This window comes from Panicum virgatum, chromosome 9N, assembly GCF_016808335.1.
Source record: "Panicum virgatum strain AP13 chromosome 9N, P.virgatum_v5, whole genome shotgun sequence".
Taxonomy (NCBI): domain Eukaryota; kingdom Viridiplantae; phylum Streptophyta; class Magnoliopsida; order Poales; family Poaceae; genus Panicum; species Panicum virgatum.
The window spans coordinates 56,624,290-56,693,918 of record NC_053153.1 but is presented as its reverse complement, the minus strand read 5'-3'; the positions used below and the strand labels follow the sequence as shown (position 1 = coordinate 56,693,918).

The following is a 69,629-nucleotide window of genomic DNA, read 5'->3' as shown; positions in this document are numbered from 1 at the left end:
CAAATCTATAGCAGTCATGGTGAAGAAATCAATAATTAGATAATATCAGCCCACATCTCATCTCATTTATTTCATTTCCTTGCTACGATGTGACCAAGAGATCAAGGCTCTCATGACCGCGAGACACGGCGAATCGATCCGATTTAACCTTGCAAGGTGGACCTAACCAACACGGCACGCATAAGCCCCGTCGGACCACACGCAACAATCATTCCCCTCCCCACCTCGAACTACAGAACCGCCCCACCTACATATAGTCAGCCGAGCCCTATGAGAGACCGCCAAAAGTAAATACATGCATACCAATTCTCCGCGGCCACTCGACTACCCTAAGGGGTGATCATGAAGTTCTGTACTTTCGAAGCGTGGCAGTACTAGGCTTACCGGTTTCGACTACCTCCTACTCCCGGCATGCGGTTAGTACAATTCAATCCCCGATCAACACAGCCGACAACGGAACGGTCCTTAATTGACACAGACGGATATACACATTCCCCGTCCGGTCTCCCATCCCCTTTCTTCCAATTCAACCTCAAATACTCATGTGCCGGAATATAAATAATTCCTATATCTCGCGAGTAACAGGAAATTACTCGACTTCTATCGAGTCCTATTAGCATGGCAAAGCTATCGACCTATACATTCTAGTGTAAGACTCTGGGAACCTAGGAATTATGCAACTACGGTTTCAAATAATTCCTGAAACGTAATGCATAATAGTAAATATATATTTATATGTTATGAAAATTAAAATACTGGGTTAAGCACCGGCGCTTGCCTTCGGGTTGCTGCCCGGTACTAAGGTGAAATGGGCCTTGGCCCGGGGCCTCACGCCTCTCCTCCTGCTGGGCCTGCTCCAGCGGCTCCTGTGGCTCCGCAACCACCTCGTACACCACCTCCTCTATCACGGCTGCTACACGGGTGCATATGCTTATGACATGAGAAATACATGTATGATTTATAAATTAACAATTAACCAATACCCAAAAATAATTTCTACTATTCACACTAACTATCCCAGACTGAACCCTTCTCAGCCTCAGCCGCACCGGTCAGACCGGTTTGCCTGACCAGTCAGAACGATCCTACATGCCACTCACAAAAATCCGTTGGAAGTCGGATGATTCGCCATAGGTCGGATGATCCACCACAGGCCGGATAATTCGGACCCCTACTACCGGTCAGACCGGTCCATCCGACCAGTCAGACCGGTCCTATACAGACTCAGAACTAGAATCCTTATTGCGACGATTCTAACCCACCAGAACTGAAATACTTCTAGGCTCTAGTTGAGTGACTCCTATGGAGGGAATCTACCAAAGGAAACCACTTGAAACTACCTAAAAAGAGAGATCGAGCCATCCAAGCCAAAACACCTTGGATGAGTTCTTCCCCACAAGAATTTGAATCCACAGCACAAAACCTATCTAGGCTCTAGCTTAGGATGCAAGTGGATGTTCATGACCAAAGGGAACCACCTAAATCCACCTAGAACAAGAGATCGCCCTCACAAGCTTGTTTACCTTAGATGGCTTCTCCTCCCGCGAAGAACTCGAAGAACCACTGCACCCCCGGAGAATCAAGTAGAAGAGATGGCCTTCCACCGGTTGGAAATCATCCTTGGCCTTGGATCAATGGAGAATGGAGGGATTTGGGTTCTAGGATTTGGGGTGAGGGGGAGTACGGGAGAGAGTGAGAGAGAGCTGACCGTGAGAGAGAGTGTGTGCTGTTGTGAAAGTGAGAGAGAGATTTAAATAATGTGGGGCCCAAAACAGCTAACGCAGGTTAGACCGGTCAGACCGGTTGCCCTGACCGGTCAGACCGGTCCAGCCCAATCCAACAGCAAAAGTTTTTGGTCTAGGTTTTAGTCGTGTCAATTTAATCTAATGGTCGTGGTTAGTGTTAATTGTGGTGATTAACACCTGGGTGTTACACCGTTCGGCTGGCCTACACATCTGTTCGGCTGGGCAACTGCCCAAGAGTAGCAGACTCGGTCGCCGTTCACCTCGCTCTGCTGCCTTGGCTAGAGCACGGCTGCAATCAGCAGCAGCCCTGCTGCTCTGCTGCCTTGGCTGGAAGAGCCACAGCCTAGAGCAGCCGAGAGCAGCCGAGAATAGTATAGCCAAACGGAGTGATTGCCGACGAGAGCAGCCGAGAATAGTACAGCCGAGAGCTGCTCAACCGTGGGCTTGATTTTGGCCCGTTTCCGTATTTACGGGAAAATACGGAAATGATACGGGAAGCGGGAGGGGGTGTATCCCACCCGTATTTGTGGGATTCCGTTTTTAGCCGGAATAATCCTGTATTTATAAAATCTAGAAAAAAATAATAAGCACATCATATATCCTCTCATATTCCTCAACATCAATACATGTACTTCACGATTTATTCATAGGAAACAAGAAACATTGATCTTATTTTTGAAAAATAGCTTGTGTAAAGGAGTGTTTAGTGTTATATTCATGCAAAGTGAATGGTGATTAAACAATAATGTTTTCAGGTAGATTTTCCGGTTCCCGCCCGTTTCCGTAACCGTTTTATCCCGTTTCCGCTCCCGTACCCGGCTATTCCGCTTCCGCTCCCGTTTTCCGTAATAAAAAATGGAAACGGAAATGGTTGAGGAGTTTACCCGCCCGTTCCCGTCCATTTTCATCCCTATATTTGAGTGAATAAAATTTAGAAGTGGGCTTCTAAATGGACATTTGCTCACCCAAATTTAGCAGCCCTACTAGAATTGCTCTTAGATGAACTAATGTCCAACAAGTCCATATAACTGCAAAGAAAATTTTCCTATAGATCCTCCTAATCATCCATCAATGACCTAACGGAACGAAAAGAGGACTAAACAGCAGCTTTGAATTCCGAATGGGTGAAACGACAATCATGTCATCGGGATTGTTACCAGAGCCGTGACCTCACGATGGGCTCCGAGACCGGCGTGCGCAGAGGCCGGGACGACCCGGAGAACCTGTACGTGCGAACGGAGCCGGCGCTTGTTCCCGTTGCCATCGACGTGGGCTCATCTATTCACTCTGTTCGGATGTACTACTTTTAACTGCTCTCGGCTGTTGGGCTGCTTCTGCCTGGGCTGAGCAGTTCAAGCTGTTCGGCTGGCCTACACATCTGTTCGGTTGGGCGTCCGCCTCGCACTGCTACCTTGTCTGGAGCATGGCTGCAATCAGCAGCAGCCCTGCTGCTCTGCTGCCTTGGCTGGAAGAGCCGCAGCGTAGAGCAGCCGGGAATAGTAGAGCCGATCGGAGTGATTGCCGGCGACAGCAGCCTCCGCAGAACGCAGCGGACCTGGTTCCCCATCCGCGGCCGCGCCACGCCCTGGCTCGTGAGCGCCGTTCCGGTGCCGTGCAATGACCAAGAGCCCATCATCACAATACGGTTTAAAGCCCAAAAGGATATTGATCCAAGAGGGATTAGGGTTACTAATGGGCCTATGAGATAGAAGCCCATTAGTACGCCCTATATATACGAGGGAGGGGCTAGGGGGCGAAACCCTAAGCTGCGCCACCTCCCTAGCCGCCGTCCCTCCCTCTCTCTCTCGGCCGCCGCCCTTACCGTGCGTGCGATGCTAGCACACCGACGCCCGGCATTTCATCCCCGTACGTGTGGACTCCGTGGAGGCGCTGCTGCGACTGCTGCGCTGATCGGCTGCTGGGATCAAGTACGAGGAGCTCGGTTCGTGGGACGTGATCGACTACTTCCTCTACATCGACGCGCGACTTCTTCCGCTGCGCTGCGCGTCTTGTGGTAACGATCTATGATCTTCTACTCGCAAGCGTCTTGGGTATATGCGGTAGTGGTGCTAGCATAGCCTACCCGTTTACCTACAGTGGTACCAGAGCCATCTTGCGTAGTTTTTGGTCTGGATCTTTTGCATATAGGCGATATGTTGTTGTAGTAGATTGGATCTATTACTTTTGCACGGTTTGATTAGATCAATTGGTCATAAGGGGTTAAAACTGGAGCGAGTTGATTGCGCGGCATGTGACAAAAGATTAGTTTGTGTTCTTTCTCTGTTATGCATACGACATGTCCCTACCGGCTGGAATCACCATCGGGACTAACTGTGTGCATAGTCAGCAGATTGAACCAACAGATCGAGGTCATGTGTAGATGCAGTCTTCTCAAGTGTAAAGTTTGCACGGTCAATGTGATTGACCTAGTGAAAATTGAGGCATTATGAATGGCTCGGATTTGAGGTGATGCGATCACTCTGATGAGATTTTCATAGGGATTCCATAGATGCGATCTGTGTAATTCCGTGAGGTTTTCAGGGCGCTACCCTGAGACCCGCGGGGACCGCCGTTGCTTTCTCGCTGTAGCGGCTTCCCAAGCGCTACTTTGGTAGAACACGTCGTACGCCTAACTTGTTTATGCAGGGTGTGATGTGAATGGTATGGCCTCAATGTCATGTGATGATGTATGTGATGATTTGTACGGCCTGCGTGTCGCAAGTTAACACAACCGGGTTGAGGTTGCACCATTATTGTATAACGACCTGTGTGTCGACTTGTGATGTTTGAATCCTCATGTAATTATTTCACTAGCTATTAGATGTAGTAGCTTAGTATGTTTTCATGGAGGCTTCAATCATGATGGCGATGATGATCACCACAAGACAGGACGGATGGCAATGGAGATCACCTTGGAGCCATGGCGATGGAGCCCATTGTGATGCAAGAGGCCATAATATTCACAATATAATATGATTATATGCCTGTGATGTTTATTTTCCTGTCATACTATTCTTTCATGCTTTTACATATGGTGGATGCTTTAATCATGATAGAATAGCTTCCCTCAGAAAAGGTTGAGTTTTTTATGCCTTTTACCAATAGCTGCACCTATAAATTTTGATCGTTGTGTGGTAGGTTTACCAAAGTAGAGTACCCTCAGCTATCACTTTTGTATATGGTGGATGTCGGACATTCACAAGCATAGTATTGGTTTACTCAGCAAAGCTATCAAAACAGTTTTGGGCTTTAAGGCATAGGGTTGGGGCCGGGGCATTGGATGCCACCCAACAAACAAGAGTCGCATAGAGATGTGATTAGTAATTTGTTACTTACCTGTATCACTACTTTTCTAGCCGTGATGCTAAAGCTCACTAGAATTTTAGTGATTATGGATCTTGAACCACCATATGTCATTAGAGGGAAGATGACTTTGATATAGTAGGTTGTCTTTTGTTAAATCAGTTAATGAAAGTCTTTACATAAACTTAGTGCTGAAATCTTGCTTTACTTTAATGTTGTAGATCATGTCTGCCAGTAACAATTCCGCTTTTAATTTGCGTTCTGTTCTTGAGAAAGAAAAGTTGAATGGAACAAACTTTATTGATTGGTACCGCAACCTGAGAATTGTTCTCAGGCAAGAGAAAAAGGAGTATGTTCTTGAGCAGCCATATCCTAATTATCTCCCTGACAATGCAACTGCTGCTGATCGCAGAGATTATGAGAAGCACTGCAATGACTCACTTGATATCAGCTGTCTGATGCTCGCCACCATGTCCCCTGATCTGCAGAAGCAGTATGAGCATGCGGATGCTCATACCATGATCGAGGGGCTGCGTGGGATGTTTCAGAACCAAGCCAGGACTAAGAGGTTCAATATCTCAAAGTCCTTGTTTGCGTGCAAGCTGGCAGAAGGTAGCCCGGTCAGTCCTCATGTGATCAAAATGATTGGTTACATTGAGACTTTGGACAGACTTGGTTCTGAACTTCACCAAGACTTGGCTACTGATGTTATTCTCCAGTCGCTCCCGGCGAGCTATGAGCCTTTTATCATGAACTTTCAGATGAATGGCTTGGATAAAACATTGAGTGAGTTGCATGGGATGCTAAAGACAGCAGAGGAGAGCATTAAGAAGAATCCCAATCATGTGATGATGATTCAGAAGGGGAACAAAAAGAGGAAGCGTTGGACGCCTCCTAATCCCAAAGGTAAAGGCAAGGAAAAGAGTTCCGGTGGTGAGTCCTCGGGCTCTAAGCTAAAGCCAGCACCTAAGGCCAAATCTGGCCCTACTTCTGAGGATGAATGCTTCCACTGTCATGAAAAGGGACATTGGTCTAGAAACTGCAAGAAGTACTTGGAAGAAAAGAAGAAGAAGAAGGGAAGTGAGACTTCCACTTCAGGTATAAATATTATAGAAATAAATATTGCATTATCTTCTAGTGAATCATGGGTATTTGATACTGGATCGATGATTCACACTTGCAAATCGTTGCAGGGTCTAAGTGAGACTAGAAGATTTGCAAGAGGCGAGTTGGACGTTCGTGTCGGCAATGGCGCAAAGGTTGCGGTGTTGGCGGTCGGACACCTACCACTTGGCTCTACCCTCCGGATTAGTTTTGGAATTAAATAATTGTTATTGCATTCCTGCTTTGAGCAAGAACATTATTTCTTCATCATGTTTGGAAGAAGTTGGTGATTTTAAGATTGTAATAGAGAACAAACGTTGTTCTATTTTTTGCAATGGTAGTTTTTATGCTCATTGTCCATTGGTGAATGGATTATATGTTCTTGATCTTGAGGATAAATCTGTCTGTAACATTAATACTAAGAGGCTTAGACCAAATGATTTGAATCCCACTTTTATTTGGCATTGTCGCTTAGGTCATATAAATGAGAAGCGCATTGAACAACTCCATAAAGATGGATTGTTAAGCTCATTTGATTTTGAATCATTTGACACATGTGAGTCTTGTTTGCTTGGAAAGATGAACAAAGTGCCTTTCACTGGTCAGAGTGAGAGGACGAGTGACTTGTTGGAACTTGTACATACCGATGTATGTGGACCAATGAGCTCAATAGCCAGAGGTGGTTTTCAGTACTTTATTACTTTCACTGATGACTTTAGTAGATATGGCTATATCTACTTAATGAGGCATAAGTCTGAATCGTTTGAAAAGTTCAAAGAATTTCAGAATGAAGTACAAAATCAATTAGGCAAGACAATTAAATTTCTGCGATCTGATCGTGGAGGAGAATATTTGAGCCTTGAATTTGGTGATCATTTGAAGTAATGTGGAATTATTCCGCAGCTAACTCCGCCCGGAACGCCTCAATGGAATGGGGTATCCGAACGGAGGAACCGGACCTTGTTGGACATGGTTAGGTCCATGATGAGCCAAGCTGATCTTCCATTGTCATTTTGGGGTTATGCTCTTGAAACTGCTGCGTTCACACTGAATAGGGTTCCAAGTAAGTCTGTTGAGAAGACACCATATGAGATATGGACTGGGAAGCGTCCCGGATTATCTTTTCTCAAAGTTTGGGGATGTGAGGCTTATGTCAAACGTTTGATGTCAGATAAGCTCACTCCAAAGTCAGACAAATGCTTTTTTGTGGAGTATCCTAGGGAAACCAAAGGATATTATTTTTACAATAAGGTGGAAGGCAAAGTGTTTGTCGCTCGCAATGGTGTTTTCTTAGAAAAGGAGTTTCTCTCATAAGGATTTAGTGGGAGTAAGGTGCAATTTGAAGAAATTCAGGAAACACCCGAAACTGTTTCAGCAACCACTGAACATCCACGGGATGTGCAAGATGTTGCACAACCCGTAGTTGAGGCACCAGCCCCACGAAGGTCTATAAGGGTACGTCACGCTACTGACAAGCTCAACCTCCTTATTACGGAGGAGCGCCACATATTATTGATGGAAAATGATGAGCCCTTGACCTACAAAGAAGCAATGATGGGACCCAACTCCGACAAATGGCTTGAAGCCATGGAATCCGAGTTAAAATCCATGCATGATAATCAAGTTTGGAACTTGGTCGATCAAATTGACAGTGTGATACCTGTCAACTGTAAGTGGATTTTTAAGAAAAAATTAGACATGGATGGAAATGTTCACATCTATAAGGCACGATTGGTGGTGAAAGGTTTCCGACAAATTCAAGGTGTTGACTATGAGGAAACCTTTTCGCCCGTCGCAATGCTAAAGTTTGTTCGGATTCTCCTAGCAATTGCCGCATATTATGACTATGAGATATGGCAAATGGATGTCAAAACCGCTTTCCTTAATGGACATCTAAGTGAGTATGTGTATATGACATAGCCTGAAGGTTTTGTCGATCCTAAAAATACTGGAAAAATATGTAAGCTTTAGAGGTCCATATATGGATTGAAGCAAGCATCTCGGAGTTGGAATATTCGTTTTGATGAAGTAGTCAAAGGGTTTGGCTTCATCAAGAATGAAGATGAGCCTTGTGTTTACAAAAAGGCTAGTGGGAGCGCATTTGTGTTTCTGGTCCTATATGTGGATGACATATTACTGATCGGAAATGATATTCCAATGCTTGAAGCCGTTAAAACCTCATTGAAAAAGAGTTTTTCGATGAAGGATTTAGGAGAGGCGGCTTATATTCTGGGTATTAGGATCTATAGAGATAGATCAAAAAGGCTAATTGGATTAAGCCAAGACACGTACATTGACAAGATATTGAATCGGTTCAATATGCAAGATTCCAAGAAAGGTTTCTCGCCAATGTCACATGGCATTACTCTAAGCAAGAGTCAGTGTGCTACGACACCTGATGAGTAAAAGAGGATGAGTACGATTCCTTATGCTTCAGCCATAGGGTCAATCATGTATGCTATGCTTTGCACGCGCCCAGATGTTTCCTTTGCTCTAAGTGTTACGAGCAGGTATCAGTCAGATTTCGGTGAAGCTCACTGGACAATTGTAAAGAGTATCCTTAAGTACTTGAGAAGAACTAAGGATATGTTCCTAATATTTGGAGGCGAAGATGAGCTCCTTGTAAAGGGTTACACCGATGCTAGTTTTCAAACAGACAAAGATGACTCTAAATCGCAATCCGGTTTTGTTTTCTGCCTCAATGGTGGGGTAGTGAGCTGGAAGAGTTCCAAGCAAGATACGGTGGCTGATTCGACGACAGAGGTCGAGTATATTGCAGCTTCCGAAGCTGCAAAAAAAGCTGTTTGGATCAGAAAGTTTGTTTCTGACTTGGGTGTTGTTCCTAGTGCGTCCAGTCCAGTGGACCTCTATTGTGATAATAGTGGTGCCGTTACACTAGCAAAGGAGCCTAGAACAACTAAGAAGTCCCGACATATACTGCGGAAGTATCATCTCATCCGTAACTTTGTTGAGAGAGGTGATGTGAAGGTTTGCAAGGTGCACACGGATTCAAACTTTGCTGATCCGTTGACGAAGCCTCTCCCACAACCAAAGCATGAGACGCACATGAGATCTATGGGTATTAGATACTTACATCAGTGATTCTAGTGTGCGTGGGAGATTTTGTGTCATGAGTATGTTTATGTAATGATAAATAATTGTTATTTGTTCCATGGATGATTATTTTTACATTGATTATCAAGTATGTGACTTGTTCGTGAAACTCTTTGTTGACAATGATATGATTCTAAATTATCCCTAGTTTATGTCGTTGTGTGGGACAACAACGACGTTGAGACTAGCACATGCATTAATTGATGATCATGTTTCACGGATCATGGATATGGAGATATCGGATTAATGATGTGGACACATGTTGTTGAACATGGTGTTGGATTGACCCACTCCAAGACAATGTTGGGATTGTTATTTTGTATGTAACATCAGTTGTTCTTGAGTGTTATACCTACTGGATCCTTAGACCTGAGATCGCCATTGTTTCTCACTGTATGTAGTGGTGCATCTTGGGGCTACTAAACGCTACTCCGTGACTGGGTAGTTACAAAAGTAGCTTACAGGTGTGTCATGAAACATGGAATGGGATGTGAGCGGATCAAGATGGAATTTGCCCCTCCTAGATAACGAGAGAGATATCTCTGGGTCCCTCGAGATAGTTGGATTTGAAAGTGCATGGCCATGCCAAAGTGATTAAAGAGTTAATCATGATGACTAAAGGTTAGTTATGAATAGAATCCACTATTAGATCGAGAGAATGGTCGAACTATCACAAAGGTGGCACGCATCTCGCTTTGAGTTTGACTGGTATCGTGTGGCAAAGGGATCGGTGTATGAGTATATCTAAGGTTCGGCCGATATGATCTTTATGTATATTTGTGAGCTTCTAAATGGATATTTGCTCACCCAAATTTAGCAGCCCTACTAGAATTGCTCTTAGATGAACTAATGTCCAACAAGTCCATATAACTGCAAAGAAAATTTTCCTATAGATCCTCCTAATCATCCATCAATGACCTAACGGGAACAAAAAGAGGACTAAACAGCAGCTTTGAATTCCGAATGGGTGAAACGACAATCATGTCATCGGGATTGTTACCAGAGCCGTGACCTCACGATGGGCTCCGAGACCGGCGTGCGCAGAGGCCGGGACGACCCGGAGAACCTGTACGTGCGAACGGAGCCGGCGCTTGTTCCCGTTGCCGTCGACGTGGGCTCATCTATTCACTCTGTTCGGATGTACTACTTTCAACTGCTCTCGGCTGTTGGGCTGCTTCTGCCTGGGCTGAGCAGTTCAAGCTGTTCGGCTGGCCTACACATCTGTTCGGTTGGGCGTCCGCCTCGCACTGCTGCCTTGTCTGGAGCACGGCTGCAATCAGCAGCAGCCCTGCTGCTCTGCTGGCTTGGCTGGAAGAGCCGCAGCGTAGAGCAGCCGGGAATAGTAGAGCCGAACGGAGTGATTGCCGGCGACAGCAGCCTCCGCAGAACGCAGCGGACCTGGTTCCCCATCCGCGGCCGCGCCACGCCCTGGCTCGCGAGCGCCGTTCCGGTGCCGTGCAATGCCCGCCGCGCGGGCCGCAGCAGACGACACGGACAACCCGGCGCTCTCGGGTGGCGGCGTGGGCCTCGAAGTCGAGCGGCTCGTTGGCGTAGCCACGCGGGAGCCGTCGTTCCCGCAGGACGTCGTGGCACCGGCTGCGGCCGCGCTGACACGGATGTTCGCGGCGCTAATGTTAGTAGTCACGCGCGAGGTGCGATGCAAAAGCCTACCTACACCCCGCCGCCGCAGTCGCTCGCCGCGTGGGCTACTAGTGTTACGATATCAGGGGAAGCAGCCACGCCGTTCAAGGGTGGGAGGTTGCGAGAGCGGCCGGCGGCGAGGTCTTATCCCATCAAGACGTGAATGCATTTTTTTAGCGGATTGCATGAATGATTGGATCTCTAACTATGCGAATATCCACAAAGAAAAAGCATACTCGTGCAGAGTAAGATTCAGGTGCTCCGGCTGCATAAGGTGCTCCCGTGCACTGCAGCCGTTAGATGCTACATGGTTTGCACGAGATGCACCTATTGTGCATCCATTTTGGACCGTTGGTTGATTTGATACAGCGTAGGGGTTAAAAACTTAAAATGTAAAATGATCGGATGCACAGATGATGTGTACATGAGCACCTGATGCACTGAAGAGTATTTGCGGATATTCTCTACTCGTACCTGGGTTTGTATAATCTTAGAGATGTAAATTAGTGATTTTTAGGTGCACCTCCAGTCTTCTTTAGTTCCAAATTTTGTACTACTTCTTCAAAATCAGATCTTATTTAAAAAATTAGTATAAAATTTTAAATTAAAAAAAGTTGAAGGTGTATCTAAAGGTCATCAATTTGCACCCATGTATAATCTTATCCTTTACTACACATAGCTGTGGCCCAGACCTACTCCTGTGCTTTGCTCACACGATTTAGGTAGCACTACTGCTTGGCACACGTAGAGACGAGCTGCATCCTCACAGAAACCAATTTTGCGCCGCAGAATTAAACACGAAAAAGCATTTCTCTTTTGCGTGACGGTTGCTCCCGATGAGCACTTGATTGGATTTTGGACCTTCACGGTACAGCTCGTAAAATGTTGACGTTCTTGTATTGTGGTCGACGATGTGTACCGCCTCACCCCGAAGCACCGCCATTTTACAACCTTTAATTATTGTGGTCGTCCGCTTTTCAACCTCGATTTACAAAACCAGAAATCTTACAACCTCCAAATATCAAAACCGTTTGTATGTCGTCCTTCGCTAGTTTGCGGTGTTGTTTTCGCCGACGTGGCGCCAAGACGCCCGCCCTCGTGGCTTGCCGACCGGGATCGCTGGCCTTGTTAAAAACCAGGACGCTGACGAGGCAAGTAACCAGCCATTGCTCCCCCGCCGCTGCTTTTCTCCTCCACCGCTCGTAGCTCCCCAAGAGCCGCCGCTTTTTTCCTCCACCGCTCGCGGCTCCCCAAGCGCCGCCGCTTTTCCCCTCCACCGCTCGCAGCTCCTCAAGCGCCGCCGTCGCCATTGATGGCGAGTTCGTTTAGCTCGAGCTCGTCGCAAGCCTCTTGGTGGTGAGCGTGGCGCAGGAAGTCCCCGATACCGTACAGGGTGAGTCAAAATTGCTCATTTGTCATTGGATTTTGGAGCTGTGGTTTGATTTGGGGACTAATTCCACGACAAGATAGTTGCTCCGGTCAGCGGTGGAGCCGGCGTTCTGCCCGACCACCTTCCTCGACCGCCAGCCATGCGTGCACTGGAAGGAGGCCGTGTAGGACAAGGCCAAGAGCCTCCGCGTCCGCATGTACAAGCCGGTCGCTGCAGCCGGCAGCGACGATGCCTCGGGTCGTGCACGTGGGCCAACGTGCACGCGCTCTGCCTCCGCCTCGCCGCGGACGCCGGCGCCGTCATGCTCTCCGTCGGGTACCGCCTCACCCCGAAGCACCGCCTCCCCGCGGCGGTCGACGACGGCGCCGGCTTCCTGCGATGGCTCCGCGAGCAGTCCGCAAATCCCGCCACCGCCGACGCCTGGCTCGCCGAGGCCGCCGACTTCGGCTTCGTGTTCGTCACCGGCGACTCGGTGGGCGGCACCATAGCGCACCACCTCGCCGCGCGCGCCGGCTTGGCCGCCGCCGCAGTCACCAAGCGCGGCGAGCCCGGCCCCAACGACGTCGACCTGGTTGCGGTCCAGGGCTACGTCCTCCTAATGCCGGTCTTCGGCGGCGTCCTTCGGACGCGGTCGGAGGCCAAGTGCCCCGCGGAGGAGGTGCTCCTGAACCTGGACCTGTTCGACCGGTTCTGGCGGCTGTAGCTGCTGGCCGGCGCCACCAGGGACCACCCGGCGGCGAACCCGTTCGGGCCGGGCAGCCCCGACCTCGCTGCGGCGGACCTCCGGCCGGTCCTCGTGGTGGCCGGCGACCTCGACATGATGCGCGACCGTGCCGCCGCCGACGCAAGGACGAGCTAGGGTTACTTGCCCAGTCAGCGCCCTAGTTTTTAACACGGCGAGCGATCCCAATCAGCAAGCCACGAGGGCGGGTGACTTGGCACCACATCGGTGAACACAGCCCCGCAAACCGGCGAAGGACGACATGCAAACGGATTTGATAGTTGGAGGTTGTAAGATTCCTGATTTTGTAAATCAAGATTGAAAAGCGAACGACTTTAATAGTTGAAGGTTGTAAAATAGACTTTTCTTTTATTTATCAGGAGCCCTTGCTTGACTTGCATCTTGACGTACAAACGCTAGGCCATGGCCCAGGAGGATTAAGCTACGAGAGACATTGGACTTGAGCCCATAAAATGAGTGACACAAGAAAATGGGCCGAGACGTCATGTAAAATCACGGCCTTGCTGTTAGCCCAGCCCATCTGTTGAGGTGTGGACAGCAGAGTAGGCAGAGCGCCGCGATGCAGGCCGGCCACAGCGCTTTTGTGCGAGAAATTCTATCTATTTTCTGGAGATTTCAAACCAATTGGATGCATGAGATTTATTGCCGACTGGACTACAGGAGGGCGAGGGATGGAATGCTAAACGAATTTGAATTTCAAATGATCTTTCCTCTTAAATCATGCATCAAATTTGAAATCTGCTTGAACCACTGCATTTATTTGAATTAATCCAACAAAATGAGATCCAATATATATTTTTAATTTGATAATTTTTCTTCTCAACATTTTTCAATATAGTAGTTCAACATGTCATTCCAACATTTGTATTATTCCATTTCAACTTTTTTTCAAGGAAACAAATGAATTAATTGTTCCAAAGTATCGAAATAGTTTTCACAGATGTTGATTCGATTTGACACAGATGATGAATCTGGTATTACAAGAGTTCGAATAGAATACCAAAATAAAAATATAATAAACAAAAAACACAAAACAGAGTCACAGTTGATTCTCCTTTGGCTGACGATAAGGATCGGTATTGGTTGCTTTTGTTGTGCTTTCTGCTGCGCTTGCGCACTGCCTCCGCTGCTGGTGGTGGTGTGCGAATATGCGTTTTGGGCTTTATGCCGCTGCATAAACGGGCCATGATAGGCCGTGCATGTACGCCTTATCTAACTTCTAGAAGGTGGGCCGCATACTGCTGTGTTGCTGTCACGTTGAGGCGGGCCCGATCAGATGTACTACGCCTTAGAGCAAGTTTTATAAGCACGCCCGCAGCCGGTTGGGAGAATCGCCAGTATGGCTGGGCGTTCGGGTTACCCGAAAAGTTCGGGTCGGGTATTTCGGGTTTCGAAAATTTCGGGTTTTGAAAAATAGAACCCGAAATTCGCTGGCAAAAACCAGAACCCGACAATTCGGGTACCCGAAAATTTCGGGTTCGGGTTCGGGTTACCCGAACTACCCGAATTGCTGAACTCTGAATGACAAAACTGAGTAACTGAATAAACATGCACAGTCGCTAGTATACATGTTCAGAGATAAACATGAGGTTTTCAGAGATAAACAACACTACCAGTACATGACCAAACTGACAGTTTACACTTTACACTTCAAATATCACAATTAATAAATATAGTTTTGAAGCACCCAACACTCCAACAGAGATAAACATGACTCCCATGAAGATGAAGCTGCGCCTCCACCCTCCAGGCACCAAAGTCCAAACCACCCAGGCAGGCAGGCAGGCACCCACCAGCAGTCCAGCACCATGCACCACGGCACCAGCCTACATGCAAAGGCACACAAAGCAATAAGACAGGGATGCAAATTAACAATGACAATGATAATATTACCTTCTAAGATGTAGACGACCCGGGTTTGGAGATGGACTTGGAGTTGCTTCCTGTTGGTGTTGCTTGTGTTTTCTCAGTGGAAGCCTCTTTTTCTTTCCCTTTTCCTTTGCCAATATTCTGAGCTTTATGGTTACCAAATTCTTCAATTAACTCTACAATGACAGGAATCCAAGCAATGAGTAAAATTTTACAATGATGCAATGCAACAAATGCATAAATGAGTTAAGTAAAATTATGTACCTTTTTCCATCATTTCTAATTCCTCCATATTCTCTTGGATGTCAATAGGAGTTCCTCTCCTCAGCCAATCCTGTGCACAAATTAGAGCCTCTACCATGAATGGAGTAAGAGAAGTACGGAAATCATCTAAAATGCGTCCACTTGTGCTGAAAGCGGACTCTGATGCTACTGTGGAGATAGGTATAGCAAGCACATCACGAGCCAAGTGAGCTAAAACTGGAAGCCTGGGTGCGTTGTCTCTCCACCAAACAAGGATGTCAATCTTCTTGTTCCTTTCCTCTGTATCTTCACTAAGATATTTTTCAAGTTCTGATTTGGCTGTGTTGGTGGAACCACTTTCCATCCTCATCCTCTTTGCTATTTTTTCAGCAAGCATGCCTTGTCTAGCTCCACTTGATTGATTGGGATTATTTACTTCAGTTTGTACTTCACTTGGAGCATGAATTTGCCTATATTCATCAAACAGCTCACGGAGACAAGATTTAATAGCTGCCCAAACTAGCTGTCCTCTTTCCTCACCAAAGATTTCTTCAACAGTCAATTTGGTATACAAAGATAACTTGTATCTTGGATCAAGAACTGCAGCAATGAAAATCAGTAAATTAATGTTCTCCTTTGCTTTTCCCTTCCCCCTCCCCCTCCTCTCACTATCCCTTTCACTCTCAGCCTCTTGCTCCTGCTCTTTATTGGTGTGCCAAACTCCCCAATATTTGTCAAATTTATCTTTCATTCTCTTGCCCATTGATACTTGTAGATTATTTGTACTATTCATCCAAGCTTGAATCAGCAAGTGCACTTCCCCAATCTCTTGAAATAATGTATTAGAGGTGACATGGAGACTTGAGGAGACACGGACAGTAAGATCATGAAAATGCTCTAGAAATTCTGCCATTTTCTTGGCCCTATCCCAATCAGATTCATCCGGGTGACCAGGTCCTTCTCTCTCTTCGGATAGGTCAATAACAAAAGAGTAGTCATCTTCAACAAGCCTTGTAAACACCTTCTCATAGGTTATTGCAGATTTCAGCATAAGGTATGTGTAATTCCATCTAGTTGGGACATCAAGCTTAAGAAATGCCTTGCTGTCCACCTTCTCTTCCTCAGCAATTTCCCTAAACTTTACCAATCTTGAAGTCCCATTCTTAATCCATTTAATAGCAGCCCTAACACGCTTCACAGAGAGGTCAACTTCTTTCAATCCATCTTGCACAATGAGGTTAATGATGTGTGCAGCACACCTCATGTGCAAATACTTGCCACCAACTATGTTGGTCCCCTGCAGCTGTCTCCTCAAAAAAGCCACACCATTGTCATTAGCATTGGCATTATCAACAGTGACAGTCATTACTTTGTCCAAACCCCATTCAGTCAAGCATCTAAGCAAGTTTTTCCCAATATCCTCTCCCTTATGCCCTTTTACCTTGAAAAAACTGATCACTTTCTTATGCAGCTGCCAATTATCATCAATAAAGCTCGCAGTGACAGTCATATAGCTATCTTGCTGCTGAGAAGTCCAACCATCCGTTGTTAAGGAAATTCGCTGACAAGAATCTTTAAAAAATTTCTTCAGCTTGGCTCTTTCTTGAAAGTAAAGACGTACAATATCCCTGGTGCAGGTTCTTCTAGATGGTAATTGGAATCGTGGGCAGGCTTTGCTCATAAATTTCCTAAAGCCTGACCTCTCACCCATAGAAAAAGGCTCCTCATCTTCTACAACCATCTCAGCAAAAGCCGCTCTAAGTGCATCTTGATCGAACCTCCATGTGGTAATACCTTCCCCTTGCAATGTGCCTTGTTTTGGGTCATTCTCGAACTTGTTAGGATTTCGTGAGCAAGTTTGCAAGTGTCGAGACAACGAAGATGTACCATGTCCCTTTGATTCAGCCTTCATTTTGCGAGTGCAATATTTGCATTGTGCAAACTTGAGAAAACCCTTGTCACCCTTGATCTTGTTGAAATGATTCCAAACATTTGACCTTGGTGCCATTTGCTTCCTTTCCTTCTCTTTCCCTGTGTCATTCTCAAGATCAATGACCTCCTGATTAGCAGCTTGTCCATTCGACTGTGATGGCTGTGAATCTTGAATCTCCATTGGCACAATTGAATTATCATGGCGAAACTCAGTGTTCATTGACTGGGTCTCAGTCTCAATATTATCTTCAGTTTCAGGCATCTGAAAAACAAAGAACACTCATGTTCTACTGTGGTAATCTCTGATCAAATCAACAGAAAAATGTCCTACTAATGTTCTACTGTGGTAATCTCTGTTCAAATCAACAGAAAAATGTCCTACTAATGTTCTACTGCGGTAATCTCTGATCAAATCAACAAAAAAATGGTCTACTAATGTTCTACTGTGGTAATCTCTGCTCAAATCAACAGAAAAATGTCCTACTAATGTTCTACTGCGGTAATCTCTGATCAAATCAACAAAAAAATGGTCTACTAATGTTCTACTGTGGTAATCTCTGCTCAAATCAACAGAAAAATGTCCTACTAATGTTCTACTGCGGTAATCTCTGATCAAATCAACAAAAAAATGGTCTACTAATGTTCTACTGTGCCACTGTGGTAATCTCTGATCAAATCAACAAAAAATGGTCTACTAATGTTCTACTGTGCCACTGTGGTAATCTCTGATCAAATCAATAGAAAAATGTTCTACTAATGTTCTACTAGCATAAATACTAACTAGAGTCATGGTCTAAAATCAAAATGTCTCATGAAATTCTAGTGAAACACACACAGAAAATAACCTAAGGTTGTAACATTGATGGAATTAATAGTTGACTGACAATCACTGTATATGGGTACAATCAAGAAATTTAGATATATAGTTATATCTCAGCTGTGTGATACATATCTTGGGTCCAGGCATGCAACCCCTAACAGGGAAATATTTCTGCCCACAAGTATCCAGTTCCCTTCCAAATTCAAGTGTAGCGCAATACCATGATCGCACAAATGATTTGCTAGAGGACATGAAGAAATCATATGCTTTCAAAGGCTAAATGCACAAGGCAGTTCAAACATACAGACAACTGAAAATCTTCCTGCATTTATCCTTGTCAGTTTAGCACTAATTCTATTATATTATACTCCATTTTACTTCAGGCTATCCCTTTCAGGTTACTACAGCCCCCCCTATATTATACATAGCTCTACACGCGACTAACCACGAACATGCGTTTGATCGAACGACGAACTCAACTCTGAATCGATAGGCATGTACAGATCCGAAGCAAAATCAAGCCCATCGCGAAAACTGCTCAACCGAACACCATCACCGGCACAGAAGGCACTCACGGAACACGGGACGGACGAACACGGAATGGACCATACTAGATCTAGACTACCATGAACAAGTAGAAGAAAAGTGAATGACATACGTTGCAAGATTCCTCCGTCGGTGGTGCCGTTCTTCGGTCGTCTTCCCGGCTCGAGGTCTTGCGGAAGCCGGAGCCGCCGGGGGGACGCCGGGAGGGGCCCTGCAGACCGGTCAGAAGCGCCGGGGGTCAGAAGCGCCGCTGGTCTGCACCTCGCTGCGGCGCCTTGGGGGGAGGCCGGGAGGGGGCCTGCACCTTGCAGACGGGCGGCGTGAGCCGGTGACGGGCTGACGGCGGTCGGCGCGCGAGGGGCGGACGGGACGGGGAGAAGGGGCATCGGCGCCTCGCTGGAGTCGCTGCGGTGCCTTGGGGCCTTAGGGGGAGGCCGGGGGGGGACCTGCACCCTGCAGACGGGCGGCGTGAGCCGGTGACGGGCTGACGGCGGTCGGCGCGCGAGGGGCGGCCGGACGGGATCACGGGACGGCGACTCGCGAGGGGAGGGGCGCTGGCTTCTGGCTTGTGGCGGCGTGACTGGGGTGGGGCGGTGGGGTGGGGGACTGGCCGACTGGGGGTGCCGCCGTGCCGGGGTGGGGGTTAGGGTTGAGAGGATTGATGGGCTGGGCTGGGCTGGGCTGATTTCATACAATGAGTACACATCAATGGGCTGGGCTGATTTCGGGTAGTTCGGGTAATTCGGGTACCGTAGCCCAATACCCGAACTACCCGTAATAATTTCGGGTACCGTGGGTTAGAACCCGAATTGGGGTTCGGGTTTTTCGGGTTCGGGTTTTTCGGGTTCGGGCTCGGGTTTTTCGGGTTCGGGCTTCGGGTTTCGGGTATTTTGCCCAGCCATAATCGCCAGCGTGGTTAGTATTTATGGCGGCAGCGGCAGCCAGCGGACAGCGCATGCGGCCACCGGCCAATGGGAGCAGCTCGCGCGCGAGTGCAGCAGCAGCGCAGCGAATGGGCGCAGCGCGCGCGCATCCGCCGGCTTCCAGCCGGCGTTTTGTGAGACGCCCGCAGCACATTCTCTCTAGGTTTCTCTCTCCGCCAGCAATGATTTTTTCTACGTGGCTTCGCTCCCAGCCGCTGTCACGTTGAGGCGGGCCCGATCAGATCACGTAAGGTTCGTGTGCTAGGTGGCTACTCCCTCCGTCTCTAAATAATTTTTATTTTTGCTTTCCGAAAAATAATTTTGATTAATTTTATATAAAAAATATTAATATTTATGATACATAATTAATATCATTAGATAGATTTTTTAATTTAGTTTTTTAACAAATTTATTTGGAGATATAAATATTGCATGTTTTTCTACAAATCAAGTTAAACTTGTGGTACGCACACCGACGGTGATATTTAAAAAGAGACAGAGGAAGTAGGTATGAACGAGGTCTAGCTACGACTTGGACCCTCCTCAAAGGAAAAAAAAAGCTACGACTTGGACAACTCTTTAATGTCCTGACGGAGTAGTGAGCTGCAATTGCTCAAGCAGTCTGGTCGAGTCGATCTCGCGACGCGGAGGAGGACCCGGACGAGCCCGGAGCCGGCCAGCCCGCCGTCTCGTTAGCGGCGGTACGCGGCCGCCCCGTTCACGACAAGCCGCGCGGCCAGCGCGCCCCGGCCGGCTCGCCGAGCGCAGAAAGGTCAACAACCCGCAACCCCAGCCAGCGGGACACGGGACAGGCTGGCGAAGGGACCGCGCGGCCAACAACCCGCAACCCCTTAATATTTCAAAAAAAAAAAACAACCCGCAACCCCAGCCGGACGACAGACCCGCGCCGTACTCCTCTTGCTGTGCTCCACGCAACTAGGGGGGTTGGTGATGAGACGCGGGTGCGGCGATCGAGTACCCGCGCGCCTCCTTATCGCCAGCACCGCGCGCCGGTCGCGGCCGGCCACACAGGCGTTATCATCGGCGGTCCGTCCGTTCCATGCCGCCGGCCGTGCTCCCCGCGCGTCGCGTACCGGCAGGCTCAGCCCAGCCGTGCAGCCGGCGTGGCGCCTCCTCGTCCGATCAGCTCGGCTGCGGGCGCCGGGACAAATGCAGGTGCAGGGACCGGCCGGTCGTGTCGGATCTGGACTGATCGGCCAGCCAGCGGATCGCAAGTGTACCGTGCACGGATACGTAGCTTGTTGGCTCCCTGCCAAGGCCTGTCCACATGCGTGACGTACGTGAATGTTACCCGGTGGTGGTGAAATATCTCGGCGAGATCGCCGCAGGTGCACCGCACTGGGGATGGGAAAGGGATGATGCGTCGACGTCCGATCATTCATGCCACGGAGGTGCGACACCAAGGACCGTGACGGCTAGAGCGTAAGAGCAGATATAACAATGTGCTTAAAGCTAAACTAGTCAGTATTTTTTACTGATGTGGAGGAGAGAAAGGAGGAAAGAGAAGAGAGCTTGGCTTTTATTCTAACACCAAACTTGGCACGGAAGCATAGGCATTTGTGGGCCCAAATAAAAATGTATGTGAGGAAGAGTAGAAAAAAATAAGATATAATATCACATAATAATAAAAAAAGTTTGTAGAGACAAATATGAGACAACTATTGTATAACTTAGCTCTTATCACTTGATTTATAGTCAAATACTTTGACTATATTATTAATTATGTTCTAACACATGATGGAGCCGTACTATGTGGTGACGCGGTTCGAAGTGGACATGGGATCGGACCGGCAGTGCCGGCGGCTGACCAGCCAGGTGATGGGTGATGGATGGATGCCTGCGGCTGCGGCGGGGACGTCTATATGTAGCGCGAACGAATTTGCGCTGATGCATCGCAGAAGCATCGGGCAGCCTGCAGGCGGACCTCACGGGCCGAAACTCAAGGCCCATTATTGATTCACCAAGTCTCTCACTAGTAAAATGGTCTGATCGTATATTCATCTTCAATAGGCCAACGAGCGCATGAGGCATGATCAACAATCTGAACATAGGGACGAACGGAAATTTAAATTCATTTGAAAAATATTAATATTATATTTTACATAAAATATAGCCCGAATCCATTTCAGATCATTTGAAAGATTTATAAATGTTCCAAAATATTCAAAAAAATTATATAACAATTTCAGAATGTTTCGATCACTATCCAAAAAATGTTGTAGTCTTAAAAAAGTTCTGAACCTATTTCAAAATGTTTAAAATATTTCTAAATGTTCCAAAATATTCAAAAGAGTTGTTTAGCATTCCAGATTGTTTTAAACATATATAAATAGGCTCATAACATTTATAAATGTTTCAAACATTTTAGAATGTTTCAAATTGTTCAAAAAAGTTGTAAATCCATTTCAAAATGTTTGAAACATTCAGTCGAAAAAAATGCTTGAAAATTCATAAACATCAGTATATTTAAATACTTCTTTAGTTGGAATAATTTGTTGGTGAAGCGGAAACTACTATAACTCTAAGAGGAACAAATGTTACAAATTCAAGCTATTGTTTCGAAACAAATGAAAATGTTCAGCAAAAGATATTCTAAAAAGCAAATAGAAAACACTTTGTTCTGAAATATTCTAACTAGTTCAGTAGATTGTCCTGTTTTCAGAATGTTCTGGAACTTTCAGTTTATTCCGAAACATTTAGCGTTCTGGGAACATTTCAAAAATGTTCTGGGCAATTTTCAAGATTGTTCTGAAATGTTCAAATTTGTTTTCGGGACGTTACAAAAGTGTTCCAAAATATTAAGACATTTTCAAAAGTGTTCCAAAACATTCTGACTTGTTTAGTAGATTGTTCTATTTTTGGAATGTTCTGATACTTTTAGTTTATTCCGAAACATTCAGATTTGTTCTGGGAACATTTCAAAAATGTTGCGGAACATTATGACGTTTTTAAAATGTTCCGAAACTTTCAGTTTACTCCGAAACATTCAAATTTGTTCTGGGGACAATTCAAGATTGTACTAGAAAATGTTCTGGAAAATTTTCAAGATTGTTCAAAAAATGTTCAGATTTGTTTCTGGGACATTTCAAAAGTGTTTCGAAATATTTAGACGTTTTCAAAAGTGTTCCGAAACATTTTGACTTGCTTAGTAGATTGTCCTATTTTCATAATGTTCCGAAACTTTCAGTTTATTACGAAACATTAAGATTGGTTCTGGGAACATTCAGATTTGTTTTTAAAACATTTCAAAAAATGTTTTAAAATATTAAAACATTTTCAAAAGTGTTCTGAAACATTCTGACTAGTTTAGTAGATTGTCCTATTATCAGAATGTTCCGAAACTTTCAGTTTATGCCGAAAACATTCAGATTTGTTCTGGGAACATTTCAAAATTGTTCTGGACAAATTTCAAGATTGTTCCCAAATGTTCCCATTTTAAGTCATTTTTTAGTTATTTGGAACAATTTGATGATGAAACTAGAACAATTTCATTATCCTTAAAAACATAAATTATTTTGAATCAAATGGAAAAAAAGTTCCACATAAAAAATTAATCCGAATGTATTCTATCAACAATAGAACTTGTTCTGAGAACAAAATAAAATGTTCCGAGAACAAGATAAAATGTTTTGGACAAATAAATTGTTCTGGAATGAATAAACATATTTTAGAAAAATATCATTGAAGTATAGCAGAATAAATTTGACAGCAACTTTGGACAAAGTTGGTTGCTAGCGCAGGAAACCAAAGAAGAAAAAAGAAATCGGCCAATGAAAAAATAGCTGAAGGTACATGGGCGTGATCCGTGGCTCTCCCTCCAGTCCCCTTGTGCGACAGCTCGGCCCCTGATAGCATATGCGATGAATAGAATTGCCCGCTGCGGCTGCGGCTGCGGCTGCGGCTGCGGCTGGTGGTGGCACCAACGAATCACGCGAGGGACGGATGGGCGTTGCTGCGTTGGGGCATGGCTTGTCGCTGTGAAATTAATTTCTCGTACTACACGCGCTTGGGCGCTGGGCGATTGGGATGATGGTGCCTGCCATCCGCGAGCCGTCTAAAAGCAGATACAATAATAGATTTATAGTTAGTCAACAATTTTGGTGATATGGAAGGGAGAAGGGAGGAGAGAGAAGAGAGCTTGACTTCTAATTAGGCCGCCTCCAACGGTACTAGCGAAATCGCCAACCAAGTTGGAGCTGTTAAATAATAAAAAACTAAAAAGACGTCCCTCCGGTTCTTGTTTTGCGTTTCTGCTTTCTCACATACCTGCGACAAACGTGCTATAAGCTAGCAGCGAGATAAGAGCTGGCGCAGCAATTTTCACGGTTTCTCTCACCTCCAGCTCAGCTTAAGCCAGCGATATCTCCCCTTGTTGGAGGAGGCCTTAAGCACCAAGCTGGGCACGCATGCATAGGTAATAGTGGGTCCCAATAAAAATCTACTATATGAGAACAATAGGAAAGAGAATGAAACTATATAATAAAAAAAAATATTTGAAAACAAGTAAGAGCTTAATTATTGCATAGCTTGACTCTTGTTACTTGGTTTATAGCCAAACACTTGGATTGACCTCCTTGTGATGAGGCCGGCCGGAGTCATGCAAGATTATGCTGACCGTATATGATCAGTCTTAGTACACAGTTTTATGACATAGTTGTCTACTTCATGTTGATGTGACAGGAGTAGATTGAAGACTAGGTAACTGTGATAGATGGATTTCATGGTAATGAAATTCTCCTCATATCTCATAAAACTACATTTTTTTCTCTCCTTACCATGTCAGCAAAATTCATGATATTTAATGTCATGAAACCTCCATTGAGACTGACCTAAGTTGAGCAACGCAACCCGCAGTGATGTGCAGTGTGCTACTATCCCTTCGTAGAGCAACGCTACCTCCATTGAAATTGACCTAAGTAGAGCAACACAACCCGCAGTGATGTGCAGTGTGCTACTATCCCTTCGTAGATTATAACGAGAGTATTTTATTGGTGGTCCACGTGATGGTGGCATGCATGCATCTCGTAGTAGATGAAACGAAAAGGCACATATCATCTAACTCTTGTCATCGTCTCTTAGCGGTTGGCGACATGTCATGCTTTCTCACTTGCAACCACAATTTGTTTAAAGAATACTACTCAATAACGAAGGATGTATGCGCGGTGTGCGTGAGTCTTCTTAGTTATTACCTCAACTAGCAGATGCGCGCCGCCTGAAAACTGGAGCGCCCAATGCAACTGGATTATTCCACGGCTTGTGCGTGCTGGAGCTGGGTCACATGGTAGCACGGCGATGCGCTCGCTCATCACGAATCAATGCAAAAGGCCACGTCGATCCCACACGGATGCCAGACTGCCCATGGTCAGTGGCCGCTGCGGCTAGCAGTCCGATTGATCGATCGATCAGCACGCTCGGTGGTGAACAGGCAGTCCGGGCGATTCGCATCCGCCACGGTGAGCGCACGAGCAAGAGTGCACGGCAGTTGGCTCGGCGCCCGGCGTTCCATCGGTCGGCTGCACTAGGCCGGGCCGCAGCCCGCGCCACGACGACCGAGAGCCTCGCCTCCTTATCACAACCACGCCGCCTACCAAACTGCGCGCGCGAGCGTGACACGGGCTCTGAGCCGCGGGGACGCGGGCTTATCATCGCCGGGACCGGAGGAGGTCCCCCGTACCACCGGCTGCAGCCCAGCCTCAGCTGGCGTGGCGTGGCCAATTAGCTATCCGCCTCTTGCCCTGCCCGGGCTCGCCAACTTGCGCAGGCTGGCTGGTCTGGACGGACGCGGATCGCCGGATCGGCCGGCCCGGTGGTCCATCGTGGGGTTGGCTAGTTTACGGTCAATCCTAGAAACAAGTTCCCTTATGGTCGATTTTCAGACTGTTTGTTTTTTTTCTATTTTAGTATTTTTTGTTGTTTTTTATTTGAAAAAAAAATCAAGAGAAAAATTGAAGAGGTAGAAAAATTTTATTTTAGTAATTTTTGTTGTTTTTTATTTGAAAAAAATTCAAGAGAAAAATTGAAGAGGTAGAAAAATTTTGACGAGAAAAATTTTAGAGAGAAAATTTTGAGAAACAAAAATTGAGAAAAATTTTGCGCTCAGAAAAAAAATTAGGTAAAATATTTTGCATCCGAAAACAAAAAAAAGCTCAAAGTAAAAAAAAATACATCAAAAAACAAAAAGAAACTTGGGTAAAAAAATTTAATTTGGGATTTTTAAAAAAAAACTTTGCATCCGCCAATAAAAAAAAGGAAAAAAAAACACCGCCAGCCGGGGGACTCGCCTCGCCGCCGAACCCTGCCGCCGCTGCCGCGTCGCGAGCGGAGCTCCCCCGCCTCCGCGCATGGAGATCCTCGCCGCCACCTGTGCGTGGAACTCCCCCGCCGCCGCGCTGCGAGCGGAGCTCCGCGCTGCCGCCGCCGCCGGGAATGGATCAGAGGGTGCAACAGGAAAAGAGAAGGGGGAAGGAGCCGGGACTGAATCTGAGCGGGGACGGCCGCCAGTAGTGCTTGCCGAGCGGGGACGGCCGCCAGTAGTGCTTGCCGGGCCATTTGACCTCGGCTGTCTAAAGTTTTTGGTTTAGTCTCTGCTAACCTACCTGATAGGCTGATATGCTAAACGGTTCCTATCTCATGCGCCGAAGAACGAAGTGTTTTTTATAGTTTACAGTGAGTGCTCGGGGATTCTTCGTAGCAGATTCATTCATTATATATCTCTCTCGGCAACCATGTGCATATAAGTATAATACTATAACCCCGTCGGCGATTGTTAAAAAGGTTAGTAAATAGTATTGTAGGTAATACCGTCCGCCGCTTCAGTGAGACGCTTAGCAAGAAATTGTTGATGTTATTGTTGTGATTTATCATGGACTAACAATCGCATCACTTGTCTTTAGGAAATTCCGCCCAGCCAATTCGAGCAATGCAAGATGATGTGCCTCGCTGCAAGTATTATGTAGATGCATAATAATGCACCGCGCAGGTACTGATGCCACGGATCCTACTAGACTCTCGTGGAAGAAACGAAGAAGCACGTATCACTCAACAACCTCTTGTTTTTGACGCCACATGCTCTCAGTGTAATATAAATAAATGCCCTTTTCCCAGTAAGAAAACTTATCAGCGCATTTATAATTTTATATAAGCACCTTATTGGAGTTGGTTGAAACGGCGGTTGGGTTGGACGTATGTGGGCGCGCCGAGCTAGCTAGCTGTGGCCCGTGGTTCTTGGCTAGAGATTTGTGATCGAATTGTGACGCAGATGCGCGCCCACGGCAAAACGTGATGGTCCAACTGGACTCCACGCCCCTGCAAGATGCCCTAGTTTTGTGCTGGAGGCACTGTTCGCTGTGCTGGTGCTGGAGCCTGCTGTTGGAGTGGTGTGAGAGAAAAACACTGTTGACTGGCTGGAGACTGTTGGAGCAGAACAAGTCTTTGTCGCTACGTGCCGGTGGAGCAGTAGTCAGCGGTGAACCCGTCCCCCCGGTCAATTACCAGCAACCTCGGCGGTCGACGGGGCGCGCGGACGGAGACCACTTGCTTGGAACCGGCCGGATCAAAACTTCGGACCTTTGACTTCGCGGTCAGGTAAGCCGTTCCCAGAAGATGGCATTCATTTTCTGAAGGAAATACTCTAAGCTAAGAGGCGAATTGCCCGGCAAGTTTTCACCAAACACCTTGCAAATGTGTTGGACTTTTCTCCACCTTTGAATTCTTTTCGACAAGAAGAGGCCCACAAGATGGAAAGACTATTCCGGTCACAGTATACAGTATACTATTCCCGTAAATAAATCCCTCCGAAATCACCGCATGCAGAGTACTACTATTCCGATCCGTTTCCCTTCCGCCAGAACAGCGGCCGGGTCTCGCGTTCCCACGGGCCGGCGAGCGCGCGTGCTGACTCGGATCCACATCCCCGCACTGCGTGCGCCGCCGCGAAACGGTGCGCCGACCCGACCGGATATTTGCTGGTGCACGATGCGGCGGCTCTGCTCTTACCTCCTCGTGCAGGGGCCGGGCCCCGCCGGCGCCGGCGAGAGGGAACGTTCGAGCGATGGATGTCGCGCGCGGTGGGCTCGCCGTGGGTCCCATTCGATCTCGTGCCAGCAGAGAGCTCTTCAGACCGCTCCCTCCGGCGTCGAACGTGCGGGTGACGTGTCGTCGGAGCCGACGGTGAACTGACGGCCTTCACCACATACGTTTCTCGTAGCCTATCCGCTTGGACAGCATTGGTCAGCATTCGGCAACGGTAACAATGCAGCAGGCGTACACGCGCCGTGAAAATTCGAGGTGCTCGAAGCTCGAGATCCTAATTTGCCAGCACCAAATTGCTTAAAAAAACAATTTGCCAGCACCAGTGGGTGGTAATTCACTAATTCGGTGGGCAGTTTGTCTCTGCTTCGTGGACAAACTTTTGCGAGACGATCAGCCTAAGCATGATTAGCGCAGCAATAATCGTCGGAAAAGAGTTGATGCGCCGCACGCCTCCCGTACCGCCCGAGGCCTTCCACGTACCGCACTCGTGGCAGACCCTGCCTCCAAGTAATCCAAATAGTGCATCTGGTAGGTACACGTCGCTCGATCGATCTCCGGCAAGAAAGAAGTTGATCGACACGGTTCGTTCCCCCCCCCCCCCCCCCCCCACACACTTTATTCTAAAAAAACAAGAAATCCTCAGCCTCTCCAGCCCACGGCCGGAGCCGCCTTTAGATTTTGGTTCGGGCACACCATGGTGCGACTAAGAGATGAGCCCCAGGATGCACGCGCCACCTAACCCACCGGCCGTGACCGAGATGGACCCTCTTCCAGTCTTCTCCACCCGATCCTTCGAGATAAGCTTATAGACTGGAGCGCCCGCCCGCCACGTCTCCCCGTTCCGTTCCCGCCGATGCACCGCTGCGACGGGGCGCACGCAGCCTCTCTGCACGGCGCACCGAGACGGTGGCACGTCCGGCCGAGCCCCGCTTTAGAATAACCGTGGCGGTCTTGTCCTGTCCGGCGGCCACGCGCGGGATTCCCGACCAGCTCCTCCCGAGGCGTCGGGGGTGGCCATAAAACTAGTGGGGAATCCTAAGATTGAGTTGAGCGATTATTGCCGATTGGGTTCAGGATTAGCTTACGCCTGGTGATTGGGATGATTTTTTTTTTATAACAGGTGATTGGGATGATTGATGCATTGGTGACATCACACCACACCCAATCGCTTGATAATTTGCACGAAAACGACGCTGGTTTTGGATTGGCTTATTTTCTGTTTTCCTGAAATTAAAATGTTTCTCCCTATTAAAATGTTATAGGTTCATATTTTGAGCATATACTAGACATTACTCCCTCCATCCAACTATCCAAGGTCCATTAGAAAATCTGAAAAATCCAGATATGCAAGGTCTAATTTGATTTTTTCTCAGGAGTGACGCTTCAAGAATCGATGCGGCAGTAATTCATCGCATGCATGTCTCGAGAGTGAAAGCACATGCAGAGAGTAATTGAATCCGCAATAAACACATGTTGTTTTTTTCCAAGAAAAACTAATGACGGGAGTGCTTTCTTTGGTCTTTGAGCCAAACAAAAATAGGTCTTGCATAGATGAATGGAGGGAGTAAAATTTTAGGGCGATTAAATGAAATGTGCTTCCTTCTCTTCATCTCTCGTTGACCATGTTTTTTAATTTTCGATATTATTGCGGCATACATAGGATTTCATGGGACATTATTGCGCTACTCCACACCAAGATTCTTATTGTAGCCATCTTCTTGTTCATTGATAAACTAATACTTTTATCTACATCATATTCGTTGATTATGTGACTGTTATTCATCAATAATGTCAACAGCATCGCGCTAGCCGTGTCTCGTCCACCAACCTTGATCACTTGAGTGGCGCTTGCCGTGAGCTCCGCGATTGAGTCCATCTCACAATTTTATAGCCCTCACATCTAAAAGCTTAACCCCAAACCTCAAATCTTGACTTTGCTAGGGAAAGAAGTGATGTGGCTTGATTCGATCGTCGCATTCCTCGATGCCTACGAATTTACGTGATGGGCTTCTTAACATATACTTCATCCGTTCCAAATTATAAATCATTCAAAAAATCTTGGAAAGTCAAACCATCTCAAAATTTGATCAAAATTATAGAGATACACATAAAAATTTATGACATCAAATAAGTATACTATGAAAATAAAGCTAACAAAGAATCTAATGATATTTAATTGGTATCATAAATGTTATTACCTTGATATATAAATTTGGTCAAACCTGTAAAACTTTGACTCTCCAACATTCTTGAAATGACTTATAATTTGGAATGGAGGGAGTAGTACTTAGCATAATATAACATTTTCCAAGGGGTGACGGAGGGAGTAGTACTTAGCATAATATAACATTTTCCAAGGGGTGACGTCAAAAGCATTGCAAAAGCATGAAAAAAAAACAAATTTGGTAGGTGTCATAAAAACATGGCAAAAGCAAAACCGGTGGGTTAGCCACGCCGATGTGCTCCCATATAAACTCTCGCTATCGTGTCGTTTTGTACGTACATCGGGCGATGACCTACGTACGCCACGTGTATGTACTATCCACATTATCATGACCCAAATCCCTTTTAATCCAAATTTGGGTGCCGGGCTGACTTCAACAGAAGGAGGCAAATGTATTTTGCCTCTCCACGCAGCACTGTTCACGCGAGGAGCACCCTCCAACAGACGAGCCATACGCGAGACTCATTTTGCATCCGAGGAGAGAGGCGATGCAAAATTGCATTCCCTCTCTCCTCGAATGCATCTGCTCTGCCCCGGCGTCCGCGTCGCGTGCTGCTCCGTGTCGCGCGCCACCGGCCATCACGCCGTCTTGCACTCAGCAGTGACGTGGCGGGCAGAGCGCCGCCGCAGGCGAGCAGGCCGAGCCAGGGAGGAGGAGTGCGACGAGGGAGACGACGGCACCGCGGCAAGGAGCGGCCGGCGCTGCCACAACCGCCTCCCGAGCGACGGCGACGGCGAGGAGGAGCTCCCTCCCCTTCTCTCCCTTGGCCCGCACCACGACGCAGAGGAGCAGGGGAGGCCGGGCCTTCTTCCTCTCCGGCGGATCCCGGGCGGCGGGGCGGAGGAGGACGGCGCGTGTCGCGGCGCCGCAGGAGCCGACGCGGCGGCCCGGTTCTCCTCCTCGGACCTCGCGGGTGGAGGAGTCGCAGCGCCCCGCGCGGATCCGGCCGTGGCCCGCGCGGATCCGGTCGCGAGGAACGCCATGGCCCGGTGGAGCACCCCGGTGACCCGGCGCAAGGCGGCGTTGTGCGCCGAGCGCGGACGCGAGTGCCGCGATGCGCGTGATCAGCAGCTCGACGGTAGATGCGAGGAGCAGGCCATCCGGGACACGAGGAGCAAGCCATCCGGGACGCCCCCGCCGCCGTTTCCTCCTGGCGCGCCATTGCCTTCCTCCTGCTCATCTCCCTGTCGCCGCCGTAGTGCAGGTCCCTCGCCGCGGACTGCGTCGATCCCAGCGCCCGCTGTCGTGTAGAGGGCCACCAGGGAGGGAGCCATGGGGAGAGGGGGGGGGGGGGAGTGAGCCGCCGGGGGAGGGAACCGCCGCCGCTAGGGGAGGAAACCGCCGGTGGGAAATGCTATCGCTGTTGGAGACGTGACCAAATACATTCACGTTGCATCACTGTGCACGCGAGGCAATCCTCATTTTGCCTCTCAAAATTGCCTCTCATTGTTGAAGTTAGTCTAACTACCACTTGGGTAAGGGCAGCTATTGCCCGCGGGTTCTCCAGCCTGTCATGCACTGTTACGTCGTGCGGCCATGCGGCCCGGGGGGTCATTGTAGAACTCTTCGGTCGATACGGCGGCTCATGCGTCCTACCGCGCCCCCCTGCACCTACCGTCCTACCCTACGAGTCGAGGCGCATGGACCCGATCGCTGATGCGTGGCCACGCCTGCTCCAGACACCCGCCCGGTCCATGGACCTTGTGCACGGTGCGTGCTATCTACGGCGGCCCACTAATCCAATCTGTTAACATTAACGAGGGAAAATCCCCGTATGGCTAAGGGTAAAGCCCGCTAGTACTTACAAATGAATCCTCCGCGTATGTTTTTGCTGATATCAAAATTGCAAAAAGGTCCCTGAAGAAGGTCCTTCTGTGATTATCGAGAGTTTTCAATGGTGTTTTTGCCAGGGAATGCCATATCCATTGCCCTTTAACGACTCCTCGTCTATTTTGGCGTCTCGCCTCCCTCTTTAAATTGCCCCCCTCTCCTCCGGCCCGAAAGCTAGCGTTTTTTTCATCTCGCCGACGGCCGACCGCCCGCACACACGCGTCAAGCGATTTCCCGGGCGATTCGCATTCCCGTGGAGTCATTCGGCGGAGGCTGCGATTGGGGATTGGCGGCCTGCGAGGCGTGGAGCCAGGAGCTCGCGGAGGAAGCTTGATCCGGGGGCCGAGCTTTCGGGGGATTGATTGGTTGGGTTCCATCTGCGGAGGCCGGGCAGGGAAATCGTTGCGACTGGAGGCCGCGGAGAGGAGGCATGGGGGCGTGGGTGTCGGGCCTGCTAGGAGGGGCGGACAGCGCGGCGGCGGCGGCCGCCGGGCCTGCTGCTGTGGGCCTGGGCGACCTGCCGGAGCTCTGCGCCGCCCAGGTGCTGCTCCGCCTCGACCCGCCGGAGATCTGCCGGCTCGCGCGGCTCAACCACGCGTTCCGCGGCGCGGCGGGGGCGGACTTCGTGTGGGAGGCCAAGCTGCCGGAGAACTACCGCTACCTGATGGAGTTCGTCGGGACCGGCGAGGAGGGGAGGCGGCGGCGGCGGCGGGCTGGGAAGAAGGAGATCTACGCCAGGCTCTCCAAGCCTGTGCCTTTCGGTGACGGCCAGAAGGTGATACTTCTGCTTCTCCCCTTTTGACTTTCTGAGATTTATTGTAGCGTGAGTTGAAAATTTTATGAGTGGTCGTTTGGAGGATTGCAACCCGTCATCCTTGAATTGGTCTTCCGTTCTGTCCTCAAAACTGAGCCTGTCCTTGTATCGACCCCTCGAGTATTTTTCCTGAGTTGAATACTGTAAGAGATAAGGGAAGGACGAAGTAAACTCAAATTGGAGGCAGGGAATGATTAATTAGAATATGACCATATGGGATTTACGCAACTCAGAGCTTGAAATGATTTGAATTACTGTCCCGAGTCGTCCGATGTAGGGAGCTTGCTATTTTTTAGGACTAGAAGTACATATATTTGTGGGATAGAAAATGAACAGGTTTGCTGAAGTGTACGTGTTTGCTACCTGTAGGAATTCTGGCTGGACAAGATCAAAGGCATGATTTGTATGGCACTGTCCTCAAAAGCATTGGTGATAACTGGGATTGACGACAGAAGATACTGGCAGCACATGCCAACTTCAGAATCAAGGTGAATATGGGGTTTGATATAATATTTACTAATGTTTCGTTGATTCAGTGTGTGGTAGTTTTGTTAAAAAGATGATATGGTGGCATGATTGCGATGGAATGGGCTGAAGATATTTCCACATGGTGTGATTGACCTGTTCCTTGTTTCTTCATCAAACACTTCATTCATTCACTTATATTATTTTCTCAAACATGATTTAGTACTTGGATGGATAAGCTTATTTGCTCTGGAAGGGTTTAGATACGGTTGCTTACATGTTCTAATTTTAGGATATATGTAAATTGACTACTGCCTTAGTATAAATGGTGTGAATTTAAATAAATAATTGCTTATTTCTGATCATAGTTATTGGAATAAAATGTTGCTTCCTTTGGAAGATATTGACTACAGTTGCCTCATTTAATTGGGGTCATCTGGGTTTCACTATCTTCCAATATGTTTTTATTGTAGCTCATAACTATTCCTGATACCATACTACTCAAATCAATATCTGACCAATAGCGACCGAATTTTTCATGCAGGTTCCAAACTGTAGCTTACCTTCAGCAAATCTGGTGGTTTGAGGTGGTTGGCGAAGTCGATTTCTGCTTCCCTGTTGGAACCTATAGCCTTTACTTCAGGGTTCATCTTGGGAAGTTCTACAAACGATTTGGCCGCCGCCATTGCAGCTCAGAGCATGTCCATGGTTGGAACAAGAAGCCTGTCCGCTTCCAGCTCTCAACCTCCGACGGACAGCAAGCATTGTCTCAGTGCTACCTGGAGGAGCCCGGTAGCTGGGTCTTGTACCACGCAGGTGATTTTGTGGCCTCAAAGCCCGACCAGCCGATGAAACTGAAGTTCTCAATGGCGCAGATTGACTGCACACACACAAAGGGTGGCCTGTGTGTCGACTCGGTGCTTATATACCCAAAGGGGAAGGGTTTTCAGCATGGGAGGGTGGTAAGGTCACAGAGATGAGACTGTAGGTGTTGTGGAGGTTACTCACATTAGGTTGTTTAGAGCGATTGCAGCTTGTAGCCTGATCCTATTTTTAATTTGGGCTCTAGTATGCAGCGGAGGGAAGTGTGCATGGTTGTAGAACTGAAATTTTGTGTGGTCGAGTGACCATTAGAGCCCTTTGTCGGTCCTTTCCCAAGGTCGTTTTTACCCCCCTTGAGCTGAATTGAGACTCGAGAGACTGTACTGAATTTTCGGTGATGTTCACCAAAACTTGTTATTCCTGTGGTGATATTGTTCTTGCCCCCTTTGAGCTGAATCGAGACTATTGAGATAGCGATAAATCGTACTGAAATGAGTTGGAGAATTTCGTTTCCAGTTTCTAGTTTGCTACCAATCGCCCAGTTTGTGGTGTTTTCCTATGCTTGTACGTTCTAATTTCCTATGTTTTGTGGCCATCCGTCGCGACTTGCGAGTTACAAAAGTAGTACCAATCCATGAAAGCGGAGTTTAACCTGACTGTTCCATCTTTCTTTGTCCAGTCAGTTCTGGCAGCCTCGGAGAGCTCTGACGTTGACATCCTAGGACCATTCGCCATGAACTGATGAAAGCATGGCCGCATGGGTGACGATGACAACCATCTGCTTTGTTGGTAGAGGGATGGTACACCACTACATCGAAGGCAGACAGGATTTTGCCGTCGCAGCTCGCAATACCGATCGAGATAACATACTGAATCAGTGGGCAGCAGCCCGTGTTGGCTGCGGTTTCGTTCTGAAACCGTTGCCAAATTGGCGCGTCATTCTTTTATTGCCCATAGACTCCTGCTTCACCTTAGAAATTGATCGCGCACAGACTAATCAGCGATCACATGTGCAAGTGGCGACCCCTGCGTCCCGTCGTCCCCGTCATCGCCACGATCAGGCAGCATAAAGAAATGCCCTCTGAAACTGTAGTATCAGGTGCGAACCAGTTGGGAGTTCGTTCGCAGTCAATCGCCCGGCGGCACAAGCAAAGCCGGGCATCCCGCTCACGCATCCCATTGGCACGCGGACGCGGTCGCCGTTCCCTTCCCCATCGATTTGCTGGGAGTTCCTTTTTTCTCTGAAGTTTTTGGCGCGATCTTACCCGATCAATAATGGCGCGTTTGAGCTGAGTGCGCCGTGCCGGTGCCGGTGCCGGTGCCGGTGCGGGAGGAAACCGGAGGGACCCGTAGGCGGAATCCTAGGGCAGGTGCGATCCTTGGCCGGCACGCACGTCCATCCGCTTTCGGTGCGCCCGAGGATTGTATGGATCGCTCCGCCATTGCTGTTCCTGTGGCCGACCTGCATGGATCTGTCCCGCCCTTGCCGCCATGGTGGTCCTGACGGCGTCTGTGCTGAGGCTGATGGCGCCCTTTTTCGTGGCGCCAGGCCGATGGCCGCGGCAAGGTGCTCTGCCGCTCGCCGGCCCGACGGGCAACCACTCGGCGGCTTTGTTGTTCTGAGGTCTGACCAGAGGTGCTCTCGCCGTCAGCGATCACTAGCCGGGAAAACAATGGTCGCTCGGCGGCTATCTGCAAGGACCAGTTGGTCATCAGCTTTTGCGTTGTCTGTTGGCGACTGACCCCGGTGGTTGGAAGGCGCGCGGCCTTGCCTAGGAGATCCAGATCATGTTTCCTGCAATGCTCGCAGACGCGACGGCGCTTTTGACCGAGGGAGGATATGCAAGAAGCACTACTGTGGAAGGAGCTTCTTTTGAAAAAAAAGCTATTTTCACTCTGCTTGCGACATACGTGGACTTGAAGCGTGTGGGGACGGTGGCGTCACGTGCCACGGCTGGAGGAAATAAATGAAATGGAAGGGCCGTATATGGGCGAAAAGAAGCTTGGATAAGCTGGGCCGAACACCTTTTCAGAAAAAAGCTGGGCCAAACAGGCCGAGTCCTTTGCCTATAGATGTGCCGAAGTTCAGCCCATTGAGATGCCGGCCCCAAAGGCCCAAGGGAACGAAAATCATCCAACGTCCTTCGCAGTCCAGTCCAGTAGTTGTTGCGACCTGCCACGGCCACCACCAAATCACCAATCCATTTCGCGCAGAGGAAATTGGTATTTGATACCTCTCACAAGTGGGCTTCGCCGAAATGTACCCTTTAGAGCGGGCTTCGCTGAAAAGGGCTTATCAAATGGGATCAAACTGCTAGAAAGGACTATAGGGATTTTGTAACTTTATTTACACAGGTTGAGTCAACATGAGCATACAACATTACTACTTTGCCCCTGCCCAGTTTGTAACCGATCGGATCCTTTCTTAACGTTATTTTTTCCCGTTTGGACGTACAGGTGTTGTAAAAAAAGAAAGAAAGGCCAAGCGGCATCCTGGACACCTCCAGATGCTAGCCGCAAATCCCTATCCTCACAAAGCCAATTTTTCTGATTGATTGGAAACCTGGAATTTGATATAGGTGCAAATTGTCATTGAAGAACATAGACTACTTGTTCAATTCACATCTCACATAGACAGTATGTGAACAAGAACATACGAAAAAGATACATGCACAGTGAATGCCCAAATATTTTTAGTTCTCATTTCACTTGGTCTTCAACTTCCTTGGAATCAGCTTTTTTGCTGGTGATCTCTTGGGGGGTGAATTTTGCATGGTTGCCTGCTCACCTCCACCTTCTCCCATTAGCATAGCAAGTCGACTGCAAAAGTGATATTGTCAGACATATTTCAGCTTTTAATTACATCAACACAACGTCAATAAATTGATAGTATTCCTAACCTTCTAGTCAGCCTGTGGGGGCTGGCTTGCATTATTGACTCTTTAGTTGGCTTTGATGGACTTCGGACAGCAACAATGTTTTCCTGGGCATTTGGGGCTGCACCATTGTCATCTATATTTGCTTCATTTTCATGTACATTTGGGGCTGCACCATTGTCATCTATATTTGTCTTGGTCTTTTGCTTTTTCTGGCTTGGTACTTTAGCTTTGTCACCATACTTGGTGGTGTTCTTTCTTGGCTTTCTCTTCCTGCAAAATCAATTAAAATGGTTGTAGCTAGTTTGGCACAGCAATGAATTAAAGAGATGTATTGTGTACTTGCCTTTTCTTTGTGCCATTAAGTCGGCACTTGTAGCTAGTTTCACCGTGACCCAACTCTCCACATCCGTTGCACCTTCTTTTGCCTCTAATCATCTTCTTTTTAAATTTGTCAGCCTCCTTGGCATCCTCCTTGTCTGCCTCATTAGCAGCCTCCTTGTCAACCTCCTTGGCAGCCTCCTTGGCATCCCTTTTTCCTTTGCTGCCTCCACCCTCTAGGAAGTCTTTGATCCTCAGTTTTCTGTACCTTCTTGCAGTCTTTTTATCTAGTGGTGCTCCAACCACAAAAGGCAAATCCACATTTGGCCAATGCGTCCGGTCAGGCAATGGCTCAATTATTGTATAGTATGCATTTTTGAATCTCTGAACTGAGTAGTACTCATGCACAAAATCCTCCAATTTCACATCCAAAGCTTGTTGTGCCGTAATCAAAGCTAAAGCATGCTGACAAGGCTTACCAGTGTGTTGCCACTCGAGACATGTGCACTCATTCAAATATGGCTTCACAACATGCCTATTATGAGTTGTGGTGCTGTCCCATACCTCAGCAACCAAACTATCAACCTTCACAACATACAAGTGTCCTAATCCTCTTGTCTTCATTTTTAGTTGATGCATGACAGCGGGTAGTATTTTCCCATGAAGCTTTTCTGCAATCCTTCTCCTCTTGTTCCACAAAATCATGATCATCTCTCTAATCTTGTCTGCAAGCTCAACAACAGAAAGGTCCTTCCAATCTTTAATCCAATTATTAAAACATTCGGCAAGATTGTTGGTAACATAATCACATTTGATAGCAAGGTCAAAGGCACTCCTCATCCACTTTAACTTATGATGATCGTACAGCCACTGTAATATTTCAGTGGAAGACTCTACAACAGAATTGAAGAAATACTGAAACACTTGAACTCTGTACGCTCTTGCTGCAGGATACATTTTTGAGTAAGCATCCCCACCCCACCTCTTTATAAAATTCTGCATTAGATGTCTAAAACATTCTCTTTGTTCAGAATTAGGAAACACATCCTTAACTGCCTTTTCAAGGCCTTTGCATGCATCTGTGCAAATAGCAAGTACAGGAATATCACCTAAAGCATTATGTAACTGTGTCATGAACCAAGTCCAATTATCTGTTGTTTCACCATCTATGAATCCAAAGGCAACTGGATACATCCAGTTATGGCCATCTATAGCAGTGGCTGCAGCTAAATGTCCATTCCACCTACCATTGAGTGCTGTTGAATCTATGCTGAGATATGGCCTGCATCCATTTCGGAAACCCTCTATGCAAGGCCCCAATGCACAAAAGAACCTATGGAAATACACGTTTTCATCTACCTGTTGAATGCCAATCTCGATGACACTACCAGGTGACCTCTTCATGACCTCAGCCTTCCAATTAAACAACATCTGAAAGCTGTCCTCCCAGCTGCCATATAACTTTTTCAGAGCTATTTGTCTTCCCTTGCAAACTGTGTCATAATGAATTACACATTTATGGTCATCTTGTAGCTTGTCCCTCAACTCTTTAGGTCCCATATTTGTATGTTTTCTAAGGATGACAACAGACTTTGAAGCTACCCAAGCACTTGTAGGTGTAGTAGTCCGCCTCCTTGCACTGGATGTACAATTGTGTCCAGCAATCAAAGTTGTCACCTGCAACCAATAACCAAATGAAAACAATTAACAAAAGCTCATAACTCATAACTAAACAATAAGCACATTGTAATCAGTAAATAAATACCATTATAGTCTTCCGATCTGGCTGTCTGTTCCCAAGAAGATGCCATGGGCATCCTTCAACTCTACAGTCAGCAACATATTTTTTGGGGCATGTTTTAACAATTTTTAATTCAAATTCCTCATTTATCGCAAACTGTCTTACTGCCAACCTAAACTCCTCCATGGACGGGTAAACGGTACCCAGATCCATGCTAGGCTTGTTTGGATCATATAAGATCATCCTCTCCCCTGGTATGTCATCATCAACAGGAATGGCGGCACCATGTGTATCTTCCATAGCAGGAGCTTTTCCTTTATCACCATCAGCACTAGCTGCTGCGACAGCCTCCTTAGCAGCCTGCTCGGCCTTATCATCCTCATCCCTTAAACCCAAAAGCACATACATCTGGTCTTCATCAATGAGTTCCATCCTTCCCTCTTCTTCATCTTGCCTCTCAACAATCTGCAGTGTATCCCAATCAACAAGCTGTCCTTGGTGTGGGTGTTCCGCATTTTGGAAAGTATTATCACCACCACTACCACCACCACCATCAGCAAGAGGACTCACGACAGCTAAACTAGGCTCAGGCTCCCCATCGAGCCTGGATAAAATATTTGATAAGTAAAATGAAGTTAGATGTCTAATTTCCATAAATTTTATGTGGAACTACTCAAGTTATCTGCTACTATAGTAATCTATTGCATGTTACCCACCTTGCAGACACAGAGATGTTTTCTGGATCAGATATCTCTGAAGAAAGTAGTTTCAAGCCAGTTGAATTCCATGGGCCTCCAAACTCTAGGGTTAATGAGCACAGCGGTCGGATTCATAGGTCCTGGCAAATTGAATCAAATGCACAAAATCAAAGCAAATCTGAGTACACACCTCAAGATCGAAATGAGTTCAACGCGCCATGGCCGCCGCCCGCGTGCAGAAGCGCCACCACGCCGGAGCTGCGGGCCCAAATCCGGCAGGACGAGCGCGGCGCTGCAGGCCCAAATCCGGGGCCGGACACGCGCGCCGAAGGCGGAGACAGGGACGGGCCGGGGCGCTGCCGCGCCGGGCGAGGACGGGGCGGTCGGAGCGGTCGGCGCCGGCGCAGCAAGCGGCGGCCCTCAACTCCCTTTCTCCTTTGTTGCGAGCGCACGAACGAGACTACGAGAGAACAGAGCCCCGTCCAACAAAACGGATCTCAAGCTGGTCAGGGGCAAAAGAGTAATATCCCATGTTCATGTTGACTCCAATGATATAAAAAAAATTAGAAAATCCCCATAGTCCTTCTCGGCAGTTTGGTTCTCTTTGATGTACCCTTTTGAGCGAAGCCCACTCCAAACGGGATATTTCAGCGAAGCCCACCTTGGAGAGGCATCAAATACCAATTTTCTCTTTCGCGCACGGCCACGGCGCCATGCCGCTCCTCGCCCGCGCACCGCCGCCCCACCACTCACGCCCTCTCCACGCCGCCACCGACGGGCTCCTTCCACGCTCGGCTTCGGCGGGCGAGCCCCGCCGCCGCGTTCCCCTGGCCCCCCGTGCTCGCATCCGCGTACGTGTCTCCAACTCCGACCCTCCGCAGCAGCAGGTCAACCTCTCCGTGCTCCGCTTCACCCTCGGTACCAACCCTCTCCTCCCCTCCCACTCAGCCCGCCGCCGGCGTACAGCTGCCCGCTCTAAACTGCGCTCCCGTCTGGCGCAGGGATCCCGGGCCTGGACGAGTCGTACCTCCCGCGGTGGATAGGCTTCGGCTTCGGCGCGCTCGTCGTCCTCAACCACCTGCTCTCCCCGTCCCCCACGGCCGCGCAGCTGGTCGGTCTTCGATCCTCGCCAATCCTCCGGCGGCCTGGCCCCGCGCCCCGCCCTCCTTCGCATCCACCCATAACCGACGCGCCTAACTGGTTGTGCGTGCGAACTCGCAGAGGTCCGAGGCTCTGGGGATGTGCCTGGCCGCGTTCTCGGCGACACTGCCGTTCCTCGGGAGGTTCCTAGAGGTGGGAAGGGGACTTCGTATTGGCGTTGATCAGATGGTACATTTCCGTGGGATGGTGGGGGACTGAGAATTGTTGGCTTGTTTTCTTTTTTTTTTTGGTTGATGTTGCAGGGCGCTGATGCTGCCAGCCGTGTGCCGTTGCCCGGGGGGAGCAGGCAGGTGTTCGTAATGCCTGAGAACCTGTCAGCGGTGCAGAAGGAGGATGTGGCCTGGGCGTCTTACGTCCTGCTTCGGAACACAAACACCACATCTGTGGTACGAATTTTCAGATTTTCGGACATATTGAAATTTAACTTGATGGAATTCAGCTATAATATGCCAAACACTTGCACATTTCCTATGTGTATACAGGAGCGGAGCTAGGTAGTGAGCTGTGGGCCCAGAAAAAATCCATAATCATTAATCACTTCTAAATTTTCACCACGTTAGCTTCAATATCATATATCTACTATGACGCGCTGCACCCCCTCAATTGCACCTAGAAGAATGTATGTGTGTATATATCATCAGTACTTAAAGTTAAGTAGTAGTTGCAGCGACAAATGCTTCTCAATGTGCAATTGTGGGCAGGTTTTTATTGCCAATATGTCTATTGCTTTGCCCAGTTCTTGTGAAAGAATCAGAATTTTTGAACCATCAGATAGCTCATTTTGCCTTTACTTTCCCCCAGCTCATGGCAATTGGGGATGTGTTTTGTGTACGAGGATACTGGGATCCACCTGCAAATACTTCAAAATATGCCATGATTGAGTGGTTCAAAAGTCAAATGCAGCAAGTAGGACTTGTTGATTTGAGGGATAATTTGTACTTTCCTAATTCCTCGGGTAAGTGTACCACCATCGTATAGTGGAGTATTTCAATATTATGTTAACATGAAGTTTTGTTTTAGCTTTCAACTTGCAGATTGTTACTTTCACTTTCGCCTGTTTGTTTGATTGCAAAAGGGCTCTACTTAACTTAGTACATGATTGTTAGTACCAATCATATGAAGTTTGTAGTGTAACTGCAACCACTTAGAATTTGCACCTATATAACTACATTTGGTTTGACAGATTTTGTGGTGCTGTGTTGTTTGGGAGCAGCATGGGGAGGCATTTCTATATTAAATAATTTTATGAATATCTCTTGTTATGCCAAATTTATAAGTACAAAATCAGATATTCATGTTATGAATAACAATCAAGTTACTGATGTCTATTTGGTGGTTAGCTGGTCATACAACTTTCAAAACTTTCTTTCCCACTTGTTTGACATCTGATGCCTACCATTTGGCCTTGACCAGATTCTCAGCTTGCGAAGATTCTACCAGATGGGATTCTTTGTGTGTTTGTTCAACCAGTCCTTAGGAGTCCTGATCTAGCTAATGGTGAAGCAAAAACTGAAGGTGTCATCCTGTTAGCCTCCAATGCAAATTATGCATATACTGAGAAAGATAGGGTCTGGATAAGAACAGTTGCAAACAAATTTCGAAGTGCCTAGGTCAGTGATACCTAAGGTATTCTGACATCTTCAAACGAGATATCCCTTCTTATTTTCTGCATTATATTCTTTCAGTATCACTTAAGAAGATATTGTGTTTCCTGGACAAGACAATTTATCCATCTCTTTTTTTATATATATAGAGAACAGCACTGCATCACTATTGTTTTTCTTTTTGCTGAGATCAATGTTGCTGTGCTTATTTTAGAGCTTTTATTCTGTTCACTGGATTTATAATTTGTTTACAGAAATGTTGACAGTCAGGCAATATGCGAAAATGAATTGGGAAAGACTGGGTTGTGAAGTAGACTGACTGGCGCAAGCAGGTTTTTGTAGTGACTTTCCTGCCAAAATGGACAAAACAGATGCGTTCTTAGAGATTTTTCAGTTGGAGGAAGATTGACAGTTTCATTGGGTTTGGCACTAGTTGAATCAAAACAGTCCATCAATTTTATTCATAGGACAAGTGCCAAAATGCAGATGCGCTTGGTTCATCTCTGTGCTTTTGCTTTGGTATGTCTTATTGGATTTGCCATTGACGCAGAAAGGCTGTGCCAGGAATTTAGTGTCCTGTCCAAATTAGTGATGCTATCATAATCTACATGCACTCCAGCCCAACTAAGGTTGGTGGGCACCTGGCTTGCATTTATAAGAACTAAAAACAAACACTGAACATTGCAGATCATTCGCAATCTCTCATCTATCGACCTAGAGTTTTTAGAGTAGACACTTTGTGTCCTCTTTAGTAATAAATTTGCTGGTTGGAATCAGTGCTCACTTTGCTAGTATACACAATCTTAACAGAAGATGGAAATGTCTGTCACTTCTGTCGAGCCAGTGTTGGAAGTCATTGCTTCAAGTTGGTAGCTAACTTGTATCTTTTGATATAACCAAAACATGAATTTTCAAGTGTTGTTACTTTGGTTTACTTCGTTTGTCCTTGTTATCAATTGCCAGAACCTTTGCATTTCTTTCGATTGTTGAGCTGTTTGGTGCTGACTAGACTATCCTGAACTTCAATTTGAACATTAAAAAAAAACAAATACCTTTTCTCATGGGCTTCTACATCTCATAAATAGTAGTAAAATCAAATATATTACCTTACCTTCCACATATTTAGTCATTTCTATTTTTGCTGTGTAGCGCTGAAGGTTTAGCTGAACCATATATTAAGACGAAAGATGGACCCAACCTTTGATACATATTTGTGTGCTCGCTCCTGCAAGCAGTGTAAGAATCAATCCTCTTTCCTTAGATAGAATGTGAATTAGAATGCTTCTTTGGTCATATTAGCGCAAACTTATTTTCTAGTTGAAGCTAAAAAAATAATCTGACTAGGGTTGACAATTGAATAATAAATTCATAGTCGGGTTATTATATCAGGTCACAGACAAAAAATATCACGCAAGTATGAGGATAGATCCAAAAAACTTGGATTAACTTTTTTTCACTGCATTTCTTGGTCTCATATCTTCCTTTTAAGTACCTGACCAGATCTTGAAATCGCCATGGCACCTTTTGATGTCCTGTTGCATACTCCCTCCATACCCAAAAAACCTGACGTTTAGGACAAGATTTGAGTCAAGCCTTGAGAATATAAATCATGAATAACTCTCAAGTTGTTGAGTTTGAAAATGTAAAAATTATATGAATAGATTTGTCTTGAAAAATATTTTTATGAAAGTATACATATATCACTTTTTGATAAATATTTTTAGAGGAATAAGAAGTCAAAATTGTGTTTTGGAGACTGTGTCGCTGTCCTAAACGTCAGGTTTTTTGGGTATGGAGGGAGTATGCATTAAGCATGTAGTTGGTGCATGTCTCCTGGTACTGCTTGGTGGGTACCAATTATTGCTGTTGGTACTAGCATACTTCTGAATAATTCTTTTGGCATTTTGTCCTACAACTCTGCTGGGATAAATAGTAGAAATGGTAATGACAGGTGCTGCTTGAACTGAGATGAACTAGGAATTAACACTCTGAACATGGATTCACTTGAAATCACATCGCCCTTAGCGTTTGAGCCTTAGGTGCATACCAAGCATTCCTTGTAGTTGTAGCATTGCAGGAACCATGTGATCGTGGTCCTTGTATTCACTCAGTAGCTAATCAGATATTTAAATGCGGGCAGCTGGGTGTGGTTGTGGTCGACGCAGCCTGTATTTTGTACCCTGTGGCACTCGCTCGGTTCTCCGTGACTCGTGAGGCCGCTGGCATGTTGGATAAAGGTTGGTTCGGTTGCAAGCAAAAGGGACAGCGGGGAGGGTCACGTTCCCCCGTCTACATCTGTGCCCTGTTGCTCCCGTGCTGCGCAGTATCAAGGGCAACGGGCCGCGGTGAAAATGCTGGAGCGAAGCTTGCTGCAACAATTGACAATTGAGGTGTGTGTTCGGATAAGCCCCTGGCAGTGGCGCTTGTGGCGGACGGCAATGGGTCCCGTCTCCGTGGATCCACAACGCTAGATCCGGTAGCTATTCGAAATGCGCCCTTGAGAAACCCGCGGGTTTCGATCTTGAAACCGGTTCTGCCGTGGTTTTTGCTTGCCACCACGGACACGGCGCCACATCATAATTAGTACTAGGTGAGATCACCGAAGTTTTACACGTTGCTGCAGTCTCGCCAAAAAAACAGAGGAGATGACGCGAATCCCCTCCGTTTCCGTATGGGGACCGCCAGCGGCGGATCTACAGTCCAGCCCCCTAAAGCAACTAATCACACTTAAAATACTATAACAAAAATATTAAATCACCATTAAATTTTCATGCAAATTAACAACTCCATTGATTCAGTTCCCTTGTCCCCCATCCTACCTCCGCCACTGGGGACCGCAGGGACCTCTCCCCCTCTTCCAGGAAGTCATGCCCCATGCCCCCATCTACTTCCGATCAAATAATGCAGCGACCGGATTCAAAAGAAATTGAAGCTCAGGCAAGTAGTACACTTCATGCACAACAACCTGAATTTATTTTATTTTCAAAGAAGAAAAATCGTACCCTGCCCATCTCTCGCCGGGCTGCAGCGAATGTCAGCGAGCGAGGCCGAGCCAGCGCAGCGCACCCCCCGCGCACGGTTCCATTTCAAAATCCTCTGGTATGTGCGTGCCCCGAAGGCCCCCGCCGCAGCTGCCTCAAACGGTCGGATCCCGCAGCCGCCAAGCCTCCGATCCCCACCGCCCGTGCCAAGGGACCCACGCCTCGATCCGACGGCCCGGGGCGCCCTGAATTCAAACCTTGGTTCGGAGCAGCCGCCGACGCTGTGCCCGCCCACCACCGGAATAAATTCCCCCCAACGACCCCGACTCGCTGGCTGGGAGACGAGACGAGACGACGACGCCACACCAGAGGCGAGCCTGTCCGGGGAGGATACAAGAGGGCCGGAGGAGGTCGAGGAGGAGGCGGCGGTGCTCGTGGTGAGTGCGGGCGCTCATGATTCCCCAATCCTCCCCTCCCCACTTTGCTCCATCTCTCTCTCCAGTCTCCATCATGCGGACATGAAGCGTGCTCTAGGGAGACGGGGCGATTGATTGATTGATGATTGGCATCCTGATTGCAGCCGCGCTAGCTCTGTTTCGGCTCTGCGCCGCGGCGATCGTCGCCGGGAGGAGGAGGACGGGAAGCGGTGGCGGCGGACGAGGAGGGGAGTCGAGCGGTGACGCGGCCGGCGGAAGCGAAAGCATCAGTGAGAGAGGTAAACCCCAGGACTTGGCTCTCTAGTGTGATCTCCGTGTTTTGCTCCTCCTTCTCGATCGCGCCCTGTCCTTTGCTCCATTTGTGTGATTCCAAGCCAGGGCTACGCTCTTCCTACTTCCTTCCGCCTTGCTTTCTCCACTATGCAACTGCAAGGGATGATCTCCGCAGAAGGTCTCTTGAATTTCCTAGAAACCGCGATGGATCGTCCTTGGGTTTGGCCGACGACGAGCGAGTCGAGAGTTTGAGAATTTGCCTCGCTTCTAAAAAATTACAAGAGAAAAGATCCTTTCTCTTGTGGCACTTCGCTAGGAAAAGGCTAGGGGAGAACGCGGACGAAATCATCGTCTCTACCGGCGACGGCGTGTCCTCACGGCACTAGCCGAAATGACCAAAATGCCCCGCAGGGGAGGAGCACAGGCACAGCCCAATGACCGGCGGGCGTGTGGAACTGGGCCCGCCACCTGCACGCACCGGACTCGAGCGGGTTCAGGCCCGGGAGCGCCCCGAGACTCGCTGTGTGCCCTGGAGTTTGGGCTCGGTCATTTCCTTGGATTCCCCGGGCCGCCGAGGCGGTCCAACCGCGAGCCGGACCGATTGCGTGGGCCCAGTCTCGTGCGCCGCATGCACGGCTGCACCCACCACCATTTTTTCCGCTTTGCCACGAACACGAGCCACACAGCCTTTTTATTCGTGCGAGAAAAGTGGTTGGTTGCAACGAAAAAAGGCGACGTGTGACGCAGGTCGCAGCTCGCACGCGTGGTTCGGTGGTTGTGCCGCCGGCAATGACAGGTGGGCCCGCGCGTCTTTCCGTACTGTAGATCATTTAGCACGAGTAGCTTTGCTTTTCTTTTTGTGTATCATGAGGAGGTTAAGCCCGACCGTCATTTCTTAACCTCCAGCCAAAGCTTTTCTTTTGATCTTACTTTGAATCTTTGATACATGCGTGGTGGGTCGCGGCTCATGACAAAGCTTTAGGGGAACTGGGGAAGCATCCGCGTGAGATTTTGCGTTCATCTTTTCGGAGGACTCGGTTCGTCATTCGCCTAGCAATTATTCGGCCATCATTCTTTTGTGTGACGAAAGTGCGAGATCTTTGGACTTGAATACGAGAAAGTAATGTGAAAAACATCAGCACCCAAATCTTAGCACCTTTTGCCAAGCGGGGCCAGTCGTTAAGCATTCGTTAAGCATGCTTCACGGGTGGAACCCACAGCCACCTCTGATAGTCAAGTCATTAGTAGCTTTGCTTGGTCTTTCAAATAAGAGTGCCACTAGCTCCACTAATGCAAATGAAATGATTTTTTTAACAAAAAAAAAAACTCAGAAGCACTGCATTGCATTGGTCCCTCTGTGTTTTGAATTTGGATGGAGATGCCCGCATGCATCTTTACTGTGGTATTCCATTCCACTCGTGCCACTTGGGCAATCCTCCTGCATTTTCTCTTTCTTTTTCAGTTCGCATTCACCCGTCACCTACCCAGTCATCATTCCTCGAGGCAATTTTAGAAAAGCCCAGACTCGCCATTAGAAAACCGGTGAGGGAAGCTTGTGAAATTTTTTAGTGATAAAGCTTGGGAAATTTCGATAGCGCCTTCGTACCAGCTCAATTTCGTGTCTGTGGTCACCGCATTTACGCCTCTCAATTCGACGTACCAATCGTCCAGCCGAAGCAAGAAAAGATCAGTATCAGGGGTGAGCAGCTGGGTGGGGCGTATGGACGTATGGTTTTCTGGAGCTTTCCTAGACTTTGATGGATTTTTTATTCGCTTACCGTGTCTCCTACCAGCTTCTTCTCCCCTTGCTCTTTTTTCCAAGATTTGTCTTTTCCGCTTCTTGTGGCAAGAGTGAGCGAGTAGTGAGCACTAATCTGTCAGGTGTGAGTACTTGCAGGTCACAAGCTGAGGTGTTGTAGCTGCCAAGAAATGAGCTCGCAGAGCTGCGCGGCCGCGGCCGGCGACGCGACGGCGGAGGAGCTGCTCGAGCGGGCGCGGGCGCTGGTGCCACCGGCCCTTGCCGCGGCGCGCGCGGCAACCGGCTTCGGCGGGCGGTGGAAGGCCATCGCGGCGAGGCTGGAGAGGGTGCCGCCGTGCTTGTCGGACCTGTCCAGCCACCCCTGCTTCTCCAAGAACTCGCTCTGTCGGGAGCTGCTGCAGTCGGTGGCCGCCACGCTCGCGGAGGCCACCGAGCTCGGCGCGCGCTGCCGCGAGCCCCCGAAGGCCGGGAAGCTGCAGATGCAGAGCGACCTCGACGCACTTGCCGGCAAGCTGGACCTCAACCTCCGGGACTGCGCCCTTCTTGTCAAGACTGGTGTGCTGTCCGACGCGACGGTTCCGGCGACCCAGGCTGAGGCCATGGCGGCAGCGGGCGGCGAGCAGACAGATGTGCGGGAGCTGCTTGCCAGGCTGCAGATTGGGCACGCGGAGGCGAAGCACCGGGCGGTGGACGGCCTGCTTGACGCTCTGCGCGAGAACGAGGAGAGCGTGCTGTCAGCGCTCGGCCGTGGCAACGTGGCCGCGCTGGTGCAGCTGCTCACGGCGACGGCGCCCAAGGTCAGGGAGAAGGCGGCGACTGTCCTCTGCTTTCTAGCCGAATCCGGCAGCTGCGAGGGCAAGCTTATGTCAGAAGGTGCGCTGCCGCCACTCATCCGGCTAGCCGAGTCAGGCAGCCTTGTCGGGCGGGAGAAGGCCGTCATCACGCTGCAGCGGCTGTCCATGTCGCCCGACATTGCCCGTGCGATCGTCGGCCACAGCGGCGTCCGCCCGCTCATCGACGTCTGCCAGACAGGGGACTCCATCTCGCAGTCCGCCGCGGCCGGAGCGCTCAAGAACATCTCTGCGGTGCCGGAAGTGCGGCAAACGCTGGCCGAGGAAGGCGTTGTGCGCGTCATGATCAACCTGCTCGACTCCGGCGTCGTGCCCGGCTCCAAGGAGTACGCCGCGGAGTGCCTGCAGAACCTGACGTCAAGCAACGACACCCTGCGGCGCGCCGTCGTGTCCGAGGGCGGCCTGCGCAGCCTGCTCGCCTACATCGACGGGCCGCTGCCGCAGGAATCCCCCGTGGCGGCGCTCCGGAACCTCGTCACCGCCGTCTCGCCGGACAGCCTGGTGTCGCTGTGCGTGCTCCCGCGCCTCGTCCACGTGCTCCGCGAGGGCTCCGTGGGCGCGCAGCAGGCGGCCGCGGCGGCCATCTGCAAGGTCTCCAGCTCGACGGACATGAAGCGGGTGGTGGGCGAGCACGGGTGCATCCCGCTGCTGGTGCGGCTGCTGGAGGCCAAGTCCAACGGCGCGCGCGAGGCCGCGGCGCAGGCGGTGGCGAGCCTGATGGGGTACCCCGCGAACGCGCGGGACATCAAGAAGGACGAGAAGAGCGTGCCGAACCTGGTGCAGCTGCTGGACCCGAGCCCCCAGAACACGGCGAAGAAGTACGCCATCTCGTGCCTGCTGGCGCTGGCGGCGAGCAAGCGGTGCAGGAAGCTGATGATCTCGCACGGCGCCATCGGGTACCTGAAGAAGCTCTCGGAGAAGGACGTCGCCGGCGCCAAGAAGCTGCTGGAGAAGCTGGACCGCGGCAGGCTGCGCACTCTCTTCAGCAGGAACAAGTAGGCACGATCCGATCCGATGCAGCAGCTAGTACACTGTGAAGCGCTCCTTTTTGCCGTAAACCTGTATAAAAATCCCGTCCTGTTTCATAGCCTCGATGCAGCAGCTAGTTCGTTCGTTAGCTCCTACTCGTAAGTCCTAACCAGGGTTGCAGTCCCTTCCTACGTCTAATAAAAAATTCTTCAGGCAAAGATCATTTTTGCACAGTTTCTTATGCTTGCTTATCATCTGTGTGGAATCTTGTTGTTGTTCGTTCTGCAACGTGCCAATCTTTCAGAAGACCAGGTTGACGCCTTCAGTTTCAGTCTCCTGGCTCTGAATTAAAACAGGCATGAACACTGAACACATTGATACTCGAGTTAACATTTGATACTCTGGTCGAAACTGTCGGCGTGTGCTTTGAGGGTCATAGAATCTGGTGAAGTGCTGATGAGTGATGATTGTGTCATCACTGTGCCAACAGCAGCTTCTGGTGGAGTGCTTACTGCCGCCGAGTGACTTATTGGAGCATGATGCGGACAAATCGCAGATGGGCGTCCGCACGCGCGCGTCGGCAATGATTACCAGACAACGGCTTGCCGTCGACCATCGTCGTCGGTCCGTGCAGCCGGCGGTGGCGGTCGAGCTGCAGGCCTCGAGTGTCCGTCGATGGACAGGCGCCTAGTAGCTAGCATCCAGCTGAATGCTTTTGCTCTCGCCGTTCGTGCGTGCTAGCGTGCTGCTGTAACAGAACGTGAACGTCGTGTCAGGCACGATTGTGCGAGTGTCTAGGTGACACGGCCCTTTCCTACGGAAAATGGAAGTGATTCGGCGTCACGTCTGCGGATGCAGATGATCCGAGTCGTGCAGCGCAGGAGGGAGACCGCGAGAGCAATCGGGTTGGTCAGACGTCATTCTCCTCTCCTGGGGCTATCGCTATCGCAGCCACTGCAACCGTTTGTTTTTCCGTTCTTCTTCACTTGTGTGCAAGTGGTGGTAGAATTTACCGGGCAAATTCGTATTGAGTAGGATAGAGTGTACGTCCTTGTTTCCGAGACGGGCAAAAGCTGTCTACTTTGCGCCAACGACGAGATCACAGCCGCCGTGTCCAGAGTCCAACCGTGCTTCTTGTGGCCTGGTCGAGGCCCAGAGCCCATATACGTTTCTAGCCCAATCCGCAGCGCTTTTTTCATTTTTATATTTAAAAAAACAAAATTTCAAAAATACATGCACTAATTTTTGAAAATTTCCCTATTCGACATATATTTTTAAAATTTTGTTTTTTTAATATAAAAATGAAAAAAAAGCCCAATCCGCATAAAACAACAACGAGCGAGGCGAAGCCCATGCAGCCGCCGCGGCTTGCTCGGCCCACGACATCGGTTCGGTTTGGACTTGGGACTATTTGGAGGTGGTGATCAGATAATGAGTCCCTGCCGAATGCTGCTTGCTCTGAGAGTCTGAGTCGTCATTCGTCGGATAAACGGGCGAAGCTAGCACTGTGTTAGTTGTAATATAGGTACCATGTTTTTCTGTCATCTGGACATGCAAAAGTTTGGTTTAGGTTGTTGCAGTATCTCGGATGTCATTTCCGTATCCTATTTTTCTTTCTGATTATGTTTTTTGTTTTCTCGGTTAGTGGTGCTATACGAATGCAACATTTCAACTGCCTGAAAAAAGATGCAGATGGATGTTGCTATATCTGAAGCGGATGTCTGTTTTTTTTCTTCTCTCGAGTGGTTTCCTTCCGTCGCTTGCCTCCCGGCTGCATTGTCTCCAAGATTCTGCCCTGGGCCGGGGTTCGCAACAAAACCTGCAGTTATCCGCTTTCAGCAGTGCAGCGACGACCATGCAATGCAAGCACCTGTTGCTGCTCATGCTCCTGATTCCTGATGCAAACATTACTGGTCAGCATCGACTCTTTCAGCGCCACGCGACCACCAAAGCCACTTGGATCCAATGATCTGTCGGTAGGCGCGCGCGGCCCTGCTGCCGTGGCATAGATGGCAGCAGCTCTGTGCCGCCGAGACTAATGGTAAAGCCTGCTCTCGCATCCCATGTCCTTCACAATGATAAGTATGGGCATTGCTGAGTGGAGTTTGTGCTGTATGCTGGGTCGACCTTATCGCCTGCACGATGACATGTAGAGCACCATACAATATTTTCTTTTTATGGGGGACACGGCAGACATGCGTCCAAAGTAGATCACTATTATATTGGTTTGCTTGATCGTCCGGTTTTACGTACAAAGTACAGCGACCGGCTTCGCATATAATACTTAACAAGGAACACGATGCTTTAGCTTACAAAAACCAGCCGAATCTCTGGCCAGCGTGGTTCTTATCTTCTTGGTCCTGTTCGTGCTGACTGATGAAATATATAATTTATCCCTTCCCCTAAAGGATCCAGCTCTGCCTCCACTCTATCAGTGGTAACAGCTAGTGTTTTTTTTTTGAAAAAAAATCAGTGATAACAGCGCGGAGGATGCAAGGAATTCTAGCAGGTGATAACTGATAACTAGCTAGCATGCTTGTTCAGAAAGTCCTCGTGTTCAAATTGAAGCAATTACATACAGATCATATCAGGACCAGGAAACTCTCCCAGATGCAGTAGTCTATCCTCATGTGCATCTCATCCCATATATTGATATATGTACATGTTACGGCAAGTCCTAAGACCAAAAGCAAGTCTTGTACATTGCTACAGGGGCTTAATTGTGATCAGAAGCCAAACCAGAACAGGCAGAGCAGAGAGCACACTCCCCAACCAACCAAGGAGGTTGCTAAGAACGAAGCGGCGGCGGCATGTGTACCGCCGTCACACGATGAGCGCCATGGAGTTGAGGGTGGCGAAGCGGGACCACATGTCCGCCGTGGCGAACCTCGGCCGCCGGACCACGCTCCGGCGGAGCTCCTCGAGCCTGGACAGGAGGAGCACGATCCGGCGGCACGGGACGATGACGAGCGTCAGCGGGAGGAACCATACGCCCAAGTCCACCACCAGCATCTCTCTCTCCGGCCTCTCCGCTCACTGCAGATGGCTCTGCAAAGGACTTCGTTTCAGCCTCTCAGGGTGAGCTAGCTAGCTTTCGGTAGCTCCTCGGCGGTGCTTCCTGATCATTATATAGTGGAGGAGGCCTTAGTCCTTTTGCTCTCTCAGTGGAGAGCCCACTTTCACTGCCTGCATGTGGGCCTCTGGTCCTGGTCACTTTACCATAAACTCCCTTCAAAACTGCAATTCTGCGTTTGAAAAGGAATCCATCAGAGAGTATAATTCTAGATATTGGATCTTAACTACCCGCCTAATTAAGTGATCAAATTTAAATTTGCATACCAAACTAACCACATGAGGCAAACAAATAGGAGTAAATGTATAAGTGTCTTTTCACACCACTAATTTATCTGAAAAAAAATTAAAATTGCACTCTTTTTGTAGAATGAAGGGAGTATTGTTTAGTGTAGTACCAGTAGCTTTGTAAGCTAAGATAGCGGGTGTTCCGTGTTCCACTCCTGCTGGTATAGAGCCTGAAATTGGTGAAACGTTCGTTCAGTGCCACCAACTGGTCTATTAGCGGTTACTCCCTCCTTCCCTGTTTATAAGGCATACACGTATATCAAGATTCAAACCTTGTCATCTTTGACCAATAATTTGACTATTAAATTTTTATTTTTATAATGCAAATTTCATATGATTGGATTCATAATCAAATATATTTTACAATGATTATAAGTTTATAATCAAAAGTGATATAATATATGATAAATAAATGGTCAAAGTGTTGTTTAGAAGACCGTGTCATGTTCCACCATGCCTTATAAACGGGGAAGGAGGGAGTAGAAACTCGCACCGTCTTTTCCGGCCTCTTGCCGGAAACCGTACGAGCGATGTGCGGGTTAGAATCCTCCCTCATTCACGGTTGCCGTTGCATCTTCTTCTTTACAGGCCAAAAACAAACCACCCAGTTGAGTCATGAAAGCTACCAAGAGTAGTCCGGACTGGAGTTACCGTCTCTTTGTGCACTGCCTGCATGCCTTGGTGTACACGTGTTTTTTTAGGGATTAGTGTACAACTGTTAACGAAGAATGGAAGAGTAACTTGCAAGGTTCGCTTTCACATAGGTAATTAGGTGCAAAAGCTAGAAGGTTAAATTAGAAATCAGTTCCTCTCAAAAAGGAAGCTGAATAATGGAGGCAAAGATAATAGACCTCGACGAATGAATCAATGGACTTAATAGTGAATGATTGCTCCTTTTCCACTTTGTTCACCCTGTGCTTTTGCAACTGCCTGCTGCACTCTACGATCTCCGTCCGTTTTGTGTCCCCCTACACTACACTACAGTACTGCACATTGTAGCGTTGAAGGCACGATCAGCATCATTGCTTGCGTGGTCGCGTGGTTGCCAAGGCAGGCTACATACGGTTGGAGCGCAGTGCCTGACAGATGGAACGACTGGAATCTAATCACGGCTTCGTCGTGCACTCCGGTTCTGTTAGCGGATGGATCGAGGCATCGAGCTGTACCGCACACACCAGCCCGGATGCCATGTACTGTATGCAGGATTATCAACCTCTTTGTCGCCGCCACCATGTTTCGCAACGCGTATCGTTGTTGTTGGTTGGACGACGGATCCGTCAAGGATGCCCATGAGACAAGAGCCTTGAACGGCAGGGAGAACTTGCGCTCTCCACATGAGAAAATTGTTGCGATTGAGCTTCTCCGAAACAGGGATGCTGAACATCACGGAGGCCGACGTCGAACTTGTTGAAGCCATAGATGTCGCTGGAAAAAAAACTTGCAATGTGCAACTAGATGTATTTGGTTGGAGAAGATGGCTCTGTTACCATGTAGAATTCAATGGAACGTCATACCACAGAGGGCGCCGGTGATCTTCATTATGTAGGCCGGTAGATGACCAACACAGATATGATACAAAGTAGAGTCCATGTAGGACATCATGTACACGAACAATATATGAACTAGGACTCTAAAGTCCGTATCCTAACCTATTACTCTTACATCCCTTTCCTTGGCTCGGCTCCACCTCACTTTCAGGCCACCAATGGAGTGGAGCGGCAGCCGAAGAAGCAGCCGCCGGCCACCGTAAGCAGCGTGAGCGACCAAGGTATTCTGAGGACAAATTTCCAGACTGCCTCGTAGCTCCGGCCGGCCATCAGGCGCGGCTTGCTACTAGACGAAGGCTACCACGTCGGTAGATGCTTGTGGCGAAGTCACCCGGCCCGGTGTGGTCACGCACAGACAACAGCACAGTGCTACATGTGGCGGTGTCCGTCTCCATGCGGAGCCACCGTCTCCTCGCTGGCCAGCAAGGGGAACAGTGAGCGGTCTGGCGCCATCGGTGCCGGCGGCGAGATGCATTGGGCAGTGGGGTCCGGTCCGGAACAACTCACAAGCGTGGCCTTATCCTCCGCCGGGATACAGAGATGGTAGCACTGGAATTCAGTGTTTGACTAGGCGACTCTTGATTGCTGAGACTCGAGAGCTACTGTACTAGTATTTTTTCTTTCTTTACTCGAGTGAGCACAACTGACAAGCGGTCCCGATGGACGATGGCTGAGCTGACGCATGCAGTCTGCGGGTGCATTGCAGTGTGCTGATAGAAAACTTGATCCAGAATTCGGAAGGACACAAACAGCAGCCACACCCACCATGGGCTATTGCCTTGTACATCTTGGTTTGGGCTGTTGCCCTGTTCTGATCACAGCCCAGGCCGACCCATAGATGGAGCCCGCGTCCCGCCAAATGAAGAAGCAGCAGGAGGCGCAGCGCCGTCCAGAGCACGCCACGCCACGCCACGCCACGCCACAGCAGCAAATCAGCAGCGCTTCCGTTTCTTCTGCAGGCGGATAGCCTCAGCCGGGGGAGCCGACGGCGATCACCGATGGCGGTGGCGGGGGGCGTGGACCTCCCCGTGGTGGACCTCGCGTCCCCGGACCCCCGCGCCGCCGCCGCCTCCGTCCGCCAGGTGACCTCGCCCGATCCCCCCGTGCCCTCCAACTTCCCGCGAAGACTCTAACGAGCGATTTGGTTCGTGCAGGCGTGCGTGGAGCACGGGTTCTTCTACGTGACCAACCACGGCGTGGACGGCGCCCTGATCGAGGCGGTGTTCGCGGAGAGCAAGGGGTTCTTCGACCTGCCCATGGAGGAGAAGATGAAGCTGCAGAGGCGCAACCACCGGGGGTACACGCCGCCCTACGCCGAGAAGCTCGATGCCTCTTCCGAGTTCGTAGGTCGGACATCTCTGGCCTCGTCTGCTCCTCCTCTGCACTTGGTGCGGGAATTTTAGTCTGAATGACCTCTGCTTGTAGGACTCTTCCTAAGATTAGAAAATTAAGAGGATTTACTGTTCCCACCTGCGGCGTTTCAATAGCACCAGTTTGTTGTTGTATAGAATGGCTCACCGGCTGTGACAGCTAAAACTGAACTAGAAACATGATAGGCCTGTTTCTGTCAGAAAATGTGCCGTTCGTCGCTCGTTTTTCCTGGTGGTAGCTACAAACGTGAAGGTATATTCATTTTGTGGAACCTGCCTTGCTTCAGTTATTTGATTAGGCAGTGCGTGAAGCTTGGAACTAGATGCAGTGGTTGAGGACAATTCCATAGAGAATGGGTAAGTACTGAAGAAACCATTCTGCATGTCCAGGGGTATGTCGTTGTCGCAAGTAGTTTGAAGCTACAGCCGCATAGATTTTACCACTTACATTTCTGGTGCTTGTAACGATATGGTTGAATATGTCCTTAGGGGATTTTAGGAACTTTGACTCCTATGCCAATGTCCCTGTAATTTCCTTCTGTCTAACTAATGAAAGAGAAGCAGATCTGCTAAAAAGTATGTTCCATAAAAAAACATATAGTTCAATCTACTATTCCTTTCTGAATTTTGATATTACAGGAGACCTCAAGGAGAGTTTCTACATTGGGCCTATTGGGGACAGTGATTTGCAGAATGATCTAAACCAATGGCCTTCTGAAGGTACTTATCTGCTTTGCCATCTTTTAACAACTAATAAGTATGGTGTCTGTCATCTTGCTTTATATCCATGAGCATAATTCATGTTATCAGATGCCTGTTATGTTTGAACATTTGCTTTGTTTTCTGTCTATCTGTAGAGTGTTTTCCATCTTGGAAGGAGACAATGAAGTTGTACATTGCAACTGTTCTGTAAGTCCTCAAAACAAATAAAAAAAAGTGCATTGGAAGAAACGTTTGTATATTTGATAGAATTGTCTACTGTATTGATGTAGGCTGTTTCTTATTCCCTGCTAGGGATACCGGCAAAAGGATACTCTCTCTAATTGCTTTGGGTTTGGATTTGGATGCTGAATTTTTTCACAAAATTGGTGCATTGGACTGCCCGTCAACATTTCTTCGGTTACTGCATTACCCAGGTTACAATACTCCATTGAGAAATTGTTGTTCTTGCCCCTACTTTGCAGTGATTACGATTATACCCTCATTTTCTTAACTTTGTGATTTTTCCCTTAGTATTCACAAATAAACACAATTTTCCCCCTATTCAACGCGATTTTGCCCATGTTTTGACTGTTGACTAGGGGCCAAATCGCGTTGACTTGTGAATACTAAGGGTAAAATCACAAAGTTAAGAAAAATGAGAGTGAAATCACAATCACACTGTAAAGTAGGGGCAAGAACACAAATACTCCATTTCATTGTATGTCATTATGCTGGAATCGAAGTTTAGTGTAATATTTATGAAATGGTTCACTACATTCTTAATCTTTTTTTTTTGCATTTCTTCTCATATGTTTTAGCGCTTCTTTGTGAATTTCATGCTCCCGTAAAAAATTATAATAGAGAAACTGCACAAATGGAAGTACATGTGTTTTTTTTTCTTGAATGCTTAGCAAATTTGTTCTACTAAAGAAGATATATGGATGCATATGTTACTCTTAAGGAGACACCATCCTATGTTTCGTACTTTCCTGGTTTGGGGTTGGGGAGCATAACTGATGTGTCCACTGAATATTTAAGGAAAATGGCCAAAGGATGCTAGCCCAGTTGGTTAGTCACTCCGGCGGCACCCCTTAGGTCTTGAGTTCGACTCCCCGTGGGAGCGAATTTCAGGCTGAGGGTAAAAAAATCCCCTCGCTGGCCCCGTGTGCCAAAGCACTGGTTGTGAGACGACCCAGGTCGGCCTGAGGACCCTTACATGGCCCAGGCAGGTAGTTCCCAGGGGTTACGTCTCCCAGTGTCAGGGCGGGCCTAGGGTTCGGGGATTTTCTCGGTCGGGGAAGCCGAGGCTTCTTCTTAAGCTAATACCGGTGGGGCGGTCTTTCCCCACCCGGCCGAGTTTTTAATATTTAAGGAAAATGATCAATTCGTATATTTATACTTGCATGATCTCACATGTACTTTTAACTGAAACTGGTATGAACTTAAATCCATATGTTATTAAAAATAATTTCAATTTATTTGAACATATTAATCCTTAGTATATTATCAATTTAGCATCTTCTAGCAGAGGCTATGCAGACCCCTACATCTCTTTTTCCGATAGTTCAAACTATCTACCTTACAGCTGTGTAGTGGAATGCAGTCTTTTTTATTGAAGTACACTCACTTAAGCAATGCGGATGTAAGGTATATAATTTTGTTGGGTAGTTTTTTTCCTCCTGTTCTTCTATTATACGATAAGTGGGTGAACAGACAGACAAAAGCATGGGACATCTTTAAGTTGCTTCTAGAAACTGTTATTCCTGGTGATCTGAGTGTTTTTTCTTTTTGTATTATGGAGCCATCGAGCAACTTTGTGTTATGTGCTTATGCAGTATTTCCTGTTTATTGGTTCAACACAGGTGAAGTAAACGAGTCTGATAGTGGAAACTATGGTGCATCAGCCCACTCAGACTATGGTGCACTAACCCTTTTAGTAACGGATGGCACTCCTGGCCTGCAGGTATAATATCTGTTCTAATGTTTTATTCAAATTTTGTACCTAGTCACTCGTGTACTACCAGTCTACCACCACCCAAATGAAACATGGGCTCTTGTTTAATAAAGTAGACACAGTGGCTTCATCAACATTTATGTTATGGTTTCTTACACTGTTAGGAGTGTACAGATATGCAGGGAGAAGGATAGGGATCCTCAGCTATGGGAAGACGTTCATCACATTGATGGGTAAATGCTCATTTTATGAATTCCATGAATAGAAAGTTAGAAAGTCTAATTTGGTAGTTCAGCGCCCTCTACAGCGAGTATACTTTGTTGTTCTGTTAACTTGTGGACACCTGTTTTGGTTGTACTACTGTTCTTCAGATAATTCCTTCCAGGTACAGAACAATCTTATCGACCCTTGTGTTGCTTGTAGGGCCCTTATTGTTAATATTGGCGACTTGCTAGAAAGGTGGACAAATTGTGTTTTCAGGTATCATCCTTCATTACTTTTGTTGATTCATTGTGTGGTAGTATCATAGATCATAGATATCAACTATAGCAGCAGACTAGCAGTTTGAACTGCATACACATATTTTTCTCTGTTCATAGTAGGCAAATGTGATAAAAGATAAAATGTTCCTCTTAAGTCATGATAAAGGTTATTAATTTTGTCTTGTCAACATCATAATTCATAAGCATGTTACTTGGCATTGTAGGCATATATATGATCGAGAAGATTCTCTTGCAGTTCTTTTTTATTTTGTCTTGTGCACTTATATATTCTAATTCATCTCTGCAAAAGAAAACTCTTACATATGAACTTTGATTGCTATCTGTTATCCTGTAACTTGTAGATCCACACTGCATCGTGTTGTTGCTGTTGGTAAAGAGCGGTATTCGGTGAGTTCATTCAAATTTCCTACTTCAAGAATTTCAGCACCCGTTTATGGAGCAGAATAGCCCTTTACACAGTTTTTTTTAATGTATCAGGTGGCTTTCTTTTTTGACCCAAACTCTGATACGGTGGTTCGGTGCATTGAAAGCTGTTGCAGTGAGGCAGATCCGCCGAGGTCCACATCTCTCTGCTTTACATTTGATTAGTTTCATTCACAGTTGCTTCTCATGCCTTCTAAATCTTTACACCTCCTCAGGTTTCCACCTATCAGGGCCGGAGAATATATAACCGGGCGAATAAATTCCACATACAAATAAGCATCCATCATTACATTCCACACATAAATAATCATCCATCGTTACATGTGTTGATGTGTAAAGCTATATATGCACCTTTATAACAGCTTGGTGCCATATTCTCGTTTGATCCCGGATCTAAAATTATTTTTCAAGAACATGCAGAGAGCTAAGCGTGTGAGCTGAATCTCCCTCCCCATGTATCGGCCTTGCTCCGGGACGACTGCACTTTCTGGATATGCTACCGCCATCAGCGACCGGTCATGCATCGTCAGCAAGCAGCCGTCGTCGTCGGCAGCCGACTGGCATCGCGTTGCGTCCATGCATTTCACGCGGTGCTATCCGGTAAATAGCACGTGTCAGAATCACACGTTTCCAGAGCAGTTTTTTCTCTCACTGTCTAGACACGGGAATACTCCACAGGCGTGCGATGCTCGACCTGTGAAAATGTTGCCAAGCACTTCCTCTGAAGCCAAGTCGCCTGCTGGCTGCTGCTAATCTCTCTGACAGTATCCAGCAGATGGACTAGTAAAACTGAAACCTCTTCTAGCTTGCTTCCTAGGAGGCAAGCTCGATTCCATTACCATCAATCCCTTTCTTTGACGGGCGAGATGGGCAGGCATCTCGATTGGTTCACAGTTTCATACCTGTTGAATTGAACATGACCAACTAACCTGCCGTCTAGAAGATTAGAAGCAGGTTGGCATGCTCGAGCAGTAGGCATCAGACCATCAGTGAGACACACTCCATTACTCTACAAGGCTACAACAAAGTGTGCGCTGCGCTAACTCAACCCGTATGGTCGTGTGTGTATCTGCAAGACTTGTTCGAGTCTCGAGTAGGCTTTATTACGCACACCACACGAGACTCAGTCTGAAACAGTGAGATCCGTTCACAAACTGGGCGGCCAGCTCGTTGGCGGGAAGCATGACTTGGGAGTTGAGAGGAACGGTCAAAGGGGTAGCGTGAGTCGTGCCAGTTGATTAGCAACCAGGTGAGAGTTGAAACTGATCGATGATCGATAGGCCACCAGGTGAAAGCTCTGCATGACCTTGGCCAGGGGCCCAGGACTGACGACCAGTCCAATGGTCAGCTTGACGGGACGAATCGGCGGTGAGCCACCGCAGCCCAACGCGCAGGTCAATGACAGGCAGGTATGGCAATCGTCTAGAGAGAACAGTAAACAGTAAACACAACTGCTATGACCTATCAGACACACTGCCATCAGAAAACTACTCGTAAACTTTTAGTTTCTGAAGAGCTTCCAGCAACAGTGTTGTGATAAATGCAGGTACAATTATTTACAAAGGCATGCCTGAGTCCTTGGCCTCTTGTTTGTCAAGTTGATGACCATGTAAATTGCAGCAGGAAAGGTTACCCAATTACACTTAGCATTGAACCTTAATGCTTAAGGCCAGGACAAAGTCTAATCTATGTATTTCAAGTACTGTGGTGTCACTAATCAAACAGGAGAGGCGTGCAGGCCAACTTGCTCTTTAGTATTTCTTGCCTTAGTCAAATAGTTGATAATTCGTCTAACACAGAGTCAGACAGATTGCCGTCCGGCAAATAAAGTCCATGGGTCCTTTAGGGCGCGTCACGTTGACGTTGGCATCCTCTAACCTGGTGCACTTACGAGACGCAAGATTTTTTCTCGAACGCCAATAAGGAAGAATTCCAAAACCGAATAATTAATAGCTCAAAAGAAAATCCAGGGAATAAAAAAATGGTAGCACAAATGATTCGTAGGTTGTTCTTTCCCTCACTTCCACCAAAATGGGACTTGCATCTTAATAAAAGGCAGCCGTGGACAGAATTCCTGAGAACGACTAAGTCAGCGTGCATATCTAATGCTTTGAAATTAATGGATTGTCATCCCTTCTTCTCCATAATTGCCCCCCCGTGGTCCAAGATATGTATGGCACGTATGATTACTATATTAAGCCGTGTTACAGAGAAAAAGTTTTAGCTGACTTTATTTTCCTTGTGCTCAAAGAAATAGTTGACATTTTGGTAGATCTGATAATTGTTTTCCGACGTAGTAACTCGTCCATTGCCATACCTGGATATCTAAACCTAGTTTCCTCTATGCAGGATTTTCAGTACTTAAGCTTAATGTTTCAGAGCAGTAGTTATAGTTCAATCGTACAACATGTTGGCTAAGATGGCTGCTGTTGACAGCTCAAATGTTAGAAGGTTGTTAATCTTCAATGCCAATTTTTTTTTGAGATTCAATGCCAAATATTAGTTGACCATCATTCTACTAAGCCAAGTCAATAAAAAGGAAAGCCTAGCCCCCCCCCCCCCCCCCCAAACCCCCAAAAACACACACACAACATTTGAGCCATTTATATATTATATTTTAATTTTTTCTACAGAAAACCAAGACGTTCAAAGTTAAAAGGTTTGCAATATTTGCACAAACAGAAGTGAATGATTGCTTACATTACCATGACATTTTTGTGCTTTTTTACATAAGAACTATTGCCTTGCATCCACTTAAGTAACAAGGTGAATATAGGTAGATAAAACACATACAAATGAAGAAGAATGCAAAATTAATATACCTTCTGACCAAGTAATTCGTTTGAGAACCCTGTGCATATGAGTGTCCTTGTCTGTATTGTGTTTGAAAAAAATGAGCATCTACTTTTTTGTATTATTTTGAAATACATAGCATGCATTTGAATTTCATGATATATAGTCAACTTTATTTCATAATTTATTCTACTTCTTATTCATTGATTTTCCAGTAACCATCAAAATTAAATACTCTTGTTTCCAAGACTTGGACACTTGGATTATCGTTTCACCTTTTTTTTCCTACTAACATCCTCTTCGTTTCAAAACCTCTCATCATTAAAACCACTTGTCCTGCATTGAATTTATTTGCTAAAAGGGAAAATAAATTCTTCAAGAAGGTCAGCAAGAGTGCAATTTATTCTTTTATCATGTCTTGTCCTATAATGCAGATATTCAATGTTATCGCATTAAAGTGTGACAACATAGAGGGGAAAATAAAAGCAAATCTCAAAGCACCAATACTATATAATTCTACGCGCCCAAAGTCAAACAAACAAATTAGTATAGAATATTAAAGCCTGAAAACAAGTTGAACTTTTCATCTAATATCTTTCATGCGCAATTTCATAAAGCGAAAGGACCATAAAGAATCGGTAGAACACACATTGAAATAAGAAAACAAGCATTGACTCCATTTTCATTAGCTAGCCATTTTGCATTCCACCACTTCTTTTCCTGTCTTCAGAACCCCGACAGCGAATTATAAAAGTACTATTTTTTCACAGAAATATATAATCTAATGAGCCTAGACTTTCATTATCTAATCCATAATGAGTTGCATGATTATTAGACAACAAATTTTCATGGTGGTAATGGTAGCAGCCGTGCATGGCCTGAATCCCTGTATATATACCCTTCCCACCCTGCTCCCCTCCTCATCCCCTTGAGGCTTCAGGCCTTCTTCACCCCCTCTGACCCTCTCCCCCTCTGGCTCTGCCTCTGATTTGTCCCCTTCCATCCGGGCACCCGGGGGCGATCCAACTGAGCCCGCCGCGCGTAGCTTCCCGAAGCCCCTCGTCCTCGGTCGACCACCTGCTACGCGCCGCGCGCGACACAACAACGCCCCGTGCGCGCGTCGTACGTGGTGATCCGCGGCCGGCCGAGATCGGCTGCGAGCCTGGACGCAGCCACTTCGCGGCTAGACGACGAGCGCTCCCGTCTAAAACTAACCCCAGCCCCGGATCCTCTCGCTCTTTTGCATCGATCGGCCATATCCATTTCCGCCTATAAATTTAGCCTCTTGCCAGCGTTTGAACCTCCCCCTGTTTTCCCTCCAAAAGCTCCGCGCGCGCGCGCACTCGTGCAGCGGCAGAAGCTTCCAGCCGCCATGTATGAGGGGCTCCTCAGCCAGCTGCTGCCGCCGTGCCTGGGCAATGCCAACAAGGACGGCGGCGCCGGCGGGGATGGCCGTCGGGTTGGTGATGAGGTCGTCGTCTCTCCGGACGTCGCTGTCGTCGTTGTCAACGACGCGGCGACGTGGAAGGAGCCGCCGTCGGTCTTGGCCGACAGGCCGCCGTTGACCAGGGGCGGCGCGGCGAGCGAGGCCGCGTCGATCCTGCGGCTGTCATTGCCGATGATCATGACGGGCCTCATACTCTACGTCCGGCCGATGATATCGATGCTCTTCCTCGGGCGGCTCGGCGAGCTCGCCCTCGCCGGCGGGTCCCTCGCCATCGGCTTCGCCAACATCACGGGACACTCGGTCCTCTCCGGCCTCGCCACGGGGATGGAGCCGGTGTGCGGGCAGGCCGTGGGCGCCAGGAACCTCCCCCTCGTCGGCGCCACCATGCAGCGGATGGTGCTTCTCCTCCTCGCGGTGTCCGTGCCCGTCGCCTTCCTCTGGGCGCACATGGAGCCGCTGCTCCTGCTCTGCGGCCAGGACGCGGCGATCGCCGCCGCCGCGCAGCGCTACATTCTGCTCTGCCTCCCGGACCTCCTCTTCCAGTCGTTCCTCCACCCTCTCCGCATCTACCTCCGGACCCAGTCCATCAACCTCCCGCTCACCGCCTGCGCCGTGCTCGCCGTCGCCATGCACCTCCCCGTCAACTACGTCCTCGTCTCGGTCCTCAGCTTCGGCGTCGAAGGCGTCGCCCTCGCCTCCGCCCTGGCCAACCTCCACCTCGTGCTCCTCCTCCTCGCCTACATCTACTTCTCCGGCGTGCACCGCACCACCGGCGGCTTCACTCTTTCCGAGAAGCTGTTCAAGGACGTTACCGGGTGGGTGCGGCTGGCCCGGCTCGCCGTCGAGAGCTGCGCCAGCGTCTGCCTCGAGTGGTGGTGGTACGAGATCATGATCCTCCTCTGCGGCCTCCTGGCCAACCCTAAGGCCACCGTGGCGTCCATGGGGGTGCTCATCCAGACCACGTCCCTGCTCTACATCTTTCCGTCGTCGCTCAGCTTCGGCGTGTCGACGCGCGTCAGCAACGAGCTCGGCGCGAACCGGCCGGGCGCCGCGCGCGCCGCGGCCCGCGCGGGGCTCGCGCTGAGCGCGCTCCAGGGCCTGGCCTCCTGCCTGTTCGCCGTGTCCGTGCGCGGCGTGTGGGCGCGCATGTTCACGGCGGACGCGTCCATCCTGGCGCTCACGGCGTCGGTGCTGCCCATCCTGGGGCTGTGCGAGCTCGGCAACTGCCCGCAGACCACCGGCTGCGGGGTGCTCCGCGGGAGCGCGCGCCCCAGGGACGGCGCGCACATCAACCTCGGTGCGTTCTACGTCGTGGGCACGCCCGTGGCCGTGGCGCTGGCGTTCTGGGCTGGGCAGGGCTTCCGGGGCCTCTGGCTTGGCCTCCTCGCGGCGCAGGCCGCCTGCGTCGCCGTGATGCTTGTGGTCATCTCCCGCACGGACTGGGCCAAGCAGGCCGAGCTCGCGCAGGTGCTTGCCGGAGTCGATGTGAACGGAGACGGCGGTGGGAAAGACGACACGGCGCCGCGTGTCAAGGTTGCGGCGCCCCATGGGGACGAGGACTCCAGCAGCTTGCTCATCACTGTGCAGGGCTGACCGGCACTAGCTAGGCCTCGATCGATCGACAGTGACGGCCGTCTACGTATGAATCACGGCAAGGTAACTAGCTGGTAGCTCCGGTATATAGTAGGTGTGAACTGTGAAGGATTTTTGCAGCCGAACATTTTTTGGTGGCGCGTTCGTATGGGTTACCTTGGTGAGTTGGTGGTGTCTGCTTAAGGAAAAATACGTTATTGCGGAAAAACACCTGAGACTTTTTGAGGTGAAAAAAGCTGGGTGTTTTCTGTAATTACGTGGCTATACTAGTAGGTCTTTAAGTGACCACTGGTAATATCTAGGTGGCCTGGATGCAGACATATTTTTGTACCTTTTTAATTTTTTTCCAGTTGTATGATGGATACTTACATGTACACAGTATATATATACACTATACAGAGAGGATGCAACCAATTTTTTGACAACAACTGGATCAAGCTTTTGAAAACTTTGACTACCAGTAATTTCTAAAGTTTGTTAGAATTTTGAAGAGTTAAATATTTCACAAAAAACAAACAACTATTCTTGCCTAACTATCAAATAACTCGAAAGACGACAGTACACTACTAGAGAAAGGACCATCAGCACCGGTTGAAAGTGAGCTTAGGTACCGGTTTTGCAACTGGTACTAGGAAACTGAGACCAATGTGGTCTACCTAGAACACCGGGCAAATCACCCGGTGCCTAAGGTCTCCTTTGCCACCGGTTGGCTAGCACCCGATACCAACAGCCGCCAGCCTGCCACGCCCGTTCCGCTTGCATCTCTCCTGTTCCTCGTATCCTCTCCCGTTACACTCGCATCCCTCACCGTTAGCAACAATCATTCAAAGAACTCAACCACAAAATACTGAATTGACCAATACAAAATCAATAGATCCCAAAATTGATACATCCCAAACTCCTCCTTGCGCGAGCCGCAACACCGGAAGCGCTTCGGTGGTGCTCCGGCGCGGCGGGGTCGTCCTCCTTCTCAACTTCGTGGCGAGGTCGACGGCGGACGAAGAGCAGCAAGAGGAGCAAGAGGAAGAAAAGTGCCTTAGATCCCATGGTGACCAGCCTGCCTGCCTGCACGGGAAGGAAGATTACACTCGGCTCTGCAAATAATTAATTAAATAAAAAGGGCAACGAATCCAAATCCCGACGACGAATCGACTGGGGGGAACCGATCGACGAGGGAGGAGCAGGGGAATGGAAGCAATCGAGGAAGGGGCGGTCGGCGGAAGAAATTATAAAGATGAAATTATAAAACAAATCGAAGCAATCACCTTCACCTCAGGGAGGAATCAATTGAGAGGATCAGCAAGGAATGGAAGCAATCAAATCGATAAAAAGGGGCGGGGGGGGGGGGGGGGGGGGGCGGAGGCGATTCGGCTTCCTACTGCTTGATATCCTTGTCGGCTTGGCGATGCGTGCCGGATTGGATTGGATTTGGAGTCCTGCCGCCGGATCTGGAGGATGCAGGGGCGCTAGGGAGGTGCAGAGGTGCTGCCGGGGAGAGGAATCGGGCGCCTCCGCCGGCCGAGCCCCTCGCCGGGCCGCCGCGTTCCTCCAGCACCGGAGCGATCCGCCGCCCTGCTGGGCCTGCGCACCCAGCCTCCACTGGATTTGCGCCTCCGCCGACGCGCGGCCACGCCGGGCCGCCGCTCCTCCCGCGCCGACGCGCGCCCATGAGGCACGGCGACTCCAGAGGATGAGATGAGAGCTAGAGATAAATGAGAGGGGTAGAGAGACGAGAGAGAGAGGACGGCCATGACTTAGAAATATCCAGACGCGAGAGGATATTGGGACATTGGTACCGGGTGGTTTTTTTCCACCGGTGCTGAATCTCATCATTTGGTACCGGTACGTGCTATCACCCGGGACTAAAAGGTGTCTCTTTTATTAGTCCCGGGTTATGACACGAGCCGGTGCCAATTCTTGATCATTGGCACCGGGTTGTGCCACGACCCGGTGCCAAAGGCTCTCCTAGACACTTGGTTCAAATTAAAAGTACCAGCTGCCATTGCACCCGGTACTGATGCTCGCATTAGTACCGGATGCAATTGCAGGTGGTATGTTTGGTCTGGACCGATGACCTGTTTTCTGGTAGTGGTACAACAACTCTGTTCTACTTCATAAACTTTTTTTGAGGGCCCCTACTTTGCTCTACTTTCATAGAAAGTACGATGTTCCACATGGACCCAACAGGTGTCCACCACACAAATCGACATGTGGATCTATACATTACTCGTGCACCTGACATGGGATCCATATGCAAAATGAAGATGCTGTGCAGCAGGTCTAGATGCCTGCAGACAACACCGTACCGCATTTCAATCCAGAACGTGGATTGGTACGACCCGTTCTTCCTACAGCACGGTAAAAACTGGGGCCAACGACCGAACTCATCAACCAAACGACGACCACGCAGGCACGTCCGCGTACGTGCGCGTCGCTGTCGCGCGCCATGTCGGCGGTGGACGGACGCAGCAGGGTGCCGCGCCCCGGCCGCCGGCCGGCACACGGCCGGCCGCCGGGCCACGGGCGCAGGTGAGAACAGAGCGGTGCGCAGTGGCGAAGCGCTGACCGGGCGCCCGCCAAACCTACCGCGCTGGAGTAGTGTAACGTCATCGATCATGATTCATGTCGTCTCTGCGCCACCACCTTGTCATTCCTCGCAGCGTGCCGGCGCGGCTGCTCGCTCGCTCGCTGACACGTTCTCGCGTGCACACTGGTGCACGACTGGCCTACGGTGTCGATCGACCTCATCGATGACGACAACCATCTTGCGCCCGTGGTTCAACCCGAGATCTTGTATTCTAGGTTAGGTTAAGCTTTCGTTCTCGCCATTTTTGTGTTGCTCCGATCCACGCATGTGTGTACATGCATCCACATTGTGGGCGGCTAGCCGTTACCTGAAACCAATGCGCCATCGCAGGTCGACATTTGGAGAGTGCTCACGTACGGGCCGGGCCGGGGCCTCATATCATTTTCAGGACCTGCAGGCGGCTGCTGTACACGGGTAAAATACCATGCATTGCTCAGTCGTTCTTACTACTTTCTACGGAGTATTATTGTTTCTTCCACACACATACTACGCATACAACTGGGCTTGTGTTTGTAATTAATGATTATTATTCTTCTATCCGGCCTGCTGTCAACTGGATCGATCAAAGCGATTATTGGTGCATTTTTTTCTTTGTATACGTCTCCGAATCCAATCATGGATACACTACTACAGATCGGGCCATTTGTCCCGGTTTTGGAACAGGGATTCGGCTGCCAAAATGTCCCTCACGCTAAATTTTTTTGCGCCCTGCGGGATTCGAACCCAAGACCTATTGCCTGGCGCATGGCTTTCTTGCCAACTCACCTAAGTAGTACATGTGACTCAATAAAGAATATCTTCTTTTTGAACTATCACGTGGAGGGGCCTTTTGTCCGGGTTGGTAACACCAACCGGGACAAAAGGGTTCTTTAGTCCGAGTTGGTGCCACCAACCAGGACAAAAGGGTCACCCTTTAGTCCGGGTTGGTGTTACCAACCGGGACAAAAGGGTTGGGCCTTTTATCCCGGATGGAGCCACCGACCGAGACAAAAGGGGGTCCTTTTGTCCCGGTTGGTGCCTCCAACCGGGACAAAAGACCTCTGTCCCCCTCGCTGGCCCGGCTAACCGTTGGATCCGGGACAAAAGCCACATTTTGTCCCGGGCCCAAAGGCAGCCGGGACAAATGGCTTGGAACAAAGGCCTGTTCTGTAGTAGTGATATCGGCATACAATAATGAGGACTAATCCAGATCGTCTACTCTGCATACATCTTTATCTAAAAAAACTTATAGCTGCTTACATATTCTGATGTTTGAAAAGGAATCTTGCTAACGTAATCTCTGCCTACTACATACGCAAGGGAAAAGGATCCCGTTTTGTTCGAATTTTTCCATGCCTTGGCTTTTTTTTTTTTTACAATTTTCTGAACATCGTTTACGTAAACTGCTGATCCATGCGTGTGTACTTTTCAAATGGGTTGATGGATCATGGTCGCCGGCCATACCAACTTGAAAAGTACATTTAAGCTAGCTATAGCTAAAGGAGTGCAGATCACGGCTTTATTTTATGGTGCACTAATGAAAGAGCAAACTGACCATACGGGTCCTGCTAAGAGGCAAAACTGCACACGCGCGCGGCAAATCGATCTTCAGAGTGTGACCGATGCTTCAGTTCCATTGGTCTAGTGAAGTGGCCGGCTCAAACCTTTGCATCTCCATCGATCAACTCAACGAAGACCCCCATAAGGATATATATAAAAGAAACTGCAGATCGGTATTGCATGCAACTAACAACGAGACTGGCAGGGAACGTACGGTGACCTAATAACTTATTACCGTAGTACAGCGCTCCTTATTACCTAAACAATTCAGAGTAATGAGTTCATCTTCTTGGCCCTTCTGAAGTGCAACGAGCTATAGCAAATGCAGATGTCCTAGAAAATGCTTGATGCAGGTGCATCAGAAGCTTCGGAACGGCTTCTGCGTATGCTTATCTGGTAATAAGTCCGTTGACATTTTGATGCATAATGCATGGTAGAGTAGAAGATGGCATGGAGAAGTCCTATTTTTAATCGGTTGACACTATTTGGAAGATATGAATCCCATGATGCGTTTGTTTACGGTCAGAGGGAACCAAAGCTGGGGACTGCCTATCTGCAAG

General features: G+C 48.5%; 5 protein-coding genes and 1 pseudogene across 9 annotated transcripts; all 6 read left to right on the top strand.

Annotated features, from left to right (window-relative positions):
• Positions 1-10,726: 10,726 nt before the first annotated feature.
• Positions 10,727-13,412, top strand: LOC120689152 (annotated as a pseudogene).
• An 18,204-nt stretch (positions 13,413-31,616) lies between these two features.
• On the top strand, positions 31,617-34,053 carry LOC120690644 (F-box protein PP2-A13-like). 2 transcript variants are annotated; one of them, XM_039973370.1, is made up of 3 exons: positions 31,617-32,254; positions 32,663-32,781; positions 33,303-34,053. In XM_039973370.1, the coding sequence occupies exons 1-3, from the start codon at positions 31,910-31,912 to the stop codon at positions 33,736-33,738; spliced, it is 900 nt and encodes a 299-aa protein (XP_039829304.1). In that variant the 5' UTR covers positions 31,617-31,909; the 3' UTR covers positions 33,739-34,053. The 2 variants fall into 2 exon arrangements, 1 of the variants encoding a protein (XP_039829304.1); XR_005681852.1 differs by having other exon boundaries at positions 31,620-32,254; positions 32,663-32,903; positions 33,303-33,445.
• Positions 34,054-39,894: 5,841 nt separating this feature from the next.
• On the top strand, positions 39,895-42,159 carry LOC120689733 (protein COFACTOR ASSEMBLY OF COMPLEX C SUBUNIT B CCB2, chloroplastic-like). Its single transcript, XM_039972125.1, has 6 exons — positions 39,895-40,134; positions 40,218-40,327; positions 40,438-40,509; positions 40,620-40,763; positions 41,179-41,332; positions 41,791-42,159. The coding sequence occupies exons 1-6, from the start codon at positions 39,930-39,932 to the stop codon at positions 41,985-41,987; spliced, it is 882 nt and encodes a 293-aa protein (XP_039828059.1). The 5' UTR covers positions 39,895-39,929; the 3' UTR covers positions 41,988-42,159.
• Positions 41,859-49,469, top strand: LOC120689731 (ARM REPEAT PROTEIN INTERACTING WITH ABF2-like). 4 transcript variants are annotated; one of them, XM_039972122.1, is made up of 3 exons: positions 41,859-42,003; positions 43,131-43,217; positions 47,570-49,469. In XM_039972122.1, the coding sequence occupies exons 2-3, from the start codon at positions 43,169-43,171 to the stop codon at positions 49,279-49,281; spliced, it is 1,761 nt and encodes a 586-aa protein (XP_039828056.1). In that variant the 5' UTR covers positions 41,859-42,003; positions 43,131-43,168; the 3' UTR covers positions 49,282-49,469. The 4 variants fall into 4 exon arrangements, with proteins under 4 accessions (XP_039828056.1, XP_039828055.1, XP_039828058.1 ...); XM_039972121.1 differs by lacking the exons at positions 41,859-42,003; positions 43,131-43,217 and adding exons at positions 45,129-45,399; positions 45,543-45,677; XM_039972124.1 differs by lacking the exons at positions 41,859-42,003; positions 43,131-43,217 and adding an exon at positions 45,699-47,371.
• Positions 49,470-55,036: 5,567 nt separating this feature from the next.
• Positions 55,037-59,552, top strand: LOC120691163 (2-oxoglutarate-Fe(II) type oxidoreductase hxnY-like). The gene is made up of 11 exons (XM_039974162.1): positions 55,037-55,240; positions 55,313-55,505; positions 56,168-56,248; positions 56,386-56,437; positions 56,543-56,664; positions 58,093-58,193; positions 58,359-58,417; positions 58,608-58,664; positions 59,029-59,074; positions 59,165-59,244; positions 59,326-59,552. The coding sequence occupies exons 1-11, from the start codon at positions 55,157-55,159 to the stop codon at positions 59,384-59,386; spliced, it is 936 nt and encodes a 311-aa protein (XP_039830096.1). The 5' UTR covers positions 55,037-55,156; the 3' UTR covers positions 59,387-59,552.
• Positions 59,553-62,849: 3,297 nt separating this feature from the next.
• Positions 62,850-65,354, top strand: LOC120687833 (protein DETOXIFICATION 49-like). Its single transcript, XM_039969873.1, has one exon. It carries the CDS (start codon positions 63,276-63,278, stop codon positions 64,941-64,943), a length of 1,668 nt encoding a protein of 555 aa, XP_039825807.1. The 5' UTR covers positions 62,850-63,275; the 3' UTR covers positions 64,944-65,354.
• Positions 65,355-69,629: the final 4,275 nt, after the last annotated feature.

What these genes read in the sequence shown, in the direction of transcription:
- LOC120690644 (XM_039973370.1), top strand. Translation starts at nt 31,910, where the DNA reads ATGGGGGCGTGGGTGTCGGGCCTGCTAGGAGGGGCGGACAGCGCGGCG. An exon ending in CTTTCGGTGACGGCCAGAAG is followed by an intron (nt 32,255 to 32,662) that starts GTGATACTTCTG and finishes TGCTACCTGTAG; the next exon opens with GAATTCTGGCTGGACAAGAT. An exon ending in ATGCCAACTTCAGAATCAAG is followed by an intron (nt 32,782 to 33,302) that starts GTGAATATGGGG and finishes TTTTTCATGCAG; the next exon opens with GTTCCAAACTGTAGCTTACC.
- LOC120689733 (XM_039972125.1), top strand. Translation starts at nt 39,930, where the DNA reads ATGCCGCTCCTCGCCCGCGCACCGCCGCCCCACCACTCACGCCCTCTC. An exon ending in CCCCCACGGCCGCGCAGCTG is followed by an intron (nt 40,328 to 40,437) that starts GTCGGTCTTCGA and finishes GCGAACTCGCAG; the next exon opens with AGGTCCGAGGCTCTGGGGAT. An exon ending in GTACTTTCCTAATTCCTCGG is followed by an intron (nt 41,333 to 41,790) that starts GTAAGTGTACCA and finishes GGCCTTGACCAG; the next exon opens with ATTCTCAGCTTGCGAAGATT.
- LOC120691163 (XM_039974162.1), top strand. Translation starts at nt 55,157, where the DNA reads ATGGCGGTGGCGGGGGGCGTGGACCTCCCCGTGGTGGACCTCGCGTCC. An exon ending in TTGTACATTGCAACTGTTCT is followed by an intron (nt 56,438 to 56,542) that starts GTAAGTCCTCAA and finishes ATTCCCTGCTAG; the next exon opens with GGATACCGGCAAAAGGATAC. An exon ending in TGGACAAATTGTGTTTTCAG is followed by an intron (nt 58,665 to 59,028) that starts GTATCATCCTTC and finishes TGTAACTTGTAG; the next exon opens with ATCCACACTGCATCGTGTTG.
- LOC120687833 (XM_039969873.1), top strand. Translation starts at nt 63,276, where the DNA reads ATGTATGAGGGGCTCCTCAGCCAGCTGCTGCCGCCGTGCCTGGGCAAT.
- LOC120689731 (XM_039972122.1), top strand. Translation starts at nt 43,169, where the DNA reads ATGGACCCAACCTTTGATACATATTTGTGTGCTCGCTCCTGCAAGCAG. An exon ending in TGCTCGCTCCTGCAAGCAGT is followed by an intron (nt 43,218 to 47,569) that starts GTAAGAATCAAT and finishes GAGTACTTGCAG; the next exon opens with GTCACAAGCTGAGGTGTTGT.